The sequence below is a fragment of the Columba livia genome, chromosome 6 (assembly GCF_036013475.1).
Source record: "Columba livia isolate bColLiv1 breed racing homer chromosome 6, bColLiv1.pat.W.v2, whole genome shotgun sequence".
Lineage (NCBI taxonomy): Eukaryota > Metazoa > Chordata > Aves > Columbiformes > Columbidae > Columba > Columba livia.
This window is the reverse complement of record NC_088607.1, coordinates 34966477-35019093: the sequence shown is the minus strand read 5'-3', so window position 1 is coordinate 35019093 and position 52617 is coordinate 34966477. Positions and strand designations below refer to the sequence as shown.

Genomic DNA, 52617 nt, shown 5'->3' with positions numbered 1-52617 from the left:
TGGTCACTTCTAAAAGCAGCACAGGCTCGCAAGGGCTGGAGAAGGAAAGAAGTGAAACAATGCTTCAGCAAAGTGGATTTGTCATGTTCTGTCATGGTGATTAAGGAGAAGGCCAAGCAGAGCTGCTAAAGAGGCTCGGTCTTTAATTGAACAAGAAGCAATTTAACTCACGTTAGAGGAAGGAGCAGGCAGAAGAGGGAGGGCATCCTTGCACCACTGTGCCCAACCGCTGCAACCACAGGTGGCCGGGCTGAACCAGCCGCTCCTGGGCAGCGCTGGCCACGCTGCACACAGGGCATGGCGCTCGTCCCTGGCCAGGGTCTGGCAGAGCTGCCGGGGCTGGTCAGGGATGCCGGCAGCCCTGTAAGCCAAGGGAGCAAACCTGCAAGTCAACCAGGCCACGCAGGACCCTTCATGAAAGCACCGTGAACTGCAACACAGTCACCGCAACACCACTGCGTATTGTCCCCCATTGCTCCCGGCTCCTGCAGTCCCAGACGGATTGGGGCATCGGTGTGGAAAGAGGCATGATTGCCTCCAGGCGGGCCAGGTCTCTATGTTGGTGGGCTCCAACGAGCACCAAAAACATCCAAGAGTCAACAACCTCAACATCCACTACACAAATCACACCTGTGAGGGTTTCTCTTCTTGATGCTGCTTAGATGGGCTAGATCCCCTTTCCATAGACAGCCAGCAGAGAAGGGACAATGAGTCAACAGAGCAGGGATCAAAGCTACTACCATGGATGTTTCTAAGCCTGTCTCATAGCTAAGCCCAGCCAACGGACAGAGCCAGAGCTCCCAGATCACCAAATTCCTCAGCCTTGCGCAGAACAGGGAGCCCACATCTGTAATTAGCACCTCCAGATCCTGCGTGTTTCGAACCTGATCTCGCCAGGACCAGAGCGATGCCGGTGCTGGCGCGCAGGCTACAGCACGATCATCCGCCCACGACGGGCAGCTCAGGAAGCTTCTCTCCGTGCCGGCGCCTCGCTGGAAAGCGCTGGAGGGCTATAAGCGCCTGCGATCGCTGTTTATCCAGCTGCGGCGCTTGTCGAGCAGCGGGGGACGGAGGAGGAGACGGAGCGAACGTGTCAGGAGTGGACGAGTGGGAGGAAGCAGCGGCCTCCTGCAAAGAGAACTCCAGAGCACCTTTGAAAACGAACATTATGAAAACAAAGAATTCTTGTGGGGGCACCCGGGGTCCCTCTAAACACAGGGCCTCTGGAAATTAGCACCATCTGCGCTGTCCCTTCTCAGCTGCTCTGGCTTTTATACAGATAGGAACTTTTCTTTAAAGCAGCTCTGCCTTTCGTGCAGCCCGAATAAGCAGCCCTGGTCTGCAGACAGGATGGGTCCACCTTATTGCACACAGAGAAGGGGACACACCTGTGATGAACAGCAGAGCCCTCTGCTCACTTTTCCTTCCTCATGGCTCGTTCACACAGTAACCATCCAAAACACAATTGCAATGACCATTTTTCCCTCGCCCACACAAAGAGATAAAAATCCACCCTCCGTACTGTAGCCTCTTCAGACTCAGAAGAAGGGATGCTGAGTTTTGTAAGTGGGTCATATTTATCCTAATCTAGAAAGTCCCACATCCCAAAGTCTCAGACCTTAAAAGCTGGACAGTATCAGAGGGTCGGTGTGGTGTGAGACCTTCTGCTGATGGCAGAGATATCCCCCAGCTTCACAGACAACAATGCTCTCTGGGCTGATAGGATCATGGGAACCATCCCATCCATTTAAGGGCATTTCCCGACGTCTGGAAAAGTGTTCCATCTTTAAAGGCTCTCAAATGCTGCTGCTTTTTTCTTCTCTAACTTGTTGGATTGGGCGGTCCAGTGTCCGCAATGTGGGTGTCTTCCAGCTGCTCCAAAGGCATACATACAAAGGATTTTACTTTTTTCTGCTCTATAGCATACACAAGACAAGAAGGATGGAGGGGGAATATAAAGATGTTATTGTTGCTTCCTTGGGTCATCTTCACTACACACGCAGACAGAAGGGAGATGTAAACATGTAATTCATCCCTGAGGAAATCCAGCCATTTCACAGATCCAGAAGGCAGCCTTAGTGAGTTAAAGAGATACAGTTACTTCCTGACATTCAGGACTATGTTAATTGATAGCAAGATAGCTGTGCCTAGGCAATTAGTTATGAAATGCTGATTAAAATGTCAGCAGCCCAAGCACAACCTTAGCCAGCGTGGCGGGGAGCCCCTTGTTCATGGCCCCGCTGGTGGTCAGCACAGCGTGACCCCATTTTGGAGCAGGCAGACCCCAGTTTAGGTTCATGGAGTCTGGTTTGGTGTTTCTTAAAGACTGGCCATGCTGCACTTTCCATGCAACAGATGCAGGGTGCTCCTAGTCTTTTGGAGACATCTTCCCTACCTCCATCAGGGGACAAATGGTGTGAGGAGAGGCAGAGGTATCATTAACTCAGAGCTGCAAACTGAAAGGCAAAAACGCTACACGCCTTGACATAATTCAATATTATCAGTTGTAGGGGAAATTAAAGACAACAGAAACATCAAAAATAATAAGAACAACTTCAAACAGCAGTGATTACCCAAAGAACACCCTCCAGAAATTTTGCTTCAGGTGTTGTCAGCAACAGATGACAATCTGAGTGTGTAACTCACTCCAGAGAGCAGGAGCCCCTTGCAAACGCAAGGCCGCTCTGTCCCCAAAACATCCCCTCTCAGCTACAGCCACGCAGGGAGCCAAGAGGTTCTTCAAAAGGATCGCAGAAATGCTGGACAGCAAGAGGCTATCAGGGTTTCACTGCCAAAAAATGCCACCGCCGCTAAACCGAGGCACCGGGTTATGCCAGTCACTCAGGCTCGCCTCTGATATCGAACCCATGACATCACCAAGACTCGGCAGATAGCAGCAGCTGTTGAGGATAAAAGTCACTGCCCAGGCACCCTGAGCATCCCGGCACAGCACCAGCACCGGCCCCTGCCGAGGAGAAGGCCTCCAGCACAGCAGCAAGAGGAGAAGTCCATGGGAAGCCATTCCCAAAGCGAACAACGAGGTGGAGTCTCACAGAAGAATTAACAAGGTTAAGCAGCGTTCTCAAAAAGAAAAGAGAGAGGCTGATAGCAGAGTTAAGCCGCAGACTCTAATCACATCTTCCAGCATCTGCTTGTTGTCTATAAGGGCAACAGGAACCGCTCAGTCTCCAGAGCCGGAAGAATCCGATATGGAAAATCTGTGCCACTGGCATAACCGCAGCAAGCCCGTTAGGCAGATTGAAGTGCTCAAAGATGAGGGCTCAACAATAGACAAACAGAAATACTCCAACAAACATTTGGGAGAGCTCCTTGTGAAAACAAAGGGCAGAAAAGGGCCAAGAGCAGATGGTCCACATGGTGCTGGCTGTACCCGGGATGAACGTGGCACCTCCGGCACTGCTGGGGGAGAGACACTGGGATGGCCAACTCGGGGCAGAACAAGGCTCGTTTCAGGCAGGCATCCACGGGTCAGCAAGCTTTTTCCAAAAAGCAAACAATCCCATTTGTCCCTGCCATGCTGAAGCACTTAGCACCACAGAAAGCCAAGAAAACAGGGCTGGGAAAGGCCCTAGGGTCAGCTCGCCTGGTGGGGTTTTGCGCTTCAGATCTGGAAGGCCCCTCGGGGATTTCCAGTAGCCATGCGGACCCCCGGATGGTAGATTGAAATCAGATGGTGGCAGGCTCAACCCACCCATCACCTTCTGCCAAGAGCCAGCGTGCCCCGGGCTCCGGCCAGCCACCAGCTGGAAAACGCTGCTCTTGGCTATCTCCCCTTTCTCTTTCCCTTCTGCCTCCCCCGAGCAAACCAAACAGAGATTAAAGGATTCCTGGGGAATGAGAGGGACACGAGATTGAGGAGGGAACATCTTCAAAACAACCAACGGAAAAAAAGGCTCTACCTAGCCCCATTTGGGCAAATATTTCTCTAACCTGTTGCTGTCCTCTGGGGATGGAGACACCGCACTCTTCCCTGGTGATCCAGTCCAGGCAGTACCCATGCCCTGACTCATAAGGCCATATTTATTATCTTTCTTAGAGACTACCCAGAATTTCCATTGTTGTTGTTTAAGTCAGTCGATGACCTCTGATGCACAGCTAACTCGAAGAACAGCTTTTCTCATTTCTCTTCTTTTTGCGGTTACCTTTTATGTGTCTGAAGTCTGCAGTCCCATTCACCGCAGTCTTCTCTTGTCTTCAGACTAAACAAAACCTAATTCTTCCAGTCTTTCTGCAGGGATCGTGTTTTCTGGACCTCTGTTCACTCCCATCACTCCTGCCCAGCAGCGTGTTTGCCTCTTGAAGCGTAGTTCTCAAGTTGCGACCTGCTCTCTGGATCGCCGTGTGAGTCAATGGCAGAAGACGTGGTGCGTGTTTACCTCATACACAGGGGAAACTGAGTTCTTCCCTGTCACCTCCTCTGCCTTGCCCTTGTCTTCCGAAATGTCACTGACAAGTCTCCTCAGCTTCTTCCCCAGCTCTTGCTCCCCAGGGGCACTACCCCACTAATTCTCCAGCTCCTTTTTGAAGTCCACCTCAAACAGCTCAGAACTCTTAGCCTGAAGACACACGTGCCAATGCAACAAGCTACCCGTCCAACAAAACCCCACTCTTGACAGAGTGGATGTTTGATAGTATCTCTGCAGCTTCCATCCTCTAACACAACCCGTTCCATGTCAGGAATACAGAGGTGGCTTCTGAAAGCTCCCGGGATCCAGACCAGTTTGAAAACTGCAGCCTGTTGTCCAGAAGCCTGACCGTCCTTCACCGAGCAGCCGACTGCTGCCCCAGCGCTGGGTCAGGCCCTGCGCCGGTCCTGCTCCTCAGAGAGCTGCGGAACCGGGAAGGGACCGCAGGGAAAAACTGGCCAAAGCAAAGCATTGGTGGGTAAGGAAAAAACCAGATCCATGGCACCTTTGCTTCCTGCTGAAAATCACAATCCTTTTCGTAACGCGGTTGTCTGGGAAAAGTAGAATGTTGGAAATTACTGTAGCTAATAATTATTGAAATAAATTATCTGATCGTGCATTTAAAATGCAAATGATACATTTTACTCACTTGTCAAATTGCACAGGTTCACTTTCCTCCCATTTTATTTTTGCAATTAGCAGCTGATTTTACTGGCTAGCGCACTGTTATATTTTCCCCCCTCTTGTTGTTCTTCCCTCTTTTCCATCTGCTAAGTCTTTTCTCCTTCCTTCCTCCTTCCAAAATTCTTTGCAGCTTTTACAAAACAGCAGATTCTGTCACCTACCCGGGGAGGAACAAAAGACCATTGTCTCCAATTTATCTTTTAATAGACTCCTTCCTCAAATGCCTCACGGACTGCCAGTACTGCCTTCCAGACCCTGTCTCACACCCCTTTGAGTTATGAAAATGTTTGGGAGGGTCTTTCCTTTAACAGAGACATTTTTTCCACCCCAGATGATTGATAGCTCCCAGTTACCACTAATTACCCTATCAGCAGTTGGACATGAGCCTAGCCACAGAGCTCTTCCTCCAGAGGCCAGCAATGCATCCCTGTCGCTCCTTATCCTCTTCTTTAAGGACGGAACAAACTGATTAATTAGAGGCACCATAAATTCTCCCTTCAGGCTCTTTCCTGGTGTGCTGCCTTGCTTCCAAACAGCACGCGGAGGAGAGCGGGGATGATGCTAGGCCTTTCACAAGGCAAGACACGATGGGGTTTCTGAGCCCAAGCGGGTTTGCTCAGCATGTTTTGTTGCACAGGAAGAGGAGAGTATTCATTCATTCCTCCAAATCTAGCTGATGCTTTCCTAGCACATCTCAGGCTCTGAGAGGTTTCTTAGCTTGGCTACCCCCAAGCTCTGCCTGTGGAAGCCAGGCTGGGGCAGCACGCACACATGGACACAACACGCCTTGGCTAGCGGGGATCAAAGGATTCACGGCTTTCCTTACCTAGAATGAACTGAGCATGCAGATCCCTTCCCCGACGCCGCCGGTGCCCGAAGCAGATGCTTTGCACAGCACACACGACAGAGAGAGCCATCGGACTGGAAAGGCAGAAAATACCCCAGCCAACTGCCGCTTCCCTGCTGAGCGTGGTCTGGAAAGCACCTCTATCCCCTCATCTCCTCACTGTGCCAAATGTGGCTCATTGAATGAGTTTGCTAAACTCTGTCAGGAGCTCTGTCTTGACTGAGATTGAAAGATATTTCTTATTTAGGCACACACGTCGTTACTTTTTAAGGTAGTAGAAGGTCCCATTATAATCACGAGGAGAAAAGAGAGTGCAATGAAGATGGAAAAAGAGATATTTTGCCCTGTCCCCAGAGCAGAGAAAAAAATAACTTAGGAAAAAAACAGCCAAGTTTAGAAATTAGTTTCTGTGAAGCTCCTCCTCATGGCCAAAAGGAAAGGCCCTGAGGACAGGATAGGAAAAGGGCATTATATTTAGAGAGAAACTTCTCCAAAGCACATGGGGTGGATGGTGAACACGTGCTGCAGGGCCGCACGCCTGACAGAAGAACGTTGGGGCTGCTCAGCCGCTGCTGAAGTGTCCCCCGTCCCAAACAGCCCAGCCCTCCGTGTCTGAGCAGAAAACCAAACAAAGAGCAAAGAGGAAGAACGAGAGCCGAGGTCTGCAACCGTTTGCTGCATGGCACATGGAGCAAACATGGAAGGACATAGAAAAGCCCATGTGGAGGAGGAGGAGGTGATGTGCGAGTGCACGCCAAACCACGTGGGACCGGGGACAGCGCATGTCCAGCACCAGCCCCCAATCCAAGAGCCACGTGTTTGCAGCTTCCTCTCCTAAAGGACTGGAGAACCACTTCCCATCGTTGTTCCGAGAAACTCCAGGACCCCTGTGCATTAAGAGCCAGGTAAATGCATAGGGATCTGTCTGGGATGGCTTTGAAGTTCAGGGAGAGAAATACTCACAACCTTACTCCATAACTCCTATCTCCCCACAGAAAAAAACAAACACCACACAAAAACAATCAAACAAACAAGAACCACACAAAACCCAAACAAACAAAAAACACAAAACAAAAAAACCCACCACAGACATGTGCTGTAAGCACACAGGTCGTCCGTAAGCAAGAGATCACCACACGTGCGAATTGCAGCTACACTAAGAAACATAAGGCTACATCTTTCAAAAAACCCTACTTCTCTCACCTTCTCACTTCCTTCTGTTCTTAAGCCCACATTAAATCACATCGCGCAGGGAATGCCGAACAGTCTTGCAATATCCCAGGTTTCAGAGGGGTCGGGGCGGGTACCTCGGTCCCTGGTGAGCCGAGGGCTGAGACGCGACTGCCCTGTGGCCAGGGCTGTGCTGCAGACCCCCAGCTCTGTGGGGTGCTTTCGAAGGGTCAGCCCTTCTTTCACCTGTGTTGCACTTGCATATAGTTGGTTTTAAGGAGGAGTTAATCTGCAGGCAATGGCTGCCGTTTTGGGAGGCGTAACTACTCCCTCTTTGCTGTCAAAATCCCTCTAATAAGGAGGTAATATTTAAAAGCTAGATTAAAAAAAGAAGAAAAGAAGAAGTCCCAGCCCATTGTGTGCTTCAGCTCCATTAGGGATGAGGCCAATGCACAACTCCCAGCAGCTGCTCTTGCCTCCAGCCACATCTCCTCCCTTGGACAGCAGCAGCAGATGATAGAGGAGGACAAGCAAAGAGCAGACACTGGGACTGGGCTGAGTCCACCCAGCGCCGTGTCCTGGTACTGGGTTCAAGCTCAGGGAGACCCTTTCCCAAAGGCAAGGCACAGCACACGGCCCCGTGGTCCTCTACCTGCTGCTGGTTGAGCCGCATGGCACTTGGAGCCCGTTGTGGACGGGATGGCTGGGTGGTCCCCAGCATAGCACACATGCTGCCCGGAGCAATACCAAATCATAATAAACAAGTTCCTCACACAAAGCTCTGTCAGTTCAGATTCCAGTTGGTCTGATACGATCTCCATCTTCTCTTTGAAAGAAAGGAAAAAAAAGCAAAGCAAAAGAAAAAACCAGGCATCCTAGGGGAGAGGAGTGAGGCAAGCGATAGATTGATACCGCCCGTGTGCGTCTCAGCCCCCCAGCGTGGGGAAAATGTGCTGTTAATCAGCTGCCTCCCTGAGGAATACACTGATTTAATTACCTCCTGCTTGCACAGTCCAGCTGCGATGCTGCTCGCCCAAGACACCACATGAGGAAGAAACAGACACCGAGGCTCAGCAGCCAGGCTGGAACGAGATGGGTGAGCAGAGCAGGAATCACCCTGTCTCCGGTCTCAGGAGCGAGGGAGTGAATGGGTCTGGAGAACCAGAACTGGTCTGGAGAACCAGACCAACGTGTAAGTGGGCTGCCTCCCAAACCCGTATGTTGCCACAGGCACTGGAGAGGCGATGGATGCATCAAGAAGCCGCCTTTCCCCTGTCTGAAGCACAACAGCGCTTGGGGGAAACACAGCGGAGACGTGCCATGGGCAACAAGGGCAGAAACAGACAGATGAAATCAAGATGTCTAATAGGTGTCACGCCACAGCCCCCTCCCCTCGCTAGCTGCACGTGAGCACATCTCTTCAACCCTCCGACTGTCATGCCACTGGTATTTCGCAACATTAATCTGGGATGCATCGGAACATCGCTCCAATGCAGGCAAATATTTTCCAAGGCTTATGTTTTACAGTGCTTCTGAATGTCAAAGAGGCAGTGCACAGAGCAGCAGAGGCCGGGTCCAGCTCCTGAAAGGGGAGGGCTCCGTCAAGCGCATCAGCATCAGGGCGACTCACCGGACAGTCACTTCAAAACAGCTCCAGCACGAGATGTGAGCTGCTGCTCTCCCACCTGGGGACGCAGCCGGCATGTTTAATAATTAACGTCTGTACCCTTGCCTGCAAAGGCCGGCACGAAAAGTGTTGCTGCGTCTTTAACTGCTGCCAGCGATGGGAAACTCATTGGAGTGTGTGTTCGGAGGGGAAGAAGGTTAAGATGATTAACTGGTGCTAACAAGTTTAGGATGTGGAAAAAGTATTTTCTTGGACGTCCATCAAAGAGGGGATTGAATGTTCCCCGGCTGAGGGGGGTGGGCAGGCAGGAGGTATGTGTTTAACAGATGAGGTTTCTGCCTCCCCAAGCCCACTCAGCCCCGCATGATGCAACCTCTCCCTTTTAAATGTTGCCTCTCCCCCTGTCCGTCAGCCCTACCTGTGGCCTCAGCCTGGCACAGGGGCTGAAAGGCGATCCGGGGGAAGGAAAGCTGCCCCTCCACTCTTCCTGTTGATCCGCGCCCCAGGACACCTTTTGGGCACTGGTGGATCAGCCTGGTCCTTGGTCCCCAGTGGCCGGAGCGAAGGCGCAGGCGGATGCCCGGAAGAGCCGAGAAGGAATCAGGTATCATCACACCGAAACTCGACGCCCCAGAGAGGAGAGCTCCTCCTGGGCCCCTGCAGCCCCCCTGCAGAACCCCACTGTCTGCCACACCGCAGGGACACAAACAGAGCCACCCTGTCACTGCCCCGGCCAGCAGTGCTTTTTACCTCCCCATCGCCCTCGAGCGTGCAGCAGCAGCTGACATTAGCATCAGAGCAAAGTCCCCTTGCAAACAGCTTTGGAGTGAGCCACTTGGCGCCTGCAACATCTCCCTTGGCCCATCATGGGTATTTTCGGTGCTCTTTGCCGGCTGGCGGGCGTCCACGCTTTGCGCAAGGGTCTTGGACGCCGCCGGGCACCATGCCCCGCCGTCGAGCCAGGCGGCCGGTGCGCCTTGTCCTCATTCCTCCGGCCGCCGCAGAGCTGCCGGGATGGGCAGCACACGCGAGACCCACGTCGTGGGGGCCGGACGTGCGTCAGCGACTGACGCAAACCAGCCCGGCCATGTGCACGCAGCCCAGGCCTGGGAAAAATCCTCCGCCCCGGTAGCGCGCTCACACTGAATCAAAGCCTTCGCCGTACAGTAGCAGCACAATGTGCTCTTCGGGTTTCCCCAGCCAGCTGGGATGTTTTTCCCTTGCTTTGTCAAGGCACTGATTTATGCCCATATGTACCATATACATTGTAAACACAGGCACGCAATGGTGTAAACACTTCTACCAAACATCTGTACACAAACCCGTCAAATATGCAGCAGCTCCCTGCCGCAGCCTTCGACACACGTCCTGGGCGCCCCACAGGCAACCTGTCAGGCCCGGTCTGCGTGTGGGGTGCCATTCTTCACTGGACCAGTTATTCGGATATGGCCTGGCAGAGATAGCAAAGGTCACGGTGGGACTGCTGCCTGATGCAAATCAGCACGGCCACAACACTTCTCTCCTGTATCCATCGGTGCTTCGGGCTGGAGCCCAGCACAGCGGGTGTCTGCTCCTGTGCAGTGCTGTGCACACCCTCCTCCCTCCAAAACCTTTCTCGTGCATTTCATCCTCGCTGTGTTTCTCTGCACCGTGCCCTTGTCTGGAGAGGAGGTTAGTTTGTACCTGTTTTCGGCTGGAGCACAGCTGTAACAAACAGCCAAGGCTTATACTGGGATATAACATTCCGGATACATAATACACAAGCATGATTAAAGTTACTGCTTGTGCCACTGGGATTTATGCAAACCTAGACACAAACATTCACTGTTTGCACCTTTGGGGAGAGCTCATCTTCCAGAGGAAAAGAGCCACAGTAATTCTGTGTGTTTGAGAGAACTTCCTCCCACCTTCCAGCCAGTTTAAAACAAAAAAAAGCTTAAAACAAAAAGCTTAAAATAAGAAAGCACATAAAAGGACAAAGAAAGGAGCCCTGGGGCATCCAGGAGACAGGCCTGAAAGTGGTAAGAAGGAATTACACAAACAAGCAGCCGGGTGTAAACAAACAGACCAGCCTCTTGCACAGCACTTGTGCCCATCGTCACACCTCAGCGCCTTCCCTTTTTATCACATTGACTGTTTCTAACCCTATTTTGCATCAAGAGGAAAAGGCAGAGGTTTTTGCCTTCCTAACTCTATCGGTGTGGTAGCACCATAAGGATGAGGAAGCCCCTCAAGACCTTCGCAGCCCAGACAGTGCTCTCAGCTGCGTTAATAACTTACACAAGCCCTTCCATTCTGCACTGCGGCAACAACAGCAGGTTCATTAAAATCCATTAAATACTCCTTAATAAAGTCAGTGTAAATCCCAAATGCAGACTAAGCCGGATGAGCCAATGCTTCGAGGGATAAGAAGCATCCTTACTGCCCCCTGCCATCCCTAAGCCACAGATGTGGCCACCTCCAGGTGACAAAAGCCAAGGGGGGGTGACTCCTTGAGCCGCACCAGGCAGTTGTGTAGGAGCACAGCTGCCTACGTGTTCAGAGAAAGAGAGTTAAGAGACCAAACTGTTGGTTTGTTGTTTTTTTCCTGAACTGTTCATCCCCATCTATTCTGAGCTGCTCACAGAATCCGTGGAATTCATTGTGTGGTTTGCATCTTCAAAACAAATGAAACAACAGTATGTCTAAACCAAACAAACCCAACCCAAAACACAGCCAGCAGGACAGGGTGCATGAGCAACCTTCGAGCCTGAAGTGTGTGTACGCTTTGGAGGGCTCAGAAAAATGTGGATGGGGGAACATATTTAAAATTCAGGGAATAATAGAATTCCCAGGGAGATTTCTTATAAAGAGAGGAGAGAAGAAAAAGTATTTAAGCAATGATTATGCTGCAACTTTGCTTCCAGATGTGCGGTGCCACAGGGATGCCGTGCCACGGGGATGCCGTGCCACGGGGATGCCGTGCCAGCACATTGCATTTTGTGACACAGGAGGTGCTGCTCTGGCTCTGGTGCTGCCAGATACCGGCTGCGGTGGCCCAGGCGCTGCTCCCTGCAGAGCAGCTCAGCCACGAGGGCTTTGCCACCGAAATCAAGGGAAAAAGGCAATTCAGAGAGCAAAACACTTTCAGTGAGAAGCAGCTGCTTGAGACAAATGTCCTTCTTTTACTGATTTTTTTGGTTAGAAGTTGTCAAAAAGCTGCATTTAAACACTCTGAAAGCAGAAATCACCTTTTGCACAGTCAGCATGGAAAACCATGCTGACTTATCATCCTGAAAAGGAGCCAAACGCAAAACCATAGCATTTCAACTAGTTCAATGCACCTCCTGACAGGAAGACAGTGGGGACGAGGGTTTCATTGCAGGCTCCTGCATTGCATTCCGCCTGGCTCTGAACAGGGCCACCGACACAGCTTGTGGCTGCCAGTGTTTAAACAGCCGGGGTGACCCTTCCGCACCTTCACCCCACGCCAGGGACCCCAAACACCTTAGAATCATAGAAACATTTCAGTTGGAAGAGACCCTCAGGATCATTGAGTCCAACCATAACTTAACCTAACTCTAGCACTAAGCCATGTCCTTGAGAACCTTGTCTAACCACCTTTTCAACCCCTCCAGGATGGTGACTCCACCACTGCCCTGGGCAGCCTGTTCCAATGCCTCACAACCCTTTCCAGGAAGAATTTTTTCCTAATATCCAGTCTAAACCTCCACTGGCAGAGCTTGAGGCCAGGCAGCACTCAAACACCAACCCTCTTTCTGATTCACCTTCACAGAGACATTTGGGGAGGAGAGGAGATGAGATGCCAGGGGAGAAACAGATGCATCCACTTAGATACCTGGGCCAAGCGTGCACACCATGGGCCCCACAGTTCCAGGATACAACTGGGGCCACCGCTGCACCTTTGCTCCCGCAGGCCACCCTGCAAGAAGGGAAACAGCGGCGACATATTTGGGTTGCGGCAGTTCCTGCTAGTATTCCTGTACCATCAATCGGAGCTGAAAAGAGGGGCCAAGCAGCTTTCCCTGCGCCCCAGGCTGTGGCACATAGGGGACCCAGGTGAGGCTTTATATGAGAAGAAATGCCCAGGGGACATTCCCTTGCAAAACCTCAGAGACATTCCTGAGAAGACCCCAGTTCCTGGCTAATGCCAAAATCCCGGCAGCTGCCCCACACGCACCCCAAGCCCCTCTAACAGCAGAATTGTGAAACTTCCCTCTGAGCACCAGTCTCGGGAGCCCCTGGGGCCAGAGCTGCCTCCTCCCACAGCCCAGCTCCCTCCTCTACCCCAGGCAGGGATGGAAAAGCCATTGGGCATCCCTCCGAGCTGCATCCCCGCTCGCACAGCAAACCGCCTCCAGCACCGCGGGCTCCCGACCTGCGCAGGGAGGAACCGGACCAAAACAAGCACTGCGGGGGCAGAGGGAGAGGAGCCAACCTTGTGTTTTTTTAAGGGATATTGAAGACTGGAGCAGAGAGCCAGCAGAGTCGAAAACAGCCATATGGGGACTGTGAAACTAGGAGCTGAAGAGAGGAAGATGGGAAAGGTCTCATAAAGAGAGCCACAGTATATAAAACACACAAGCGCCTACCTCTGCCAGGAGAGCTGCGAGAGGGGCTTTGGTGGTAACCCCTGGCTGATTGAGACTGTCCAGGCGGACAGGATCTGGATCTGCAACTGGGTCAGTATTAAACCAGGAAAGCTTAGAGTTTCACCCTGTCAACCTGAAACGCAATGTTTTTCCCTCACAGCACTTTGTAATTACGTGGCAGAAATCGAGGGAGGTCAGCTGGCCACGAGAGGCTCCTCCAGCCTCGGGTAGCTCTCCCGAGCTCTCAGCCACATCCAGATCCCACATGGAAAAGAAACGTTTCAATCGTCCGAGGAAAAGCCGTGAGGGGAAGCTCGGTCCTAGAGATCAGACCCATGGTCCCACCGGCATGTGCGCGGCCCCAGCAAAACTCGACAGGTCTCACCCTAGCGCACGAAAACCTCAGATGGAAACCTGTGCTGAACTCCCTGCTTGCGCTCAGCCCAGGTGAGGTGCGGGTCTCGGAGCAGAGAGCAGCTGGTACAGTCATTGCTGCCCTTGAGGCTTTGGGGGCCTCTCCCAACCTGTCCAAATATCAGCCTTGCAGACAGTGGGGACAGAAGGGATCACACAGGTTATTTATCTGTCAGATGAAGGAAACCGAGTCATTAATTGTCCAAGAAGGCTGTGCTAAACTTGGGGGTTGTGTCCTCCCCACTGAGACCTCTGAGCTCAAAAACCACAACGCCAAGGAGCATCATCTCTCTCACGGGTAGTCACACCCAGCCCAAGCGATCTGAAGTAGCAGCTTCTCAGCTGAAGGAAACTTATATTTCTTCCTTATCAACTCTATAAATACAGCTGCACTGTTTTCCTGACCATGTTATTCCTATGGTCCTTATCATGCATGCTGAGATAGCCGCAGCACAGTCACACACTTCAGAGTCTTCTTGCTCTACTATTGCCAGCTTTTCCAGACCATTTACATTCACAACCCCCTGTGTCCTGAGACTCTTCTATGGCAACGGGTGACCCTGCCTGGGACCTCCACATCCGCACTGAACAGGTCAGCAAATGAACTTGTCTTCCTGTTCCCCTTCTTTGCCACGCAGGGACCTGGTTCACAGTTGGGGATGAACTCAAATGTCGCTTCTGATAAACATTTATTTTTGGTGAGGAACACACGTGTTTATAGGCAGTGGAGCAGACCAGCAAGAAGCACCGAGCATGCGCCAAGTCTTGCAACATCTTGATGCTTCTCAGCGCTTCTGAATACCTTGGTGTCCCGCAAGGGTCACGTTGTCTGCTCCTTGGGGCGTTTTAAACACAAGGGAAAAAATGCATTGAGGAAAAAGATTCTCAAGGTCTCAGGAAAAAAGACCATGTGGAAACAGCATGACAGTGCTTCCAGGTGGCCTGCATTGCATCAGCCAGGAGACCAAAGGGAAACACCCTGCAGCAAAGGGTCTAAGATGAGACAACGGCCGGCCGAAGGCGCCTTCATTTCTGCACTGCCCACAGCAAGTCAAGAATTCACCTGCCACAGTTTCAGCTTTGGACCATTGCTTCATTGCCCTTGCTGGGTTAGCTGGCAGGGTGGTGGAAATGTTTACAAATTGTTGCTGTGTCGTGGGCTATTTGATGGATACTAGCAAGTTTGACAAGTAAAAAGGAAACCTGAGCACTTCAGATATTTGTTTTTCTCCCGAATCAAAGCTACCCTTCAAAAATACTACAAGCTTAACAGAACAAGAGGCACCTAAGCACTGTGAGGAATCCAGCCCCAGCTGCTGTCACGGCTGCACGAGGGCTGAGGTATCAGTACCCACTATTACAGTCTTGATGCTGAAATACTTGGGCAATTCATCTATCACACACGTGGTGTAGGGGGCCACGTTCTGACCTCAAAAACCAATGAATCTCTGTTTTCTCTGCTCTGCTTTCAAGTCCCAAGTTTCATTCTCCACACTGGCTCAAAAGCACCAGGAGGATATTCATTCCTGTGGTTGTATGGCATTTATACGTCAAGCCTAGGAAGGAACTTGAAAATGGAGTAGTGCTATGATTTGTGTTCCCATTGAAGGGAAAAGGTTGAAATTTAGAAACAGTTGAACTCAGTTTTGATCTGCTGGTTGGAGAAGAGATACTTAGAAGACATTTCATTTGTATTGTCTTCTAAATTGAAACCAAAATAGTTCCTTTTGTTTCTTTCTGGGACTAAATAAGAAAGTGCATCAGCCCTGATCTGGACTAGTCAAATCATACGTTTTCCAACGTTCTGCACGTCTGGATCCTGGATTTTAGTTCTTTTCCATCACAAACCTATACAGCTTTATCTCCTGCTTTTACAAGCTGCTACCTTACAAATCCGTTTTAGTCTAGCAAGAGACAGTATCTCTTAGGTTTGTACACAGGTCTAAATACATTGATTACAAGACAATACCTGAAAAGACACCCCCTTTCACCATTTCGTCTACCATTATCCCACTGCTGACCATACTTAAATACACTTGGGTACACGCAGCACCAGACGCTGTCAAAACCTCGCACTGGGCACCAAGAGAACCAAGGAGAAACCACTGAAAATGGAAATGGTGCTTTCCGATCTCATCCAGACACAGCTTTCCCCACCTCTTTCTTTTACAGATGAGCTTCAGCTGCTTGGTTGGGATACACACATTCAAACTCTCCCAAAACCTCATGGACTTTGGATATAAGTGGTAGCTGGCACTCCTCTGATTTTTCTCTACACAGTCAAATGCATCAAAAGACAATGAGGAAGGCTGCATGATTCACAGTAATGGAATGAAATGCCATTCACAAATGTTTTTTCCATAGCAATTTGTCACTTATTGTATTGAAACCACTTCAGAAGATGTGTCTCAAAGAGCCTTTTGATACTAGAATGATTAAAACCATAATGCAATTAAGCAATCCCATAATATTTCTGTACGTTATACGAGCAGGACCTTGAGTGACCACTTCAGTCAACCCCTGATATATGGCCGCTTCTAACAGAAGGCTATTATCCTGCAAGATGCCTCGCATGGTTGTATAACACCAAGGAATTCAAATCTTCTCACCCCAGAGGCATTTTGGCTCACTAAAATTCAACTGTCCAGCTTTGGTGTTGGGTCTGGCCCATGCGTCTCAAACCTTCTCGAGTCAGCCAAGCAAGATGCACCTCCCAAAAGCCATTCTGCCCAACTCCAAAACTGATATCTAAAGTTAATGGAAACATTTGCCCATCTGGATGCGTCTTTCTTTATTGACTACCTAGATGTCTGCCTGAATGTTCATCACTTTTCCTGCTGTTTCTGTGATACGCAAAGTTAATCTTTACATATGCACCCAGCTCATTGCACACATCTCCATATTGATTTCCTATACCTCAAGCACACTGTTACATAAGTATGCATAACTTTGCATTCATATATTTTAATGCATTCATTGCATGAAAAGAGCTTTCAACGAGATGTAGCCAAAAAAGGCCTTTCCGAAGCACCGGCCATCCCAGATTCCTACCTGCCGGGCAGCTGCATCGCTGGTGTGTGTCTCGAACTTCTCGATGTCTCGGCAAGTGGAACTTTAATTTCTGCCAAGGGACGAAAAAGGGCAAAAGGATTCATTAGTATTGTTGAAACCAAGCCTCGAATTCTTGGAAAAGCGGGACTGGGGGATGCTACCCAAGTAGAGACGGGAGAGACAGAGCAGAACAGTTTGGGAATGAAGCAAGGCATTAAAATTCATAGCGTTTAACTAGAAATGTGGGGTTTGATTGGAAGCAGGCTGAGGAAGTTTCGTAATGGCCTCCAAATGTGGTCCTCCTGACAGGCATTACAAAATCAAGAGCCACCAGCAGCGAATAAAGGGGTGACTGCGTCCTCACGAGAAATCCGCGTTCTCACAAGAGCCGCTCAGCAGATGAGAAGCGGAGGTCTGACGCAGGTACTCCTGCCCCCGCGGCAGGTTCCCCGTGCTCACGGGGACACTGAATGGACAGAGGGGTCCCACTGAAAAGCTGCAGCTCAAGGTGGCCTGAAAGCAGCATGTCCTGAAACCTCCGGAGGCTGAGAGGCTTCACTTTCCTCCAAACGCAGAGCAAAACAAAACCTTCCAAAAGCTTCCACAAGGTGGAATCACATCAAAATGTTCATTTCCAATGAGTCTGGGTTTCCAGTGCTGCCAGTGTGCTGGTCTCCTGCTCTCTGGCCCCATCTCTTGAAGGGGCAATTCAGTCCACCTGAGGCCACCACATCTTCCCTCACTGGAAATGTCATCAAAATTGACCCATGTCCTGAGCAAAATGCACTTCAGGGACAGCATCCCCACCACTCCTCATAAATGTTTCTAAAACAACTGTGATTTAGTGAAGAAAATGCAAATCAATCCTAATAAGTTATTCATTAATGCCTATAAACCACACTTGGTTAATGATCTGAGATGATTTGAGAAGGCTGAGCCGCCAGGGTGCCTGTGCTAATGAGTCCTTCTCTCTTCCCTTCTAACCCGCAAACTCAGCTCCCCATCCCAGCTGCATCTTTTTATTGTCCGACCCACTTCGCCACTGGCACCAACATCTCAGAATAAAGAGCCAACAAGCTTTGCCCAGGATCATATAGCAGTGGTGCGATCTTCACAAGCCAGTGAGCACCTTTCTGCAAGAAGGCAGCATTTGGGGGAAAATTTCTTTTAGAGAGAAAAAAAAACCCAAAGCAACATGTTTCTTTGTGGGATGAGGGAAGGCAGGGCTGGCTGGACCATTTCCATTTTGCACTGCGAAAGGACTGCCTTCCTCATTGCAAGGCAAAAACCAGTGAGGGCTGTTGTAACTGACTAGAAATTGAATAGTTTCAGAGCTCTTTTTTTTGTATGGTAGACCAAAATGTTTTGACAGCGAGCTGATTGGGTATCAGGGTGAGGAGAGGGTTTTGCACGAGGAGAATTGCCAGTTCCCATGCAGTATTTTATCTGTGTTTATCTTCTCGGTTTAAAAGCGCAGATATGTGAATCTTTGGGCATGTTCCCACCCAGCTGCCACTCCCAGATGGCTTCGAGCACTTCCAATGGTCAAACATGGGCACAAATAGGACAGCAGAGCCTTTATTTGGATACTCGCGCTGGTATGTAGACGCACGCGTTCCCGTTTCCATCCACACGTGTGCCAACCAAAACGTTTGAACACGAGACTGCCACATTTGGGTGGGGGTTGCCATGTTTAGGAACTGGGCTTAGCACAGGGAAGGGGTGATGGTTCAAGCAGGCAGGAGCAGAAAGGCATTTCCCAAGCAGTGAGCGTCCGACGTGCTGTGGCAGGGCCCTTTGTGGGACAGAAATGTGCAAGAAAACACGCAGCAGATCCCTGCCCGGCCAAGGGGAGCAGCGGGGGGCAAAGGCAGAGCCAGGGCTTGCTGCTAGCAGCTTTGGCTGGGTTGCTCTGCCAGCAGCAAGGAGAAAAGCAGCATAACCAGACTTGTCAGGGGAAGTGATGACCCAGCAGGACTTGAGCATGACAGGCAGAGGAACAGGAGCGATAGCATTTCCCCATGACTTTATCTGTAGGGTCGGGGTGGGGGAAGCACCTGGAAAATAGCCTTCTCAAGGGTGGGAGCACCAACACCATGCACCCATCGGGCACCTACTGTCACTGAGTGTTTTCCCCATCCCTGGCCGTCGCAGTGCCGCCCGGAGCTCTGCACACCCCTGGGAGTGCAGAGGGCAGTGGTGCCGTGGGATTGCTCCCCATCAGTGGGAGGCAAAGCCTAGCGGGAATTTCAGAGTGCCTGGAGTTCAGTTTCCTGTATAGTCTATTAACCAAACACTGACTGCAACACAAAAAAGCCTTGGCTTCTGGAGACCTCAGTTCAACTCTGGGTTCAGACGGTGAAACAAAACGAATTCCTGGCCTTTTCTGCTTCTCTCATTACTACTGTGCAAAATACCGCCTGCTCCAACACAAAGAGAAAATAAAAGGGGGGAGCTTTCATTTAAAAGTAGCCTTTCCAAGCAACAATTTCCATTCCCAAGCAACAGAAAACCATTCATTTTAGGGCAAGGTGGACTTCTGTAAACTACAATAATGCCGTCTCTGGGAATCCGGTGGGCTTGATCTCCTTTCTAGGATCTAGGGTTTGCTTTCTCACCTGAGGAACATCTAGAAAATTAAGCAACAGAGCAGCAACTGGCTACTTCTTGCCCTGGCAGAAACACTGAAAACGTTTCTTATGGAGAGGATCGGCTTGTCAGCATAGCCTGCTTGCTCTCACCTGTTACATTTTCAAGTGACTTAACGGCTGCACCTTCCCCCTATACATATGAATAAGGCTGAACGAAGCTTTTGCCAGCACTGGGGCCACAGCTGACCGGCTCCCATACAAGGACTGCGCACCTCTGTGTATTTAGGGAGCCATCGCACATTGCTAAGAGCAAAGGACAGGGGAAAACCCTCTGTCTGCAAGAAGGGTCGGGATGAAACACGTGCTGGCAAAAAGCAATAAAGCCAACACCAGCTTTTCCCGTGGGTTTTGGCAACTCGCTGCTCGCATGACAGGACAGGGCTGGCTTGAGTGGACAGGGCACTGAAAGTGAGACCTCCTCTGACATTAGACCATGGCCGTGGCCTCCTAAACCTTGCAAGCGCCTATTTTGGACAGGCACTTGAGATTAGGTGAGAGAGAGGGCACTTCTTCAAAGAGGGCAAATTAATAGCTCTTTAGCAGACACAGTTGTTTGCAGTCACTCGGGGAGGTGAAATCGTTTCCCACCACTATCTCCAACAGCTAAAAGAAACATATTTTAAATAGATAATCTATTACAACCATCAGGAGGGATTTCAAGGGCTGGTGGTTTTGTTAACTCACATTGCTTTATCTCCGATTGCGCTGGTTTTTCTTAAAGGCCTAGCTCTCGGAATCGCGAGACCATGTGGCACAGAGCAAAAGCAAGCCCCCCCAGATGGAGCAAAAAGCTCGGAAACAACACCATCGGGGTTCAAGGATCGCAGGCAGCTGGAAGGAAACAGGACTTGCTATCAGCGGAATTAGAAGGAAAAAAAATCTAGAGTTCATGATTTTGGGGTGAAAAGCACTAAGCTGAAGATGGAGGCAGGGGATGCCCTGAGCAATGCTGCTGCCCTGGGAAGCAGAGTTAATTCAGCAGTGCACTTTGAGACTCCGAAGGGAAAGAAAACAAAACAAAAACAAAAAAAAGCTTTAAGTTGAGAGGAAAATGGAGTTTTCAGGAGTCCCTCCTTTACTCACATAAGTGAGGAAAGTACCAGGGAAATGAGCCTATCAGGAAAGCAGTGAGGATCAACGCTCCCTCCCCATCCACGGCACAGCCCCTGAGCCCCTTCAGCATCACTAAAGACACCAAAAATACCTTAAACACACCCCCCGAGAGGCTAAGCTGCTCATCGCCGAGCAGAGGGGCAGGGGATCTTCCCCCAGGCGTTAGGGGATAACTGCTGTTGGGTTACACACACACACACGTTTCTATCTCTACCAGCACACATTCTGTTTTCTGCTTTTTTCCTAGCGGCAGCACTGAGTCCATCCTCCTCTCCACCCTGCCAAGCTTTTGGCAACCAAAATAGTACCAAATGTTACCCAGCATGAGAAAGGACCTTGTTTTCTTCTTTGGAAAGCTTTGCCATTTCTGCAAAGGCCCGTAGTGAGCTTATTTGTGCTCTTTGCGTGGACTTCTGATGCCCCACAAACACAGAGGAATTCCCAATGCAGAGCTAAAGCTCTCCCTGAACTACCTGCTTCTGGCCATTCCGCACAGATGATTTTGCGGGAAGACTTAGTCAATCTGTGTCTGGTAGACAATTCCCCTCCGGTATTCGCTGACACCGGGCAGAGGTTCACACAGCAGTGAGTGAAGCGGCATTGGTTGGGCTGCTTGTGGGAATGGATCTGCCACCCTCTCCTTGCTCATCCTGACCCGAGATGGAAACTCTGCCACGGCCAGCAACGACTGATCCAAAATTGGGCTCCACAACCAGGAAAATATCCCCACCAGCTGGCTTTAAATTGATATTTTGAACAAACCAATCCATCTCCTCTCCCTCCCAGTTTGCTTTATTTTTGTTTGTCTGGAAGAAGGACACCTAACAGGACTTTGGCATTTTGCATTGTTCAGTGCAACCCACCCAGCATCCCCACAGCTGCTTGCAGACCTCTGAGGACTCCTGGGGCACATCTGGGTGCAAACGTGGCATGCTGTGGAGAGCACACAGAAGTGTGGATTTGGAACACAACCTTAAAGCTCCTCTGCCAGCCCTCGCAGACCTTGCTTCTTCGCATCCCTCCAGCCGACCCTTCACAGCCACCAGAGGTAGAAACGTGTCCGTGTGCTCCCCTCACCTCCCGCCTCCCTGCCCAGCCTAGCCCAGCTCTTTCCAAAGCGAGGGTTTCTTTAAAGCTCTGCTGTTTTGTGATGGATAACACTGAGCTGGCAGCTGTGAAACACATTAAAGTCAAAACACTAGGAAACTTTGCGAGGATGTGGAAGTGAGAGGCAGTGAGGGTCTGAGCAGGGGGGAACGAACATCCCACTTTCACGTCCATCACAACAAGCCCGATCACATCCCCTCTCCTCCCAGTCCTGCTCAGCACTGTCTCCTGCTTTCCTCATTTTTCTTGTCCCATCCTTTCCCCATTCCCCTTGATCTTTCCCATTTTCCTCCATCCTTCTTTTTCCTTGCCAGCCACTCCAGGAGACCCACTCGCTTCAGGCCTGATGCAAAGGAGGACCAGGGGGGTTTGTTTTTCTTTCCTAAGCAACAGCCCCATCTGCCACCCCACCATCTGTCTGCCAGCAGCCCCCGGCCCTGCACCTCCAGCCGCTGGCCCACACCAGCGCCTCTAGCTGAGGTGTGGGGGTCTGAAAGAGCTGTTTAAGGAGCCAGGGGCAAGCTGGCCCCTCAGGTGGTTCCTGCCCCACAGCTGCTCCCCGCAGCACCTGCAGGAGTGCTGGGGCCAGCCCTAGGGGCTCACAAGGGGCTTCTTAGAAAACAGGGGTGCTGCCAGGCATGTGGGCACCATGAGAGCCCCGTTTCCTTGCTAAGCCGGGCTATAAAAAGGCGGAAAGGTGCCGTGGTCAGCAGAGCCAGCAGGACACAGGGGGTTATCCGGCCCCGGGCACGGCTCCCGGCAGGCATCCTGTGGCACTTCTCAAATCACTTGGTAGAGATAAACTGCGACTTCCCAGCAGACTCGTGCCAGCAGCAACAAGAGGAATGCTGCACATTATCCCCTGCCCGATGGTGGGGAAGAAGGCCCCGCACAAGGGTGCAAACACAAGACACAGGTTCCAGCCATTTGCAATAATTCTACCTCCCCAGAAAGCTTTTCTCTGTCTGGTATTGATGCATGGACCCCATCTCCCCCTTATTCCTCATCCAATGAGGCCACTCAACACTACATCCCTCAAAGCTCCTACGGTGTTTCCTGACTCGAGGTTCACAGCTTCTGACTACAAACCCAAATCAGTCCAAGGACTGCTCCCACGGGACCCATAAACGGTAGCTGAGCCTCTCAGCTGAAAGTTTGTCTCCTCACCACAAACCTTCATTGCTCCTAGGAGGTGTGGGGGGTCCCCAGGTCCCCCTGGGTGACAGGCGGCACTGCGGCGAGGCAGGTCCCAATAGTGACCGCTCTGATCACCCTGCTCCTTGTCTCGTTTGGCAACAGTAGTGCACGAGGCTTTTTCAGACACGAACAGTTTCTGAGCTAGCCCTCGGGGTGTCTCTGGCCTGTCTTGAGCAAGGCTGGAGTAAACGGAGGAAAGGAAAAGTGAGTGGAAATGGCCCCTGCCCTGAATCTCACTGCTGAGCCTCCCCCAGAGCTGTGAGAACAGGTCAGCGTGGACCTGCCTGGAGAGTTTCAGAGATGTGAGGCACCATCTGCTTCCTGAGAGATGTCAAAACCACTTCAAAGCCCCTATAAAGTGAGGAATCCTGCAGGATACTTGCCCTACCCAGGGCAGAGGAGCCCAGACAGCCCCCAGCAGCACCAGCACAACAAAGTAAAAGTTGTCAGGAACAAAAATTTGCACTTTGGGGCCCTCTTTATCAACCTGCTGAAGCTCAGGCTGCTTCAGCAGCAGCTCTCCCCGTCCTCAGAGGAAGAGCCTGCTAGCTCCAGTCCAGATTGATGGATCTTGGTAGCACAGCCATATGCTCTGTGCTGCTGCTCTGCCAGTACCAGAAACTACCCCAGCAGTGCCCGTGTGTCTCATTTTCCCGAGCCAGGAGCCATAGAGGGGCCATGGCTGGCACAGTAGAGAAGCCAGCCTATCATGACATAGGTATGTTTGCAGCTACCTCCTCCCATAGCCACACCGGCTGTGACGTGCCTCACCTCTCCTTCTCACGGGGCTCAAACCCTCACTGAATTCCCAGGTTCAACCTCTAGCTCCAACTCTTTCGGCAGGCAACACCACCAGCCGCTCTTCCCTCCCTGCCGGGAACAGGGATGAGTTTTCCCCCTTTGCAAATTGCAGTGTGGGCTGGGGCAGAGGGAAGCAAATGCTGGGTGGGTTGGAGAGGTGAGAGGAGCCTGAAGGCACAGAAACTTCAACCTAGCAGCATCACTTGTGCAGAAATACATTTGTAAAGGAGAAAAAAAACCAAAACAGATAATGTGACTATGCAAGCATGCACATGCCTAAAACATAGAGCACTGCAAAATATACATGCAAAATGAAAGGACACCGACCTCATCAAGCAGTTGGTCAACTCTTCCCAAAATAGCTGTCTCCATTTGGTCTGCTGAGAGCCAGGCAGGGAGCCGTGTGGGTCTGTCCGCTTCTAAGTGGGACACGCGGGACTGCAGATCGGAGGTCCGAAAGTACAGCAGGAGGCTCAGCACCAGAGAGAGCAGGGAGACGCCGGGCAGCCCCGAGCCCAGCAGGAGAGGGAGGCGGCAGCATCTCTCCCCTTCGCCGGTCCTGGGGGGAGCCACGCACCCCCTGTCAAAAGCTGCTTCGCCGACACCTTCCCAGCTCTTCTCCTCCAACATTCCCTCCCTGTCCTGAGAGACAATAAATAAATAAATAGAATAAATAAAGCCTCACTCCTCCTCCAAGAAGCACAATCCAGAGGGCATAGAAAAAGAGCGTCCAAGGGGATCCCAGTGCCAGCAAATCACAATTAACAATAATGACAAAAGTGGATGGGGGGGGGTGTCTTTAAAAAATAAAAACAAACCACACACACAAAAAAGCGGTGCAGAAAAAAGGATCCAACTGCAGCAAGGAGTGGGAGAGGGAAAAAAATACTGATCGGGGTTTTTGTTTTTTTTTCCTCCTGTGTTTCAGTCTTTTGGTTCTCTGGTGGATTTCTGTTTCGTTCTAAGCTGCCCGGTTCAGTTCCTCCACAGACCGGCCAGGAGTTCGCACATGAAAGTCCCCATTAGAGAGCGGTAATTCTCAGCTGCTCCGGCGATGCTATGCTCTGGCTGATTGCGGCTCCCCTGTAACATGACACACTCCAAATGAACGGGGCTGGGATAAGTGAGCTCTGCGGCTCCCGAAGTAACCTCCTCTGAAGTAACCTCCTCTGCTCGCTCGCTCTCTCCACCTCTCCCTCGCTGCACGATTTATTTATTTATGCAAAGCGCTGGGGTGGGATCGGGCAGTGGGACGCCCCGTCCTGCTTGGTCCCCAAACCACCTCTCTGCCGCCAGCCCTTCCCTTTGAAGTGGCTCTCGTCGGGGTTATTTATAGCGTCAGGAAAGAGATTGTAAAGCAGAAGCTGGGCTCGCACCAGCCCGTGTCTTTCTTTCCTCACTGAGCTGAAGGGTGCTTTACAGGATGGTACAAACGTGCTGTTCTGGCCCCCGTGCAGATCCCGGGGCAGTCCTGAGGCACCTATGTGGGTATTTTGACCCTGATATTCCGAGGACAGGAGCCAGGCAGGGTGAGAACCAGAGGGAAACATCTGGAAACAAGAACTGGCAGCCGAGGGCTCTGCAAAAAACAAGCAAAGGGCAGCAGGGAGCAACACCCCAGGCAGGCAAGCTGCAGTGTGAAAGGGGGAACCTTTCAGGCTTGATTGGGGTCGACAAACTGCCAAGCTGCGGGGGGAACCGATGGTGTTCAGAGGAATTAATCTGCTGATGCTCTCTAGCAAAGCAGAGCTTCCCATCGCCTCCTCCATGTCCCACTGGACACGGGGCACCAGACAGAAAACCCCCTTGGTGGGGAACAGTCTCCCCAGTATACGCCGCAGAGCAGCTCCAAGCCACGCGTCAAGGAAACAAAGCCTCTTTCTGTTCTTTGGGAGCAAGGGAGGCTCAACTCTCCTGATTTTTCTGAGCACAACATACAATATTTTATCCTCCAGGGTGACACGCGGGCTCTGCTGAGCCCCTGCCTGTCCGTCTGTCTGTCCTTTGATCCCCTTCTTGAGCACACACAGCAGCAAAGCAGCACGGGCCCCACTGTGGTGCACACTCATTAAAACCCGGACAGCAAATTGGTCGCTTGAAATCTGGCTCCCTTGTGGCTCTTTTGCTGTCATTTACACATTTTAAATGAAGATTTTGCGTGCAGTCTGTGCTGGAAATTACTGGCAGAGAAAACTCATATTCATCTCCCGCCCAGTCTCCATTTCTGAGAGCTGGAAGAAATAGATCTTCTGGGAGCAGGTTAAAGTGAGCACAAGCTGTTTCTCCTCCACCAGACAAACCCTTGGAGGGCCCGGTAGCACACAGCCCCAATTCTTTGAATGGCCTCATGCCTTTCGCAGCCACTTGCTTCCCAAAACGGGGTTTTAGCGTCTGCGAGGCAGGAAATCTTTATTTCTTTTAGCAGGTTTCTTGTCATCTCACTGCTCAAATTCGCATTGCTGCTCCAGCACGCATGGAATACACCCCTCTGATGGCTACAGCCTTTCAACAGTTTCTCATATGAGCGGGGCAGAGCCGTGTCACCTGTGGACCCAGCACACACAGGGCATCTATTGGTTTGCGAGGCACAGCCACCCCAGTCACCTACCCCCTGCTCAGTCTCCCAGTTACATGTGTTGGCAGCCTATTTCTTTGCAAAAGGAAAAGGAGGCTTTGAGGCTGTGACTCTGCTGAGAGAAAAAACGTGGCCCGTAGAGTTCCCCAAGATGCTATTTGCCATCACTGCAAATAAGCAGACAGTGAGAAATGAAGGGGAGGTGCTGAGAGGCTGATTATACAGTGCTTGGGAAGCAGAGACCTACACAGGGAAATACAAGTCAGCAACTGGGATGCTGGGCATCCTGGCGACCTCTGAAGTACAGGACGTTTCAAAAAGATGGGCCTGATTTGAAATCACTGTGTCTCTGCAACCACAAGCTGCCCGTAAACAAACCTCTTACACGCCATACAGCAGGTGGAGGGAACATAGAGCATTTATAAAAATGTTACTAGAACTTGATAACTCATAAAACAGGTTGGTTTTGTGTAATTGTAACACGTTGGGTCCATCTTTTTGGAAAACCCTGCATACAACTTAAAAGACCAGGGTTGAACTACTGACGACCGCAGCTACTTGCGGGTGTTATACACAGCATCACCGGAGGCTGCCCCTCTCTCTCACTCTCTCCAAGCACTAAACATCACAAAAACGCACCCTCTACGCTGAAAAACGGAAATCTGCTGGGTGTCTGCATTTCACTTCCCATCCTGGCTGGGGAGAGCCCTCTGCCCTTTGCTCTGATTTGTGACAGAGATCCTGCTGTCCAGACACGAGCATCATCCCAATGACTCTCTAAGTGCCTTTTCCTGCCTCCCCGCCAGCCCCTCTCCAGCTGATCGGCTCCTTTGGGAGGTTTGTCATAGCCGCTGCAGGCTGGGGAGCCAAGCTCGGCCAGGTTTCATGCAGAAGCCTCAGCTACAGATGTGCAGGAGGGTAATTTTTCTCTCCGTGAGGCATTAAGGAGCCCTGTCATCCCCCACCAATACAAATGGATTAATTTAGGTAAAAACCTGAGCCAGCTGTGCAGGTTGAGTCTGCAACACTGCTTGCCAAACCAGCTGCCTCCCGAGACGGGCTGCGGCACGTGGAGTCACCTCATCCTTCCTTAAGTTGAGCGTGACCCAAGCTTCAGCTCTCTCAGCAGCCTCAGAGGAGGTGGGTGCCGGCCTGAAACAAGTCTGTGGCCCTGGAGGCTGGTCAAGTAGGAGGAGATGCTCAGCTGCAATCAAAGGGAGCGATTTCACTGACAGTGACCCTTAGAGCAGGCCCTGCACATGCTGAGCTTGAGGCTATATCCTGCTCTCCTCAGGGAGATTGATGCAATTCCCTACAAGGACAGTAGCCACGCATTTCCATCACGTGTACCAGGTCCTCCAGGGTGGTTACGGACCTCACCGCAAACACGTAATGAAATCTGTAGCAAATATAAAGCCATATATACCTCCCAAAGTGGCTGAAGCCCTTCTTCACCATAAAAGAAAACGTTTCACATCTAGCACGTGGCACTAGGTCAGTTGACACAGTGGAGATGGTTACGTACAGGTGTGCGAGCCTCTGAGTTTGTGAGTATGTACTTTGCTCTTCTCAAAAGCATTTGTACACGGATATCAAAGTGTCTTACAGAGGTTGCCCTGTGCTGCTCCACAACAGACACACAGTGCTCACAGAGGGGCACAATATGTGAGGATCCCCCTCAGGGCACAACATGGTCTCGTTGCAAGAGACTATAAACCCTCCTTGACTCCAGGTAGGTACCGTGGCCATGAACCACTCCACGCTGCAGGCCAGAAGCAGCAGACCCAGGCATGGATGAGGTTTCTCACTGCTATGCGCATGGTTCAAGCCAGCAAGGTATCTAGAGAAGGTCTTCATGGGGGTTGGAAGGGTGCTTGCAATGGCAGCAGGCCTTCCTCGCTTGCCTTCACTTCAAGCAAAGCCCTATATTAAAATTCTATTTTATTTTTTAAAAAGTGCCCTTTCTGTTACTAGCTGGAAGTTGAAGCCAACTCATGGAGATGGCTGCATGCTCGATCCCACCAGGAACCTCCAAAACTGCCCGAGGAAAGCTTCCCCTTCTCAGGCTGTGTACTAGGGGAAAACCCCACCCCACTCCTCTTTCTTTCTGTTCCTTTTTTTCCTCCCCCCTCAGGAAATGTGGGGGTCTTGGTGTGCTCGAATGAACCATTAACAAGCAGCCGACATCTCCAGCTATTGTAAATATATTAACTCAAGGCCTTTCGCCGCATTTATTAGACTCAAGAACAACATCTGGAAACAGATGTTTTCTCAGTGCAAAGTAGAGGAGGGAGGAGGAGAAAAAAAAACAAGGCGGGGGGGCAAAAGGACTCTTGCAAGTGGACGTGCATGGGTCTTGCAGAGCATCCCTTCGCAAAATGCTGCTGAAGGAGCATCGCAAAGGGCTGAGGCCGCTGCAGACACATCCCTCCTGGGCAAGGCAGTGAGAGCAGGACATCTCGGGGGCCTGCTTGAGAGAAACGGCAGCCATGGGGGCCACCCTGCCTCTGGGCTGGAGCGTAGAGTGGGCACGGTCTGGGCTCCCTCTGGAACATCCCCTGGTGACCCTTCCTCAAAGGGCGAGCAGAGGGGAAACCTCCCATCCCAAGGACTGCGAAGGACCAAGGGGTGCTGCTTTGACCTGGAGCCTCAACGATGCCACGGCTCAAGTTTAGACAAGATTTAGGGAATTACATATTACTAGGGTCAGAAAGCAAGCAGGCACATACATATTTAAAAATACATCCTATGACATTACTGGTGAAACTCCATCCTCAACTATATACACTTTGGCTTAGGTGCCAGAGGTGTCTAAGGTACAACTGAGGTCTAAAATCTGCATTTCTTTTGAGGAAAATGCGGTCGCACTCATACAGATACACCTGATTTAAAAAACAACAACAAAAATCACCACCACCACAACACAAACAAGCATGACCAGTATTTTGTCTTCTTTAACCCCAGGTTCACCTCTGAGATCTCCATCCCTGTCTTTCCTCTGATATGCAGTTACAAATGGTTCGTTGGCCAGGTCAGGAATATTAAGTATTACCTAGCTAATTTGGCAGTTGTTTATAGGAAGTATTAAGTAGCCTATGGAGCAGAACAATTCCCGCCTGAGGAGCTGCTCTAACCCATTGTGGAGTTATAGAATAAAGACACATTCAATCCTTTGGGAAAAGGGTTATGAAAATACATGGAAAAAATGTACTGTCCGTGCATAGTAATATCATGGCTGTTTTCAATCACTTGGTCTTCCACAAAACAAAGGGGCTCACTGCACAACATAAACTCTTAGCCTTGTCAACAGCGAGTACAGAAACTAAGCAGCAAAGCCAGTAGTATCTGGTTGGGACTTTACATTTTCATAGCTCTAAAACGCTGTGCCAGGGAAGGAGTGGGAGCCTGGGCACCTGCTCCTGCAGAGCCTGGGTCAGAGCCCCCAGGGAAGATGAAGCAAACCTGGGTTTTGCATGCTTTGGGGTCAGCCCCTACTAGAGGCTGAGCACCCCTCTCCCTCGCGCCCCCTGCGAGGGAAGGCATTGCAGGAGGAGAGTGGCAAGCGCTGGGTGCGCAGTTAAGCTGCCCACGCTCCTCCCTGTGTTTTCAGCTAATTTCTTGCCTCTTTTCCAGAAGACAAAGGGACAGGCTCTGAACAAACCACGCTCTTCTTAGAAGAAGCGGTTTTCTTCCCCAACAGAAACATTTCACAGCCAAGTTAGAGGCGGAGAGAAGTTTTACCTCTTTTTGGCAGTAGCTCATTTGGGTTTCTGCCTCCTGGTCTGGAGCTGATTTTTAATGGGTCATGCTTAATGCCATCGGAGTCTGTAGAGATGGTCATCTCTGCTAGCCTTATTTTTGCTGTTATCTTGTTTGTGCAGAGGCTGGGTGGGAAAGAGAAGGTAATTAAGAACAACAACATTGCTACAAATAAGAAAAGAAAAAGCCTCCACCCCTGCAGCACTATTTCCCCATATCTTGCTAGCCTAAAAATTCACGCAGCAGCCTGCAAGAGACGGGGCTTGCTCAGGTCTGAGATACACCTGGCCCAGGAAAACTGCATTGGAAACACCCGTGGTTTTGGTGAAGCTGGGAAATCCCCAGTGCAGACCACCACTGCAAGCTCTCAGCACAGCCGGAGCAGTGCAAAGCGCCAGCCGCAGCAAAGAGGCACCCAGACTGAATGCTCAAAGTCTGCTCATGCAGGGGAAAAAACAAGGGTGAGATTTTCAGGCACGAAACCAGCAGAGCCAGCTCCAAGTGTGAGGGGCAGCTCTCCCTGGAACACAGCATTCTCCAGTACAAGGCTTGGGCTACACAGGAGAGCTGCTCAGTTCCCACTGCAACAGGCCCCTTGCAGAGCAGAAAACCGGTCTTTATTAAAGCCAAGCTCAGGCATTGCATGCTCAGTTAGTTACCCACGCACCGAGGTGCTCGCCATGGTGCAGTGGCACACGCGGGACTGATAAGTCAGACCACTGATTCGCATACAGATGTACCACTAGTTCAGTGAGAAGCTACTGCTGAGTGCCTTCAGCCTCGCTGCCCACCCTCCTCACCTCCACCAGACACAGGGCTCTCATTCATCCTCTGCTGCCTGTTTCCACACACACATCACTGAGAAAACTCTTTCTCTTCACCTTTGGCAAATGCAGACCAGGCTTGTGCCCAGGCTGCCAGCAACCTGGGACAACAACTCAACATATGTGGGGTGAACACGCTATTGGGTGAGCTGGAAACCCTCAAATCCAGGCACCAAACAGGTCTGCCGAGGGGAGAGCAGATGTCCCACACATACCCAGAGGCAGGCAGAGCTATGCCACAGCTCTGTCTAGAAAATCAAACCCTACAGTGCTGGGGCAGGCGTGTGTCCCTGTGCAGGCAGCCGGGGAACCCGCAGCAGCTTTGTACGGGCTTTGAAGTTAATGAATCGGAGCTGGGAGGATTGGGAAACCCAGACTAAGTGTCAACTGCACTGGGGGGAGCAAAAATAATGAAGCAAGGCTCCCCCAGAAGACTGATTGTTTCGGAGTCCAGAAGCGAAGGGGAATGGATACAGCAAGCTCAGGAAATTGAAAACAACTTTTGGTAAATACTTCCTCTTAACTCCAACACTCGGTCTTTTATCAAAGCTGGCTTAGACCCTGACAGCAACACGCAAAGCAGCTCCGCTCCACCATAATGCAAAAGACAGGCCTGGCAGCCAGGAGGTTAGCAGGTAATGGAGCGGAGTCGGCTTCAATTTCCCTGGAAATTGCTCACAGAGGAAAGCTGGGAGACGAGGAGCACCGCTAATGTCCTTGTGCAACACCACCCCTTCCCTCGCATGCGGCAAAGCCCCCGCTCGTGCCCTCTGCCTCCCACACCGCGGCTCCCCGCGGTCATCCCCACGCTCCAGCAGCACGGAGAGCCGAGAAAGAGCAAAGCGGGAAGGACGTGAGCCCCCGTCCCCAGAGCGGATGGATGGTGTCGGAGAGCATCCTGCAGCAGGGTCTTCCCTCCCACCACCTTTGCCTCTGCAGCACCTGATGTAAATCCTCCTGGCAGGGTGGTTAAGCTGCCTTCTGGAGGCAGCTGCATCAGTAGATCCTCAGCCATCTAAGGAGTCTCTTCCAGCCCATTGGGATTTTAGCTGCCACCAGGGGCTTGTGTCCTTTCAGCATCATCACAGTGAGACTATGGAAAGATGCTTTTCCACTCCAACGTGCCCCTTGCAAGGCCAGTTCAGATGTGGGACGTGCAGGGCACACCCAGGGCTTTAGTATTCCATAGACACACCGCATCCCCATCAGCCTGGGCACCCAAGGGCCATGGCTGAGGCAGAGTGACAAGAAAATAGCTTGTTTTAAGAGAAAAGGCCCAATTCCTCTCACTCGAGACTCATTAAAGTCAATGGAAAAAAGCCCTTTTTAGCTTCCCTAGGCTTTGCCACTTATGTGTCACGCCAGAATGACGTCAGTGTAGTCACTCCAGATTTATGCTGGTTCAGAAAAAGGGAATCCATTGTGGCAGGTCCCGATGAGAAGGGGGAAGATCTGGATCCTCTCGCCACAAAACTCAGTATCTATGTGGAGCAGCCAAGCTCCTCATTTTTACCACAGGCAGCTGAAACCGCCTCTTGATGCATTATAACATTCTCCTTCTTTCTCCTCAATAAATCAGTGCTATCCACTTCGTACGCATGAGAATAAAAATAATTGGAAGTTATGCTGGAGCACTGGTACCTGCTTCAAATTTGAGAGGCCTGTTGCTGATTACAAACAGCAGGGAGTAAAGTATATATACTTACTAAATCAATATTAAGAAGTAGTAAACACACCCTTGCAATTTCCCTGTAGGAGATTAGCCTGTAGTGGTGGTTCACATCCTTCAGGCTTGAAATATACATATATATTTTTTTTTCCTGCTACCAATGCAGAGAATGAAAAGCACACTTCTCTATTTTAAGAGGGGTCAGGAGTGAAAAGGAGCAAGAGCCTCCCCTTTGCAGGTGCTGCTGCCCACTGCCAACCTTGCAAGCCCCCGTCCTGCTCGCGCCAGCAGCATCCTGCACAGGTGACGTGCAGCAGCACAGACTTTGTGACAATCGGCACAAAGCCACCAGAACTCACGTCGTGCACAGAGGTTTGGTTTGCCTGTCCTGGGGGCTGTGCCGTGTGTGGGTGCACAGAGCTGCCTCCCAGCGCTGCCCCTCCTCGGCTGCTTGCACAAGTGTCCCTGCATATTTGGAGCGTGGGGGTTAGCGCGGAGGCTGAAATATCACGCCTATCAGTAGGGCCATGTGAACAGAAAATAGCAGAGGATCTGGTAGCAGTTTCCTTTCAAGACGTACAGGAATAGCAGCACACATCTCTGCCGGATCATATGGGCCAAATTCCTCAGCCTGAATCCTTCAGCTTTGAATTCTTCTGCAAACCATTTTTTCGCCCCCCTTGGCTTGTTTGTTGTTTCAGGACCACTAAATTGCTGAGAATGGTTTATATTATATAACCACCCTGTCCTTATTGCATTTTGGGGAGGAGACTGACAAACAGCCAGATCTAATTTGTACTTTAAATTGGCTTCTGGGCCAGACAGTCATGCCTTCCAGATGGAAAATCCAGTTGTGCTCACCCACAGATACCCCAGTGCATTTGGCTCCCAAATCAGCTTTGTCCAAAGCAAGCTCTGGCATGCGGTTTGCTTTTTTACATCCTGAGAGGCTGATGGTCACTGCAGTCCCTGGTGAGGCAGCATCACTTTCCATCACCTGTACAACTCAGCTGTCAGCCCTGACTCAGTGTCCTGTTGTTTTTCCTAGAAGCCTATCTGACAGCTGTAGCAGCTTTATAACTGCCAGATTGGGGACTGGCCCCCTGGGAAAGTCCTTTCAGGTTGCCTTTTGCAAGGGTGACTCTCTGCTACGCTTGCTCAACCTGTTTAAATCAAAAATAATTTGAAGAAAGAAAACACCGTGCTTTTCTTCATGCATACAAAGATCAGGATGGTGCAAGATCCTCTTGTCTCCTGCCAGGGCGGAATCAAGGATGCATTCAGCCCTGGTTTAGGTTACAGCCAGTAGCACGTTATGCACAGGACACTAACATTGCTCACAGCCACAAGGTGTTAAAATGCTGCCACTGACAGTGACAAGCCTGAGCTGTCATTTGCTTTGCAGGGTGCCAGTGAGGCAAGGTGGCAACTGCCTTGCCCACAGACACAGCTGGGAGCAGGTGTCTGAGCTCCCTGCTCCATGTGTCGAATTTGGGGACCTGGTGGGAACAGTAGCCCAGGCTGAGATGCACAAACCTTATCACACAGGCAAGCACAACACCTGGGGCTGGCCACTCATACATGTCCATTGGCACAGAGCAGCACTGTAAGATGCCCATCACCTGCACCAAGGGTGGCCTCAGGCAGGGGCTCTGTGGCCTCCTCAAAGTCTCTGATGTCTTTTGGGGAAAGGTTAAGATCGAGTTTCCTTGGGGCAGGTCAGGAGGTTGTCAGTTGTGCTGTAGATGGGCAAGATCACTCCTGAAAGACTGAGAAATCCACCACTAAAATCCAATGCTGCGGCTGAGAACACTTGGCTAGACTCAGCCCTGGCGGGCCTTGCAATGAGCACTGCACCACACAAGAACAAGACCACCGTGGCTGGCCTGGACCAAGAGGCTCAGCAGGGCATGTTTCTAGTGTGGGAGAGCCAAGGTGCTGAGCAACACGCAGCAGAGGCAGGCGGATCTGCTGCCTGGTCTCCACTGCGCAGCCTCACAGTACCCACAGCCTCCATTTCCCGGTACCTCTTGTAAGGACACACATTTAACAACGTGTAAACCACCATCAAATCTGAGTGGCTGCACTTCACAGCCACTTCAGCTCAGGCACAAACAATTACACAGAGTCCGCAGTAGTGAAGACCAACCCCATATATTATTTTAAAGGACTAGTTTGTTTTGGTTTCACTCCACTGCCCCCATACTCTCCCAAACTGCCCTGTTTGTTTGGGATATTTGCAGGCACGCAATGTTTTCCTGGCCAGCTTTGCAAGGGACATTGCTGCACCCCTGTGCTGCTGTGGCCAAGTCCTCCAGCTCCTCTGCAGAATAAATCAAATGACGTGTGCAAAAGCAGACATGAAAAAAATAACATGCATAGAAGGACTGACATGTTAAACTATGAGCAATACCTGCAGGTGTGCAGAGAGCTCCAGGGCAGATGCTTATTGCTCCACTGGATAAAACAATTCTCCAGGACCAGGGAGCTCCACAGCAGGATCCAAGTCAAACTCATGCAATTCTCCCTTCTCCCTAGAAAATGGCATTTTGCAAAGTGGGGAAACTGCAGCACAGTGAACCCAAAATTGCTCCCAAACGCTCTCAGGGTGTAAATAGACCCCCTCAGCCCTTGCCCCCATTTCACGCTCCCTTCATGCAGGAATGGGAGGCCCAACATCATGGACTAACAAGAACTGGTTTCTAAAAAGATGGAAAACAAGTTTCCTGAGGGAAAAGAAAAATCAGGCTTGTTTCACTTTGAAGGCTTGTTTGTTTGGCGCCTTTAGAAAAAGGAAATAAAACAGCGATGGTTTTGATTAAAAAAAATGCACAAACGCAGAAAGAAATAACAAAAAATGAAATAAGGCAGTTATGTGTTTTGACAAAATATGTTGGCGGGCCACACTGCTGTGTCTAAGCGAGACGTGGCTCCGCGTGGCTCAGCAGCAGCAAGGGTCCTCGCACACCATGGCTGGCAACAGCCGCTGAGAAACCCTGCACACCCCGCTGCAGTTTATATTGGTTGCCTGCAATTCCTATGCATGACATGATCTCGGCAGCACACATATTCATCTACCTGTTAACACTGCGTGTCACCTGCTGCGCACCAGGGTCACTGGGTCTCTCCTCTTGCTCTGCCTCTATGGATACCGGGCAGGTTTGCAGCAGCAGCCTAATATCTTCTTCCACTCCCATCACTCCGTGCCAAGAAGCATCCGTTGTGGATCAAGGCCTCCTTCCCTTGGAACTTCTTTCGTAAATACATTCCTATGGCTGATTTCTTGGGGCTACCCTTCCGAAGAGTCAACACAAGGGTTCTTGTGGGGACCTGTTTTTGAAGAGCAGACAGTAAGCGGTTAAGCATCCTTCCCAATAAAAAGCTTGGGCTGTGCCGACAGCAAAGCAGCTCAATGAGCTGCCTCACACTCCAGCTTCATTAGGACAAAACCATGAAGAATAATCCAAAGAAGTGGTCTTCAGTGCTCCCTTTTAGCCCTAAACCAGGTCACATCCATAGCCATACATAAAGCATATGTGATCCTACAAAAAAAAAAAACAAAGGGACAGATACCTTTCTTGGCGTAGCTGTGTCTGAACTCACATCACAATAGCAATAAAATTACATTATCTTCAGTTAACTCTGAACATATCTGTCAAACGTCCCATAGTCAAAACAGGTTGTCTCACAGAACACCTTATCAATTGCAGGTATCAAAGCAACTTTTCTTCCTCCTTTCTTAGACAAAACACGTTCTTTCCCCTTTCTCACACAATTACAGAGATCCAGGAGCTTTGGTGCCAAACCTGCGCAGCCTCATGTTCATCACCATAGCATCAAGTGCTCTGAAGCTGAAAAGCCACTCAAACACTGCTTTTAGCTTGCTTTCAGCAAAGCAACTGAACTAAAAGCCTCACGTGGACCCATCAACCTGAACCAGTGTCTGCAGGGCTTGAGTGGACAGACTTAAACCCACAGCCCTGTAGACCAAACCCACATTTCTGTGCTTGTTCTCCTCCCGTTCCTCACATAAATAAGGTGATCTAAGAGCAGAGGCCGGTGGATTGACCGTGTCCTGCTGCCTGTCACCCACCCAGCCACTCTCACACGTCCCCTTGGGGAAAATGGAGGGAGGAGCTCATGGGTAGGGACAAGGATGGAAGGTCCCTCACCGCTTACTGTCACAGGGAAAACAGACTTCATTCAGGGAAATTCCATTGAACTCATTGCCAATCAAAATAGATTAGGATGGTGAGAAATAAAGGCAAAATTAAAACCCTTTCCCAAGCGTGCACCAGCGCACACCTACCCCACCATGTCTCCTGAGGCGGGAGTCCCTGCCCTGACGCCTGGAGCTCCCTCCCTCCTCCCCACAGAGCTGTTTCTTCACTTCCCCCCCTCATTCCTCTCCCTTTCCCAGTGCTTTCCCCTTTCTCATCTCCATTTCCCCAGGCGTCACGCCAGCAGGGCTGAGGGGCTGTGTGCTGCCACCAGAACCTTCTGGAACCGGCCATGCCCGGGGCAGCTCCCGCCTCTCCTCACACAGACCCCTCCACCCCACTGCCATCCCCAGGCGAGGACACCCATCCCCGGGCAGAGGGGACCTGCCCCACCTCGGTGGTCTGGAGACCAGGGATAAACCGGTGCCTATGCTCAAGCAAGAGCCCCCATTTCCTCACAGGGACCCCAAGGGCTGCAGCATCCACCTCAGCCAAAGCCGCCATCTCTGAGGGCGTCACAACCCCGTTCACATGCGCACCCGTACGCTCGATGTGCCACTCTCCCCACCTAGACCCAAGGGGACAGTAATTAAGTTGTAAATGCTACACTTTGCTTTCCCGCCCCATATGTTTTCACTTCAGCTGTACAGCAGAAATATTTCCTGGCAGCTGTCTCCAGTGGAGGGCAGGGAGGGAGGCAAGGTGGTGGAGAGGAGAGACCCACGGAAGGACGCACTCCTTGAGCCCTTCTGGAGGGGAGAATTAAAAAACATTTAAAAATTAAAAAGAAAATGGGGGCAGAGGGAGGAAAGGCATCATTTCTGCTTTTCTTGGTGACAGTGCTAAGGACAGCACCCACCTCGTTACCTCAGGTGCCGCTGACAGAGCCCGCAGCCCTCTGCCGCCCGGCGCCGCAGCCCAGCCCAGCAGGGAGGATGAGGAGCTGCATGCTGAACCTGTCTGGAACAGCAACCCACCCACAACCCCCTCCCAGCTGACAGAAATGGAAGCGCTGGGATAAAAAGAGCCTAAACCCTAACATTCAGCCCCCACGGCTATGGCCACGGCAATTTCACAGGGAAGCACTTTAGTTACCCCTTGTGTTTTGTAAACCAGCCTCCTCCTGTTTCCCCACCCTTTATAGCCCCTTGTTATCTTCACTTGCAAGTTTCCGTGCCTGAAATCAAACAAGGAGAACTCTCCCGGAGTTAGCATGGCAGATATTGGTGCAGAAGCCGAAGCAGGAGCGGTAAGCTCAGCAAGCACCGCACTGGCCCGAGCACAACGCTCCTCCAAGCACAGAGGCACCACGCACATCCCATGCAAGCCGCAGGGCCAAGGGTCAACCTCCCGGCCAAAGCCGGGGCAGAGACAGGAGCCATGGGTTGAAGAACCAAGCTGGGGAAAAAGGAAAATTAGAAATAAAATCAGAGACCGCAGAAGGTGGAGGACAGGATCCCGGTCTGCTGCACGTCAGGGAGCGCTTGGAGCTGGGCTCAGAAACCAGGCTGCAGCCAAACTCCCCACGGCTCCTCTCTGCTGGCCGGGGCTCATGCCCACGGGCTCCTGGGCAGAGCTGGCCAGCATCATGTGGACAATGTAAAACAGTGTGCTGAGAGATCACCTGTAAGCAGCTCCCGCTCTTACAAGCTAATTTCACCTCACTCCTCCATACACAGAGCTTATTTTCCTCTCTTTCCATTTGCAGACATGAGGTTTTTCTCTTCAATATTTTAACCCTTCCAGCAGATCCACTTGTACTTTTTTTTTCATATCCTTGCTGAGCCATATTAAAAAATGTGGTGTATCTTCAGGCTCGCCCTGCTCCTTTCTACAACCCCAGCTTCTACCTCAAATCCACCTTGTACCAAAACACTAGCATTTATTTACATTTGAAACACACTCCTGCTGCGTCCCAGCCCCTGTGGTGAAGTCCAAGAGCACTGTGAAAAGTGCCTCACGCTTCCAGGAGAAAGACTAATAATTAATGACTCAGAGCCCCAGCTAATCATTCAGCACGCGTTACCTTTGCACAGAAGTCAGCAAAGTAATAAAATTGCCAGGGCCGGTGTGAACTGCTGTGTTGCCCAAAACAATCACCTGTGGCTGCAGTATTCCCATAAAACCCCATCCCCTCTCCTTCCAGGCCACTCCACCCCGGCATTTATTTTGCTGCACCGCGGGCTTGAAATGCAAATATCCTCATGCAGGTTTTGTTATACTTGAGAAAACATTAGATCATCTCAATTGGGCACCTGCTTTTATTCTTCCTTTCAATGTCCTGCTGAAAACCCCCAAAATGCTAAACATCAGGCAGACATGGCCACGTTCCATGCTGAAAGCTCTGCCTCGTGTGGGAATATACTGAAAAGTCTTGGTTTTACAATGTTCTCTTTGCCTTTCAGGTTACTGTAGGTCCCCAGTCTGGCGATGGGAGAAGCCCATCACCTCTTTATGCAAGCTCTGCTCCTCAACTTACAACCCTGAGCAATCAGGGGGGTTTCCCTTTGCTGCCACGCTTCCAGGTGGTCCCAATTAATCCCACGGAGTCAGAGCACAGCACGTAACCAGGAGCCTTGCCTGCACAGCCGGCAACAGGGAGCCCCAGACAGGCGGTATTTATCTGTAAATCAAAGTGAAGCTGAGCAGCTCCCCAGCCCCGACAGCATTGGTGTGTCTCCTAGAACATATTACAAATTATTTTTATGACATGCTATGCATCTTTCCACGTTGGACAACATATTTACTCAAGAGCTTCTTCCAAAAAAGATGCCAGGGGCTGTCCATTGGGACCAGAATAAATTCAAGAGGATATGCCGTCCTGTTTTCTGTTTTAATCCATCAATAACCATTGTGCTGCTCAAAGAGCTCAGAAGAGTTTTGTTAGTGGAAAGCCTTTCAATGCTTTGATTTCTGCTTTCTCCCTCCCTTGTTCTTTCTCAGCAAAATGTCACTTGCAATTCCCCATCTTTTTTTCCTGGGTGGTTACGTTTGGGCAGACTCAAACGCTTCTGGCCAAATTTCACCCTCAGATATGCACATTCAACTGCTGGTGAAATTAGTGGTTTGTTTGCGTGCAAGTCGGAGGAAGAAATTTGGCTCCACCGGCAGCATTTCCCAAGAGGTCACAGGGTGCACAGTCTCCAAGGGCTTGGACCCGCGCTCCAGACACCACGGCCCAGGGGCAGCCAGATTCCCAGACCCCCACCAGTCGCATACCGAAGTCTTCACACTGGCGAGCTGTGTGGGAAGCATAGCTCAGCCCTTGGCACTGGAGAGCGGTGCAGCACGTCCCCACGGCATGCCAGCTCAGGAGCTGGATGCTGGCTTTGCTCTCCAGGACCTCACCACCTTCTTGGCCACAACCCTGCTCAGCTGCAGGTGGGGTCAGCACGGAGGAAATCAGTGTTATACATTTAAAAAGTGTGCATTATGCACACATTGAGAATCTCCCTGGGGTTCCAGTGGACTGCTGAGTGACTTGGCTCATGTAGGACCCTACTTGCTCTCCACTGATTAGAGGGAGATGAGTGTTTCTATGTGCTACCTGGAGTTATTGCCACCAGACACCCACAGCCTCAATGTCACATCCGATCTGCCACCTCACACAACAGCAGAGTCCTCCCTACCAGCAGATGTCACCAAAACTCGGTCATGGTTTCAATACCTATGAGACATCCACAGTGACATTCAGAACCGGCTGGGTCTCCTGGAGCACTTGCAGAGAAATCAGCTGCTTCCCAGTGGAGAGATGTTCGCTTTCATCCTTCCTGGCATCTGGACACGTACAGCCACTCTTCCATCATCTGCTCCTCCTCAGGTTGGTTGCTCCAACAGGCAGTGGCCAAGGGTGGCCCCTCCAGCTCCTCTGGTTGACCCTGGCAGGAAGGACAGCAGGTCACAGATGGGCTGTTTGCAGGACTGTCACAGATTCAGATAACAATTAAACCAACATCATGCCCAAAAGTTGCACAAGACCAAGCTCAGACCTTTCCCATAGACATAAGTGCATTTAAATGTGTGTGCGTGTACACATTTAAATACATGCAGCCAAACAAAATTAACACCCCTCAGCCTTTCCTGATTTGGGTAAAAAGGAATTACGTTGGATGCTAGCCTTGCGTTTTGGGACCCTGCTGTGACCAAGCTGTCTCTGAAGAAAACCTGCTCTGCGGAATCCTAGCTCCTCCTTTCCTCTGCCCATGAGCATGTGTGTGCATGGTGGCGTCTGGGGACAAGTCTGCTGCTCTGGGGAAACGGGGACAGATGCAGCAGTGCTGTGTGGGGCTGGTCCCCATTATTTCAGTTAGCAACAGGGCGGTAACATATTCCAAGAAGGGCGGAGAGTGGAAAAATGAACCAGCCCAACATTAATCTCTTTTGTTCACTCAACTAACAAGATAATTTCCAAATGTCCACAAACAGTTCTTCAGAAAAGAGGATAAAGAGCAAACGATGTAACGTGCCACCACATTTCCAGCCCAAAGGCCTTTTTGGTGTTTGTGTCTATCTGTCCCAGTCTTAACAACCCCTCCTCCATGCTGGGGCACATTGGGACAAAACTGCACCCCTGGACCCAGGATCCAGCAAACATACTTTTGCAATCTGATTACTCCTCCTCTTGGGTTTGGGAGCCAACATAAACATGTATCAAACCAGACTGTTCATAGAATTCTCCCACGTGAGCTGTGGAACTGAAGACAAACAAGGCATTTCCAGTTTACAGAAGTTACCTTTTTGTCAACAGGATTGTTTAACAGCTCTGGACCAACACCTTCTTCCAGAAATACATAACCGTCTCCTGACAGTTAAAGGCTGCCAGATCTTTTAGTCATTCAGGTGACTTTCTTGGCCTTTATCCAGCAGCTCATGTTCTGCAACAGTCTCACTGACATCCATGAAACCGATCATTGAACAAACACTTCTTGCCATCAACCAGAGCATGGGGAGGTGACTGTGTGGCAACACAATGTGACTCACAGACCTGTTGGCACAGTGCAAGATTTTCAGACCTTATGCCCAGACGGTGCCCACAAGCGATGGGCTTCCAACAGCTTTGCATTTATTTTTGACCTGGAAATATATCTAACCTTCAACAGTCTCTGTACCTCAGTCAATGTGAAGTATTTTGGACTGAACCTGTTCTCTGACATCCAAGTAGCCCCGGTGGAGCTGAACCGAAGAGAAAGCCCAATAAACTGCTGGGCTAAAAGAACAACAATAATTGCCCCCAGAGGAAGAGCCCCCCCAATCTCTTGGCTACACAACACAACGACAAAACTGAGCAAACCTTGTCTCAGTCTCCACTGACTCCAGAGACCTGGATGAATTTTGCTGCCATCACTTTGAACTGAAGGACACAAAAGGCCTCATTTATTCTTCCATCTTCATTCCCTGTCATAAAAGGCAGGAAATGCAGTAATATGGCATTTCCAGTGCCATTTCATTCACTTTGTGCCTGAATTATTTTTATTTCCCAAGGCAAAATGAGAAGTGAGACAAGCGTACGTCCTTAATTTCAAATTTCCTGTCGCTGACCAATTTAAACCATAGATCTCATGTTGTTAGGACAATATTTTCTTCTATATGTGTCTTACTATTGATGTTAACCACTTACTGTTTATTTCCTACAGCAGCTGGGAACCGGGAAACATGTCCTGGAAGGGCTGAGTCACGTCCCCATTGTCCAACGTCTGCCTGGCAGCCTGGACGCGGCTCAGTAAGGACACTCGTGCTTCCAAAACCAGGAGCCCCCATCAGGGTGGAGCATGGACCTTCAAAGAGGACAAACAAGTATCAAGGAACACTGCCAAACTGGAGAAGGCCAGACAAATGGCAAGCAGGGATGGACGGTCAGACCTTAATCCTGCCAAATGGAAAGCAGATAGCCCTGAAGGGAGGGGGAACTTCTGATACTCCATCTCCTCATCTGAACAGCCAGGATTTCAGCTCTTTCTGGACAAACAGAGCTGGCAAGGATGGGAGAGAGCCCCTGTCTTTGTCTCGTCCCCAGTTCACACCATCAGCTGGAGGAGAGCCCCCAGCAGCAGCCCCTGGCAGTGGCCTGGGGACCCCCCATGGACTCAGCTTGGGTTAATAACGTCTGTCTTCCCTGGGAGTCAGGGATTTGTTGTGGAAACGCTGCCAGAAGGACCTAAACTTTGGCTCCTCTTCCCAAACATTTGTGGAAAGGCTGCAGAGCATCTGCTGGGATGTCGAGCTGCAGGGAAGCCAAAGGCAAGAGGTGCCCTATCATGGCTATGGCTCCTACAGATTCAGACCCTGGGTCTCCAGGGTAGGGTCTCCTCCTCCTCTCCAAAAATCTTCCTCCAGAACAAAGGGGAAAGGCTAGATCTCAAGGGCCCTTGGGCACCAGGGGTGAGAGCTCAAAGGCATCTTGTTGCCCACCCCACCTTTGCAACTCCCCATTGGTAATGAAGGTGCCATTTGGGAGATAGGCATGGGTGCAAGAAAATAATTAGCTTCCTATTTTCTTAGGGAAATAAAACGAAGATGGAGAATACAAGACTGCCAGCAGGAAACTAGGTCTTTGCAAAGCAAGGTGTAATGAACAGAAAACACCAGTCCATGGGGCTCTCAGCAGGGGATGGTCACAACCGTAATGGAGCCATCAGAAAAATATTGTTTTCCTTGCAGTAACACCTCAAGCCCAATTTACTACAAAGGGGAGAGCGCTGTAAAAGAGTGGGAAGTCTCTCCATCCACTGCTGCTTCCCAGGGACCGCATGAGGCCAGTTCAATTTGCACCTTTTATCACCCCTGCCTGCATTTCACTCATTTACAGGAACCTTCTCCCCACGGCAATAAAACCAAAACGACTGCAGAAAGCAGGCTGTGGAAACGGCTCTCCTGGAATCCAAAGGGGCTTTGCCGGGGCAAGAGCTGCCAAAACATGATGGGTTCCTCTGCCCCAAGCACCCGGCAGCCCTCAGTCCCAACCAGCACCACTCACACAGCAGTGGGTGGTAGGACCTGAGCTTCCCCCGTTCCTGTGGATGCCCTCCCACCCATGCATTTCCACCTACCCCTACCTGGAAGCCCCCAGCCCAACGGGGACCAGCAGCCTGAGCCCACGACAAAGGGACACTTACCAGCTCAGCTCCATTTTTCTACTTGCAGGTTTCCTCCTCGCTTGGCTGCTTGCTCTCCTAGCAGAAATACAGACTGGTTTTCAAAATTACAGCTCATTTTAGGGCCCAGCTGTTAACTATGAAAGCAGTAAGCCCCTCTCTATTTTGTTTTCCATCTTTTTCTACTGCGTTTCTGGGAAGCGAGAGTGCACAAAGCTGTCTGCCTCCCTGCTGCTATGGTGTTGCTGAGGATCAGAGTCGCTCGAGGAACGCAACATCTAAAGGGGCTGGTGCACGGGTCAGGGCACCCGGCACCCACATGGAACAGCAGCAATAGGGGGAAATAAAGATTTTTACCAGGTGGGGCTGATAAGGAGGGATATTTAGGTGCCTGTGTTTAGATCCACAGGTAGCCAGGATCCTCACTGCTGCTGATCCCCAGTTTGCTCTGACCTGCCAAGGGAATCTTTGCTTGTCTGCGTGGATCTGTACACACAAGAAATTGGAAGGAGAGGCAGTCTCGCTTATGAGACCTGATAACTGCTGTGAGCTGATAAACTGCAGCTCTCCAGGCTGCCGTGACCTGTGGAGCACCCTCTCTCTGACCCAGAACTCCCCACTCAGCTTTGCTTTCAGGAGAAATTAGGCTGAGTTTCAAGCAAACCTGGGCTGAGCTTCAAATGAGTCTGAGCCAACTCCTGATTTATGCCGTCAGCGTATTGTTTGGGGTCAAAACCATAATACACATGGAGGCTTTGCCTCATCTTTGCTCCAACCTGAAAGCACATCTGACACGTCCCCTGGCTGTGTTTCGCTGCCAGCAGTCACCTGGAGCATGGAACAAGGCAGGACTCAGCTGGGAACAAAAGGAACATGGGCTGGAGCACAGGGTTTATGCACAGGGTCCCCAGTCTGGCCCAGGCAGTTATTTTGGGGTCATGCTCCCAAGTGATAAATTCTCAAAAAGCAAATCTCACTGCAGGGGAAGATGCTGTTACTCTTAATCAGGCAGAGCTGCATCTTAGCAGGTAACCCTTTGCCTGCAAGCGTGCCGCACATGAGGTGACATGGGAAATGGGATTCTGGAAGCTGCCAGAGGCCACATGGCTGGATGTCACCACCAGTTACTGGAGTACAGGGCCAGGGCTCAACTGGGAAAGTGTTTCCTCATTTACAGACAGTCCGGACAAGAATTTCTTTTATAGATGCAGGGATATCAGGGGGTCATCATCCATGTCTGTCACTCTGCAGGCATAAGACACTGATGTTGTTTAGCTTTGCCTCTTTCTCCTCTCAGCCCCTTTTGAAACACCAGACCTCTCCCTAGGTCACTTTTCCCAGGACAGGAGAAAGAAAACCTGCACTGGGCATGAGGGCCAGAAAAGCCACTGACCCACTTCTGTCCCAGGCTCATCCAGAACCTCCTGTTGCCCACACGCTGGCTGAGATTACTCACAGCACATCGCCAATCCAGAAAGGCGGCTCACCACGCAGCAAGAAGTCCCTCACCTCATAAGAGATCCATCAGGCAAATGGAAAAGCAGTAAAGAAGACTTTCTCCAGCCCTATACAATTCACAGAGAAAGGTTTTGGCAGGTTAGGGCTTTGTCTGCACTGCAAGAACCAAAAAACACCTTGAATGAGCAAGGGGGACTGGTAAATCAAACCAACATTGTGGCACTGAAATGGGAAGTGCCCCCCAGTTCCCAGGAGTTTTAGCAGCAGCACTGGTGGAGAAGTTGGCCAAGCTTTGCCAAGAGCAAAAACTCCCATACGCACATGGCACATGGGTGTGATATACAAAGTGCACACCAGCTACCCGTCCACAGTATCAACACAAGAGGCAGAACATTGTCTGCGCTGGCAAGCAGAGGGTCTGTATCTGCTTCGATGGCAAATGCTGGCCTCAAAGTGGCCACTAAGATGATGGTGTGAAAGCCACCATCTCGGTGGAGGAGGATAGAGGAGCACAGCTCTCCTCTGCAAATTTTGCTCTCCCCTATGAGAAAGTTTAGTCTTGCTGGGAGGCTGCATTTATATTGTGGCTGAAAGAATCGCTCCAAACTGGAGACCAGTAAGTTAAACAATTCCCCCCCAGCTTGTCTTTGTGCTACAAACATGTTCCACAGCGCTTCAATAGTTTGGGCAACGGTGGGGCTCTGTGTCATGTATTATTTCTGGCCATCTGGAACAAGCATTAACCACAAATAAGCAACTTTGCTTGTTCTTTACTGCAAAGAAAGAAGAGCCTTGCCAGAGCGATGCTCGTTTCCACTGATGACAGATGTTTCAGGCATGCTTGGGTACCGATTGCTGCATGTAAACCAGAAGCCGCCCTCCTCCATCCTGAGGAACCGCCAAGTTTCGTGGGCTGCGATACTGAAAAGCTACAAAGAGGGGGTAAAAAATAAAAATAAATTTAACAAATAAATCAGCCTTTTAAGTTGACTCAAGTTTACTTTTCCCCAGGTTTTTGACCAGTGTCTCTATGGAGTGAAGATTAGTTCTCTGCTCCTCTGCCCTGCCAGCTTTCACAGCCCTGGGCAGCTTGAAGGGGAACAAGCTGCCCAGGACAGAGGGGCACATACAATCAACCCCCACAGACCACCTGAACTGGTGCCTGGAAAAGCCCCGAACCTGGGGACTGCAAACCTCCTGACTGCCAGCCCCACGTTCTCTGTATCCACACACACGCTTTCCCCCGTCTCGTTCGCCCTGTGCACGCAGGCGGCTGCTCTCTCACTTTCAACCTCCCACACGAGCCAGAGGGAGAAAATGAAATCAATAAATAACCACCGGCAGCTCCTGCGTTTTCAAAGTAGCGCACGGGGATTCGAGTGCATGTAACTTCCATTAACCTCATTTAGAGTCAAACACATAACACCCTGGCCACCGTTCCGCAAACACTGGGGCTCTGTTGCAAGCCACTGGTGCTGGCAAGCCTGCACTGTTTCTTTGCCCAGACCAAGGCTGGGGTTTGGGGGCTGGTTTTTGGCCTTTTATTTTAAAAAATATAAATAAATGAAAAAGTAGCGGCTGCCACTCTGAAGTTCTCATTTCCCTCGTTGTTGTTTTTGATTTCTGGCATTGTTCAGAGGGGGTCTGCAACCCCGGACCGTCGCATCGCCATATGCCAGGACTGGAGCAGCAGGCTGCCAAAGTGCTCCACGCTTCCCTTCTAACCTGCGCACATTGGCAAGGGGTGCCCAGGCCACCCCATTGCTTACGGAAGTTGCCCTAAATATGTGTGCCCGGAGCTCCTGGCTCAAGGCAGGAGAGGTTTTAGGCGCACACAGCTTTCTCTCCAGGCTTGTACCTATCACATGTTCATTCCAGCACAGATCCAGAGCATCTCCGTGACGAGCCGTAGGACCGTGGAGCACTGACGGCACCCAGAGCAGAGTTGCAGGGAGCTGTGTCCCTCCCAGCTTCAGCAACCAAGATAGAACCACTGCACCCCAGCATTACGCACATTTGTCATTCCTTTGATAAACAGGCCTGCACACCAAGTGAAAACCAAGGACTCTCTTACTGCAGGAATTGCCACAGCCTGAGCACGAAGGATCACTTCTCTTTGTATTTTTCCAGGGATGCAATTAGCAAATCAAAGCAATTGCAGTTCCCCTTGCCTTTGCTCTGGAGTCGCACCGAGCGGCTCTCCAAACCGCAGCACAATAGCACATTACTGTACATTTACACCCTGATCAGCCCGGATCTTGGATTGTGTATTTTTAGAGAAACTTTAGGAGACATGGTGACTGCCTTCCTTCTTAGGAAATCCTTTCTAGAATGCCAATTTCTGCTCAGGGCTGGGTGCAGGAGAAAGCGTCCTTCCCCAGGAAAGGCCTTCAAAATGGCCTTCAGTGCTCAGCAACACGTTTGGGAAGCAGGTGCATTGTTTCGGGTTTCCCTTTGTACCCGTTTTCTCTGGTTTTTCTACTGGGAAGAGGACAAAAAATAAAATTTTAATTTTATGACAAAACATAAGCCCAAACATTTCTGTAAGAAAAATGGAAAAGAAAAACATGTACATTTAAATTCCATGTAACTGAAAACCTCACTTCAGGTAAAGACAGTTCCATAAGTGTTTGCTTCCTATGGAAAAAAACACACACATTTGCAACACTTTCGTCAAAATGTTTTTAAACAAATGCCTTTTGTTTAAAGAAATTCAGCTGCGTCTCAAGCAGTTCAGCACATGGAAAGAAAGCGCGTGTGTGTGCTGCTGGCAGAGCCATTTCTCCATCAAGTGTGTGCAAGGCTTTCTTATTAAAAAGAGCAGCTACAGGCTCTTTTCCTCTCTCTCAGCATCACCAGTGTGGATGATGAATCCATGAGCTGAGACAGTGGAAAAACATCATTATAGAATCATAGAATCACTTTGGTTGGAAGAGATCCTCAGGATCATTGCGTCCAGCCATTAGTATGTTATTAGATTAAAAATATTACGCAAAGACTAGCTTTGCTCTATGAATGACTTGCCCTTAGCTACATTTAAGCAAAGCTTCCACATCACACACCTGGAGAAGAGCAAACAACCCCCCCAAAAGCTGTATTTGTACACGTGGATGCACTTCCATACACCTGGTCATAGAAGAACGAGTCCATCTACGCAGAACAGCGCGCTGGCGTAGGAAGATACGTGCTGTCCTACACAGCTGTGGAGCGGGGGAGTTTTTGAAACCCCCTTTGTCACATCCTCTGACATCTGGCTTGGACTCTGTGGTGTCCGATACAAGCCGTGCTCGCACACAGCCTTCCCCTCAAGCAGAACAGAAAAAGGGCTCTGTTTAGTAAATTGAAGAAAAACAACTGTTTTGCAAGATCATATGTTCTCCCCAAACCCAGAGAAAGCTTAAAAAATAAAATAAAAGACAACCCCAAACACAAACCCTGGCATTTCTCCCTCCCTGCCCCGGCTCAAGCTGAAGCAGCCAGTGGGGAGGACACAGACACACAAGTGCTGCCATCACGTCCCACTTCATCTCTAGGCAAATCTGGCCAAACCCATCAGCAGACAACAGTGCACAAAATGCTAAGTCTCTGCTCAGTTATGCACAGACACCCAGGCGTGGAGCGGTGCAAATGGCAGCAGCAAACACCCCCCGCGGCGCTGGAGCGCAGGTGAGCTCTGCACAGGCGTCCCCACACACCTCTCACCATCAGCCTTCCCCTTGCATAGCACGGGATCTGCCACCCTAAAAATAGGCAGCTAGCCGACAGCTGATCCCCACACAAAAGACCCTCCATATCCCAGGAATTCTGCATGGCCGACAGTCGGGGGAGCAGCCCTGCTTTGTGCTCCCAGCCCCGAATGCCGCCGTCAGTCCGTCTGTCCTTCCCCAGCACCGCAGTCTGCAGCATCCTCACAGCTGAGCTCACCACAAGCCCCATGCACGCCCCCACAAATGCCTCTCCCTGCTCCCCGCCACAGGGAAAGGCAGCACAGATTTGCACTGCCATATGTAAACTGGGGCTTTATTCCTGCAGGCTGGGCTGATTTCCTATCACACAGATCTTGTGATGGGTCATTCCATGTATTTTCCTTCCTCAGCCTAAGTCTGTTCTTTCCACCGAGTCCCTGGTGCTCCACAGCATCCACACAAGCTACTCAGGGCAGGACACACACATCATGGGAGCCAACACCTGCCCACCCTGGCAGCAAACTGTAAAACAAACCTAGACGATGTAAAGCAAAAAGTTGCCTGAAAGGCATCAGCAAAGAGCTGCCCCAGGTAACACTATGAAAACTATGGCTATTTTTAAAATAGCCAAGAGGCCTGGAGAGGACTTTCTGCCTTCTGATGCACCACGTTCAGAATTTTAAGAAGTGGTACCCCTGTACCATTGGTGCTGCTATGGAAAACCAATGTTATTGCAACAACCCATCATGTACACGCCACTGTTAGGCTGGTGGCTTTGTTCCCATCCTTAAAGGAGGTGGGAAACGGGCAGTAAAGGGAACATCTGGCAACACCAACACCTCAAGGGAAGAGCAGCCCAGCAAGAAAAGCCTGGGTGAGGCTGGAAGATGCCTGGCATGACTGGGGGGCAGGGGAACAGGCCAGCCCCCCCTGCAGAGCCCAGGCACCCTGCAGGAGCAGCAGCTAGGGCTGGATAAGCACAGACCTGGGGCAGCACATGGCAGGCGTCACCATAAATTACCAGGGATAGAGCTGGGACAAGCAGGACACCTTTTTAGGACAGCAACAGCCTTGTGTAGGAGAAGTCTGGGCAGCCAAGGCAGGAGCCAGCGGCTCCAGGCTCCGCCTGGGGGGTGAGCAGATATTAGGTACAACCAAGCACCACCTGCTATGGCCAGTCAGCGCTGCAGAACAAGCCCAGTGCAGACGGACAGAGGTCCAAAGCAGGCTGATAAATGCCTTATCTTGTCATTACATTATCCGTGCGTGCTCAACTCCCAGAGCAGATTCCGCCGGCCGGCACGGCTCCCTGGGCGCGTTTCCCCGCTCACGCCCGCCGGGCCGGGCAGCAGGAAGGTGCGAGCGCTGCTCTGACGCCAGATCCCTTTGTTGTCTATTTATACCCTGCCCTCTGGAAGCAGCTCGCTGGCGGCTGTCACTTGGCATCTCATCTCCCCTCGCTTAGCAAACTGTCCCCTGGCAGCCCTGCTTGCGCCCTGCCGCCACCTGGGAGATTGCTCCCTTCACACTCTTTTTCTTACATCTCAAAGCCCTTTAAAAGAATTTCCATACCGTTATCCTTATTCTATAAAATGGGAAACAGAGGCACAGTGGAATTAAACGACCGCACAGGTACACCAAAAATCATGATCCCAAAGCTGTTGAGCTCGTAAGACATCGAGAGCACCAGGACAGCAGTGACCAACCTGTGGATGCATGTAGCACACATCTCCCTCCACGTCCCTCTTGGTCAGTGCTTGATGCTCATTTCACATCTGCAGAGACTTCCAATAAACAAACCGCACTCCCCAACAGTTAGACCAATATTTGGATCAGTCCAGACAAATTTTGCCATTAAACCACCTCCCTGCAAGGCCTTCAGCGCCCACAGATCTAGGGCAGAGAGGGTGAAGGAACCTATTCTCCTCCTGGGTGTTTCCAAAAGCCACCGCAGGTAGCACCACAAGCTTCCCTTGCTCTGGTGCAAATACAAATCCAAGGCGCACTCAACCTGAGCAAGTGCCCAAGGAGCAGGACAGGCTCACAGTCACACCTGCTCCTGGACCATCTCCTTACACAACCTGTAAACCAAGGCCAGGAGGGGTGGTCCAGCAGCTGAGGGAGGATAGCTGTCCCTGACCCATGGCTGCCGAGACCACCCTCCCGCACAGAGGGGTGCCCCAGCACAGACCCACATGGGCACGTGTCTCATGGAAGGACCATGGTGCACCCCGCAGGGATGCTCCCAACACCCTGCTGGGGACCAACCCCCTGTTAATCCCCACTTCTCCCCAGGCCAGGGCAGACAGACAGACATCCGGGCAGTAGGACTGACAGATGGGGTTTATTTATGAGCAGTGCATATCTCTGCAGCCCAGGAACCTCCAGCTGTCTCTGGAGCTGCTCACAAACCACAAGGCAAGAAGGTGTCAGCTGGGGCTGGGGAAGGCTCCCTCCCCAGGTCTTGTTCCAAGGTCAGCTGGTGGGGAAAGAGGAGGAGGAGGAGGAGGGTGGCCATGGGAAGTGACAGGGCTGTTAGCACCTGCTTGTCACAGAAAAGCCAAACAGCCAAAGCAAGGAGCAGACAGGAGCAAAACCTTGGTGAAGACAAGACAATGGGGTTCTGGAGATGCACACCACCACCACCACCACCACAGTGGCAGGGAGAGGTGTGGAAAATGGGGCCACCTCACAGGAGGTTTGGAAAGAGCAAGAGTCTGCAGACACCACAGCATTCAAAGGAAAGTCCCACAAACCGGTTTTGTAGGCCATGTCCCAGCAATGGCTTGGACAGACCAGACTCCGGCAGCTGGAGGCAGGCAGGGCTGCGGGTGACTTAGCTGGATTACACACATGGAAAATGAGCCTCAAATCAGGCTGTAGAGGCTTCAGGACTGAGCAAACCTCACCTCCATGCCCTGTGAAGGGCACAGGACTGTTATAAGCCATCTCAGACCACTCTCCACCCTGAAATGCAGCTGAGTTGCTGGCCACGTGCAATGCGCTCCTATTTAGGCAAAGCCACATCAGCCCCAAGCACAAGCAAATTCCTCCTGCCAGGCAAAGCCCGACAATGGCAAATACCAGCCCCTACAACAAATTTCCAAAGTGTTTTCCATTTACTTTCCTGAAATCCCTTTGCCTTGTTCTGGAAGGCTTTAGGGCAACCTCAGAGGCTTTCTGGGAGCTGGATGGGGCATTCACTCGACTACTTCAAATTAATTCAAATCACTCTCATAAAAAAGCTTCAGCTCAGGTAGAAAGCACTCCAGGCTATACAATAAGTGTTAGTGATGTCTCCTGTGGGATGGGAAAGCCTCATTACAGCCCCAGCAGCATCACTGGGGACCGGCTCGCCATCACAGCAGCAGTTCCCCAAGCACCCTCTCCATTTCACTCAGAAAGTGGGTGTTTCCCCCAGGAAACAGGGTCTTCTGTCCCCATTAATCCTCCTGCCTCCCAGCTGCCAGTTCTCAGAAAGGCTGGGAACACAGTCCCAGCTCCGAAAAGCTGCTGCCATCTCCTGGAAAGAGGCTTCTTTCCCTGGAGAGAGGCAAAAGCGTGCCGGTGCCACCGGGACACTTGCCAGAGGGGACCTGCGGCCACCGGCACCTGCTGCTCCCGGACGGCCTAATCCTGCCCCGTGGCACCATA

The 52617-nt window shown here is 50.9% G+C and overlaps 1 long non-coding RNA gene across 1 annotated transcript; it reads right to left on the bottom strand.

Annotated features, from left to right (window-relative positions):
* Window positions 1-30049: 30049 nt before the first annotated feature.
* Window positions 30050-49039, bottom strand: LOC135579793 (uncharacterized). Its single transcript, XR_010473577.1, has 5 exons — window positions 42346-49039; window positions 40396-40606; window positions 35587-35838; window positions 34922-35042; window positions 30050-30140 (listed from the first exon to the last, which is right to left on the bottom strand). It is a non-coding gene; the product is annotated as an uncharacterized LOC135579793 (long non-coding RNA).
* Window positions 49040-52617: the final 3578 nt, after the last annotated feature.